At 39.4% G+C, this 57,457-nt stretch overlaps 1 protein-coding gene across 6 annotated transcripts; it reads left to right on the forward strand.

The window, feature by feature from the left end:
• Positions 1-515: 515 nt before the first annotated feature.
• On the forward strand, positions 516-49,150 carry BBS4 (Bardet-Biedl syndrome 4). Of its 6 annotated transcripts, XM_065940463.1 has the most exons (17): positions 587-625; positions 8,290-8,341; positions 24,194-24,251; positions 27,108-27,187; positions 29,170-29,233; positions 30,489-30,600; positions 31,755-31,827; positions 37,730-37,783; positions 39,527-39,654; positions 42,467-42,521; positions 43,421-43,489; positions 44,405-44,557; positions 44,653-44,824; positions 46,343-46,412; positions 46,718-46,859; positions 47,379-47,580; positions 48,240-49,150. In XM_065940463.1, exons 3-17 carry the CDS (start codon positions 24,212-24,214, stop codon positions 48,347-48,349), a joined length of 1,524 nt encoding a protein of 507 aa, XP_065796535.1. In that variant the 5' UTR covers positions 587-625; positions 8,290-8,341; positions 24,194-24,211; the 3' UTR covers positions 48,350-49,150. The 6 variants fall into 6 exon arrangements, with proteins under 6 accessions (XP_065796534.1, XP_065796536.1, XP_065796535.1 ...); XM_065940462.1 differs by lacking the exon at positions 24,194-24,251 and having other exon boundaries at positions 516-625; XM_065940467.1 differs by lacking the exons at positions 24,194-24,251; positions 27,108-27,187 and adding an exon at positions 31,532-31,672.
• The last annotated feature ends 8,307 nt before the right edge of the window (positions 49,151-57,457 follow it).

The following is a 57,457-nucleotide window of genomic DNA, read 5'->3' on the forward strand; positions in this document are numbered from 1 at the left end:
AAGAAATCTTCTAATTTTTTAAGTTTCCGATCAGTACAAGACTGCATTTAAATACAGCCCACCGGCAAGATTTGCAACGTCTAGCGTAAACAGAAGTGGGAGGCTGATGAGGCGGGTAATAACCTTAGCTGGATAAAGACAGTCAAGAAAACTACGAATTTTTATGAAAGGAGAAAATGAGGTTCTCAGCCGTAGGGTCTGGGCTTGGGAGCCGGGACTCCCAGAAGAAGGCTTGAAATAAACGCTGGGTGGCGTCAAAGCTGAGCAGGGACAGGAGTGGCTGTACCCAGCGCTGTCGGGGGGTTTCTCAAGGAACGTCCACACAAGGGCCTGAGGCGATAGGGGCTGGCAGGGACGAAGGCGACGACTGGCTGCGCATTCGCTCACCGGCTCCTTTAGAGCCAAGTGGACCGCACGAAAGCGCTCGACCAGTTCCGACATTCTAGAAGATCCTCAACCTCCCAGGCAAACACTTCCGCTCGGCGATCTACTTCTTTCCCTATTCAGGCCCCTCCCCTCTTCCCCAGCCCTACGATTTCCGTTTGCCTGGTCGTCTGGGAAACCAGCAACTTCCGGCCTCGCAGCGGTGGGCGGATCTAAGATGGCTGAAGAGAAACTGTCTGTGGTGAGCTTCGAGATTCCGTTTGGTGTGTGGGCCTCTGGCCGGGGTTGGGGTTGGGCAGGGTCGAGCCGGGCGGAGCGGAGCGGAGAGGCGGGTAGGCGGGTGGCCTGTGTCCCACGTAGCGGCCGCTCGGGAAATGCGGTGCTGGGACTGGAACACCTCGGGTCGGGCGGGGTGATGCGGTCGGGTTCCGGGGAACTGCTCGGCCCGGGTCCCGGCTGAGATCTTTCCAGCTCTGGGCTTGTGCTAGGACTGGGGTTGCTCTTGGGGTGCTCCGGACAGAGAAGGGAGGTTTTCATTAGAAAAGGCTTTTTTACTCGCCCCATGCTTTCTGTCTTATGAGGTTAGGAAAGGAAACACTGTCGCCTGTGCAGAGGCAATTTCTGTTAATCTCTGGATTAGGCAGTGAGACAAATCCTGAAAGCTTTCTTCTGCGTGTGGGTCGGGACCGTGGTTTAGCAAATATAGGAATTCAACTGGTCTGAGTTAAGCGTTGATTAAATTCCACAGAACTGCTAATACAGAGTAACTCAGTTGAATGCAGGATGACCCAGTAGTAGTTATTTTGGAGGCGTAAATTCACAATTGGCTCTAATTTCTATAGAGTTCCAAGTGTGAGACTGTGTTTCTCTTGTTTTAATGTTGAATTTCCAAGGATGTTCTGCGGGTTTGTTAAAATGACTTATTTGTTGTTGTTGTTTTAGTGGCTAAGTCGTGTCCGACTCTTTTGCGACCCCACTCGGAATTTATTGCCCTTTTAAAAAATGTAGGAGGCAAAATAGCAGTCTTTGACACACTGTTTTCTACCTTAGTTTTGGCTTCTGAGGAGCACGGCCAGTAATACCTGTCGGGGGTCTTTTTGTTTTCTAGTCTGTCTTCAGAGAAATCAAATTATTTTAGTATAATGAGAAAACTCTGTGTACAGACAATGAAACCCAAAGCAATTGGTTAAGCTACGAATTAAAAAAAATTAAAAGCGTTATTAATGTTCCTAGAATTTAGACATTGAAAACATAAGATACTTAAGCTCCATAATCTTAAGTGTAAGGTATAAAGGGTAACATCACATTGCTGCAAATATAACTTATTCTTCCGTGCTCATTGCAGGTGTAGGTAGGTATTCATGAGCAGAATATGAGTGTGATGGCAGAATTGTCCTATACTTTTGAATCCCTGGTAGTGTATTAAAGAGAATGGTTTATTTTGATATGATTTAGCACTTTGGCTGCAAGTTAATAATTTTCATTATTATCAAATTTATTGCTAGCAGTGTTACTTTTATAATAACTCATTTTTCAGGTTAGGGCTGAATGGAAATTTGACTTTCTATCCTCTTTGGAAGTTATATAGCATCTTGTAATAGTATTAAAAGGACCTAGCCATGCCTCTCCATCTGTATCATATTGAACTAAAAGCACACCATAAGCACCTGGTCCACTGGTGTTCCTTGCAATACTGTTTATAGTGACAAAAAGCTGGAAACAGAGTGAATTCCCATTAGTAGGGTAATGGATGGCTTCTGATATTCCCATACTGAGGAATATTATGCAGCCATTAAAAAGAATGTCCGAACTATTTATGTTGATGTGAAGGGATTTCTGTGGTGTACATTTAAGTAAAAGCTAGTTGTGGAGTGGGGTGTTAAAGAAAATTCAGAGTAAATTTTCAAGATTGTATTGGCTTTATTCAGTGATATGGCATCCAGTCTAGGAGACAGAAAGGAGCTCTGAGGAGCTGTACAAAATAAAATACTTTCATAGGCAAAAGTGAGCAGGAACAAGAAAGTTATAGACAAAAAGAGGGTTGGTCATGGCAAGGTGACTTTCCTTCAGGGGATGGCAGAGGTCTGTCAGTTATAGTATATAACTCGTGCTGATCAGAGGACTCCTGATTGGTTTAAGATGCCATTTCTGGGAGAGCTAAAACTAAGTTTTGATTTGGTGACTTGGGGCTTAGCAAGCAAACATGACTCCATGTTGTGCCTGTTGTTAACAGGGATATATTGTGTGATGTTAATTTTGTGATGCAAAGGAAAAACATGTAGATCTGTAGATATGCATTTATAGAGGAGGAGAGAAGACAAAGACTTAAAATTCAGAATTTTGAACACATTTGTAAGGAAAAATCTAAGAATTCTGTAGCAAAGACCTTGAGGCTAAGAGACATCCCAGCAAAATGAAGTATAACTAGTCCAGTGTGGAACACACAGAAATTATAATATGCTACTGAAACTACTGAGGATTATTACTTGTTCCTTAGGAGAACTGGGGACTGATATTTCTGTCTTATTTAAGATTATATAATAAGTAGTTTAGATAGCTTGACGAAACAAGTGAATAACTCTGGTTTCCTTGCTTTATGCTTAAAAGCATTATTATAACTCCCCCAAATTCCTGGGTTTTTTTTTTTTTTTTTGGTGTATTTGTGTAAATACCCATCATTCTTCCTGTAAATTAGAAGATTAAACCTTTCAGAACAGAAAGCAAGAATTACTGCTTGCTACTACTTGCTCAAATATAGTGCCTAGCATATATCAAATGATAGCATATATCATCTAACATGAATGTTAGGTGAATAAATGATCATAGAACTACTTAAAGATGAAGGAAGAACCAAAAAAAGTAAGGAACTTACTCTATATATCTCCCAGTTATGAATGAGATTGAGTGGGCTAAGAGAATCCTTTGTATTGCAGAATGTCCTGGAAGATCTTTTGAGACAGAGACTCATCAAAAAATTGTAATTTATTTTAATTCTGCTTTGTGCAGAAAGAAGCACTGCTGACTAATGAAAGTGCTTTCTGACCATTTAAGACTCTTTAATTAATATGTTCCCCAAAATTAAAAAAGTCCCAGGTAGATTAAAAAAATATGGGGTTCTTTAGCCAGCTTTGTTGAGGTATAATACACATACCGTAAAATTTACCTATTTTAAGTGTACAATTTGATCAGTTTTAGTAAATTTATATAGTTGCACAACTGTCACTACCATTCACTTATGTCCATCACTCCCGAAAGTTCCCTCAAGACCTAACTACAGGTATACTCCTAACGCCAGCACATGTCTAATCTGCTTTCTGACTGCACAGTTTTGCTTTTTCTACAATTTCATGTAATGGAATCACTTAGCATGTAGTTTGAGGTTCATTCATATTGTATGTAACAGTAAAAGTTTGTTAGCTTTTTACTTCTAAGCAGAATTGATGGATATTTAGATTGTTTCCTGTTTTTGGCTATTTGAATAATGTCACGATGATTATTGGCATACAGTAAGTCTTTGTATGCCTGTGTGTTCATTTCTCTAGGAGAGTAATTGCCATGGTATATGGTAAGTTTATGCTTTAAAAAGAAACAAAACCTAAAACTGTTTCCTTAAGTGGCTAAACTATACCGTTTAACATTTCTGTGAGCAGTGTATGAGGAATTCAGTTTTTTCACATCCTTGGTTAACACTTCGTATTGTCAGCTTTCTTGAATTTAGCTCATCTAGTGGATGTGTAGTAGTGGTTATTGTGATTTTAATTTGTGTTTCCCTAATGAATAATGGTATTGAATACTTTTTTATGTGCTTATTCATCCATATCTTTTTAAAGTGTCTCTACAAGTCTTTTGCCCATTTAAAAATGGATTGTTTCTTTGATTAAGATTTCTATGTTTGTTCTATCAAGATAATAAAACATCTAAAAGAACAAATTATAAATTCTTTTTTATTTTGAGGTGTTTTTCTTTGGTTGTTATGAAAGAATAAAAGGTTATTAAAAGTTTTAAAGAGGAGTCTTGTTGATCTTTGAACACCATGGGGATTAGGGGCACTTATTCTCTGCACAGTTGAAGATCTAATTTATAGTGGCTCTGTCTATCCCTAGCTCCCTTGCATCTGTGGACTTAACCAGTCTTGGGATATATTTATATTTTTACTACTGAAATATACTTAATATTTTTACTATAAATATTCAATATATAAAAATATTAAGTATTTAATATATAAATTATACACAAATTTAAATATTAAATTTAATATTGTTACTATTGAAAAAAATCTGTATATAAGTGGACCCTCAGAATTCAAACCCTTGTTGTTTGTCAACTCTATAATGGAAACTTGTACTCATACTTCACATGTTAAGAAATGAGTCATTAAAAACAAACTTACCTAAATGTCTCTTTCTTGCTGCATTTTCCTCTTTTTTTAATCAGAAATGATCTTGTTCCTTAATTTTACGTTAATTATTCTTTGGTTTTCATCATAGCTTTTATCATACTTAATATCCTTAAACAATATATTGATTTTTTTTTAATTAATGTTTTTTCATTTTTTAAAGCTATGAGATATCTTATTATAGGGAAATGCTACCATTTGTCCATTCTGTTAGATAGAGATTTGGGTTATTTCTGATTTTTTTCCAGTTTTATTGTGGTATAATTGACAAATAAAATTGTTACATATTTATAATATACAACGTGATGACTATACACACACACACACACACACACACACAGTGAAAGGATTCCCATCACTGAGTTAATTAACACACCCATCACCTGTTTTGTATATGAGGACAGTTAAATTCTATTCTCTTGGCAAATTTCAGTTATTCAATACAGTGTTATTGAATATAGTCACCATGTTATACATTAGATCCTTAGACCATATTCATCCTATAACACCTGGCAAGCACTTTTTTAGTTTCTGTTTCCGTGAGTTCAGTGTTTGTTTTTTTTTCCCTTCTGGTTTTTAATTAAAAAAAAAAAAAGATTGAAAAAAAAAAAAAAGAATGCTGCTGGGAACAGGGCCAGGACTAGAGTAAGGCAACTGAAGTACTAAGGGTGCAGAATTTAGTAATATCTCAGACCTGGCTATGAACACTTTTATATCTGTCTCCTGATCTAAGAGTTTCCCCCATGGTATTCCTCGAAATGGATTGATTGCTGGTTTATGGGCTACATACATCTTTAACTTTATAGCTTATGGGAAATTTTGAGATGATTGTAGCTATTACGCTTCTACCACCAGTTCCCATTGCTCACATCCTTGTTATTGTTAGAGCTTTAAATTTTGTCAACATGGTGGATATGAAATCTTAAATGATAGTAATTTACATTTCCCTGATTAGTAATTAGTATTGTTGGTTGTCTCCTTTTCCTTTTCTCTGCAATGCCTAGTTATTGTGTTTTATTTAATTTTCTACCTCAGTATTTGCTTTTCTTACTGACTTGTAATACTTACAGTTACTGGCTGTTATTTGTCTTTTTTGGCTTTGTTTTGTATTGTATATATCTTCCCTCAGTCTTCAGTCTTCACTTCCTTTTTGGAACAGAAGTTATTATTTTTTGGCTGTGCTGCGCAGCTCAAGAGGTCTTATTTGGTTCCCTGACCGGGGTTGGACCCGAGGCCACAGCACTGAAAGCGCCAAGTCCTAACCACTGGACTACCAGAGAAGTCCCCAGAAGTTATTAATTGCAATGTAGTTGAATGTTTCTGTCTTTTCTTAATTGGTTTGTGCTTTTATATCTTGTTGAAAACTTCCCTGCCCTATGTATTTTTTAAAGGCTTTAAAATTTGCCCTTTCCATTATTAGTTTTCAATCTATTTTAATTTGTTTTCGTTTTCCTGATGAAGCTTTTTTCTTGAAGTCTGTTTTGTCTAAATGTTAATATTGCTACTTTTCCTTTTTGCTTCTGTATTCCTGGTATATCTGTTCTCCCTTTTACTTTGTTTTTCTTTGCCCTTTTATTTTAGATGTTTCTTTATACAGATAGCATATATCTAGATTAAAAAAAACATTCTGGCAATCTGTCTTTTAGCTAGAGAATTTCATTTTTTTCTCCTTCTATTCTGACTTTCATCTTCCTTAAGAGAGTACTCAGATTTTTTAAATAATATATATTTAAATGAAAGTTCATACTAAACCTGAATAATACAGGGATCATCAAATGTTTTATTACCCGTTGCTTTCTGCCAATTAGCCATTGTTCAGTTTTTTAGTTCTTGTATTTCTCAATTCAGCCCCACAAATTATACTTTTTGTTTTATTTAGTAAGTAGATGCTTATACTTCCATATTTTACCAGTTCCTTTCATTGTTTTACTCCTTGCTTCTGAGATTATTTTCCTTTTTCCTAATGTATGTTCGTTAAAACTTATTTAGGAATTCTAAAAATTCACATTTTGTCTGAAAGACTTTTAAATTTTGCCATTGTTCTTGAATGTTAGTTTTGATTGGTGTAAGAGTTCAGATTGGGAGTTGACAAACTGTTTAAGGGGACAGTTGTAATATTCTGAGCTTCATGGGCCATATATTCTGTCACAAATCAGTCAGTTGTGCACATATAGTGGAGATCATCCATAGGCAATATATAAACATGTGAGTGTAACTGTTCTGATAACATTTTGGTTCTAGACACTGAAGTTTGATTTTTATATAATTTTCATGTGTTCTAAAATATTAAAAAAAATTTTAATATGTAAAATGTATAAGTCATTTTTAGCTTGCAGGCCATAGAGCATAGGCTGGATTTGACCTGTGAGCTATAGTTTGCTGATCTCATGTCTAGGTTAATATTCACTTTACTTAGTATTTTACTCTTGGGTAAGGTACATTAGTACCTAATTATTCTAATTATTCTTAGAATGTCAGTGATATTATCTTCTGTTTTTAATTGTTGAGAAGTCAGCTGTCAAATTGTCGTTTTGTTGCAGATAATCTGGTGATACATTTTTTCCTTTGGCTGGTTTTAAGAACTTACTGTCACTGCTGAGGTCCTATGATGTATCTAAGTGTGGATTTATTTTAATTTAACTTGGTTAGAATTGGTTGAGCATCCAGAATCTAAAGATTAGTTTGTCTCATTACCTCTGGAAATTTTCAGCCATTATTTTTCCTTATATATAACATACATGCATGCTAAGTCGTTTCAGTCATGTCAGACTGTGTGCGACCCTCTGGACTGCAGCCCACCAGGCTCCTCTGTCCATGGGATTCTCCAGGCAAGAATACTGGACTGGGTGGCCATGCTCTCCTCCAGGGATTCTTCCTGACCCAGATTGAGCCTGCATCTCTTATACCCTGCATCGGCAGGCACATTCTTTACCACTAGTGCCACCTGGGAAGCTTCTTATACACAACATGGGAGGCAGATTAAAAAAAAAAATTCATTTGAAGATTTTCTGCCAAGTTATAGTATAGAATAGTGTGCCTATGATATTAAATAATGACTCTTTAAAAATACTCCATCCTAGAATTGAGTGCTAGATCATCTCTGTGTAGATGACCTTATAAGCTTCCTCTTATCAAAATTGTCACTTTTTTGGTTTGGGTGCTAAGCAGTATAGCATTAAGTATAATACTAATATGTTTTATAATACTAATATGTCTAAGAACTTAGCACATTTATTTATATACTTTATATCATACATTACAATTCTATATAATAAATGCACATTGTAAGTATATATAATAAATATGCATTATGCATTATTAATAGTTGGGACAGCAAAAGTACAACTTGACATTTGGTTTTTAAACCATATTCAAAATAATTCTTTGTACTTTTATGCAGTTAACGGATTACTTGCATGATTGGAGAGCTGATGATGATTTTTATTTGAATGCTGCTTTAAGCTAGCAAGATTTATGATGGTGCTTTAACACAGGCTTCTTCATTTCAGAGAACTCAGGTTCCTGCGTCTGCTGAATCTCAAAAACCCCGACTGAAAAAAGGTCTGTATATAATTTCATTGCGTCTGTATATTTGCACAGATTTCTCTGTCTTATTGATTCTTCTGTTCTGCCATATCTAGCTTTCATTTTGTGAAGTTGTTAGATATTAGGGGATTGATTTTACCTAAAAGTATTTTTAAGTGAAGTTTTATTTTAATACATAAATGTGTACTAACTTTCTACTTGTGGAAAAACCACTATAAAGTTCCTATAGTACAGATCAGGCCTCAAATAATCTCATGTATATGTGTGTTGAATAAGTGTGAGGTTTTATAAAAAGTCTGGGAAGCCTAACTTGGTGAGGATTCAGCGCTTTCACTGCCAGGGGCCCAGGTTAGATCTCTGATCAGGGAAGTAAGATGCTGTGAGGTGCAGCAAAAAATAAAATCAATTAATTTAAAAAATCCAACAGAGGTACGTATTATATAGAGGAATAAGATTTCTTCATTTGTTAACCTAGGAAGTCTTAGGAGGGTTTGCATTGAGTTTGTCAGTGACTATACTGGATGTTCTTCCATGTTCACCCAGTTCTAAAGGACTGGCTGTCTTATCAACTTCCTAGGCATTAGAAAATACCTGAACTTTTTGTTTAGCGGGAGAGACCATCTGTTTTATTGTTTATTCATTTATTTATTATCTGCTAGATGAGGAAACATGTAAGGGGTGTGAGTTGCCCAGGGTCTTGTGTGTTGCTCTTGTTTGCATACCCGAGTTATAGTCACCAGGGTATATGTGGTTTTGCAGTGTGCGTTCTCCTGTTGTTTGCTAAGAGTTTTGATTTTGTTAATAAAGTGTTTATTTGGGGCATTTCTGTTATTCTGTTATTCTTTGAAATTATAATACAAGTTGTTGGAAAATACTAACTTTCAGGAATTTATTTTCAAAGGGTTTTTTTTTTTTTTTTTTTTTTTAGGAAAACAGCTTTCGTTGAAAGAACAGTACATCTACAATGTAGATTATTTGTGAAATTTAGATGAATTCTGCCAGTGTCTAACATCATTGCTAATTTTTTTTTTAATATTTATATGTTTTTATTTGGCTGCACTGGGTCTTAGCTGTGGCATGCAGGATCTGTAGTTCTGGCATATGGGATCCAGTTCCCTGACCAGGGATCAAAGGGCCCCTGCATTTGGGAGTAAGGAGTCTTAGCCACTGGACCACCAGGGAAGTCCCCATTGCTAATATTTTAAACTCCATTTCTGGACATGAGAATCTTCTTGCTGTGATATCTGTTCATTTAATCAGTAGGGTGTCTTGGGACTTGTGGGTATTGTAATCATCTCTCCAGTATCCTTTCCTTGCTTCCTCCAGGGTCATCCTGTGTGGTTCAGTTGACTTCCAGTCCAAGAAAATTGTAATTAGTATACACCAATCAAGAATTGGCCCATGCCCAATTCAGGTTAATGAGATGAAAAGTTTATAGCTATTGGAAAAGAGACATATTTGACAAGTATGCTATAAAATTTAGCAGTGCCATAGTGCCCTTTCCAATCAGTTCTTCCTCCCTTATCGACTGCAGAGCAATGACTTTCTGGTTTCTGGTATTAAAGTTTAGCTTTTCCTGTTCTTGAGCCCCTCATACGTGTGAGTACTTAGCAGGTTCCAAGACCAGTGATAGGTATTTGGAATGCACAGATAAATAGGGCATGGATTCTGCCCTCAGGGAACTGACAGTCTTCAGGGCATAGGGAATATAAGCAAATAATTAAAGTGCAGTGCGTATTCCCTAGGTCCATCCTTCTGAAGGTTAAACATTTCCAGTTTCAACTCTTTCCATGTGAGAGTTTAGAACTCATTTGCCATTATTGCTTTGGCTCTATAGTTAAATTTGTTGGCCCTCTTGGAAGTAGAGCATTTAGGACTAAATAGAATATTCCAGGTATGATGTGAACAGGGCCTGTGAAATATCTGGAAGATAAAATCTGTTGATCTGGATTTTTATGTTAATCAGCTAAGGTTCCTTTGCCTTTGGGCAGCCATTTTACACCTTTGCAATACCGTTGTATTGCACAGTGTCAGGGGTATGATTCATATATAAATATAATGCATTATAAATGATGCCTTTGGAATTGTTCAAGGTGGTGACACAGGCTTGTAAAATATCTAGGGTATAACCTGCTCTTATCCTTCCCTTAATTTCTGGCTTCTGTAACCCAAGATTTTATCTGCTGATACAGTGAATCACATTGATTGAATTTTGGAATGTTATGCCAACCTTGCATTCCTGGGATAAACCCCACATGGTCATGGTGTTGTAAACTTTTTTATATATTGCTGGATTCAGTATATATATTGCTAATATTTTGTTAAGTATTTTTGCATCTGTGTTCATGAGGGATGTTGGTCTGTGGTTGTTTTTTTTTTTATCCTGCAGCGCTTTTGTCTGTTTTTGGTATCAGGGTTATGCTGACCTTAAAATAAGTTGGGAACTATTTTCTCGTCTGTTTTCTGGAAAATTGTGTATCGAATTAGTGTTATTTCTTAAATATTTGCTGGAATTGGACAGTGAAGCAGTCCCAGTCTGGATCTTTTTGTTATTAGAAAGTTTTTAAGTTAAGCCAAATTTCTTTAATAGATGTGGGACTATTAAGGTTACATATTTCTTTAGACACTGGTTTGATAATGTTTCTCTTCCAAAGAAATTTGTCCATTTCATCTTAGTTATTAAATTTATAGACATAAAATTCATAGTACTTCTTTATTTTCCTTTTAATGTCTAGGATATATAGTGATGTTCTGTTCCTGAATTTAGTACTTTATATTTTCTTTTTCTTTTGCTTGATCAGTCTGGTTAGATGTTTATACATTTTTTTTTTTTTTTGATGTTTATACATTTTATTGATCTTTTCAAGAACCAACTTTTGATTTTATTTTTTCTCTATTGCTTTTTTGTTTCAGTTTCATTGATTTCTGCTTTTACCTAATATTTTCTTGTGTTTAATTTGCTTTTCTTTTTGCAGTTTCTTAAGGTAGAAACTTAGATCATTGATTTGAGATCTTCTTTCTTCTGTTATAAGCATTTAGTACTTACATCTCTCTCTAAACATGGCTTAACTGCTTCACATACATTTCAAATGTTATGTTTTAACTTTTATTCAATTCTAGATATTTTAAAATTTACTTTGTGTTCCTTCTTGACCCATATACTATTAAGAAAAGTATTGATTGATTTCGATATATTTGGGAAGTTTTCCAGACCTTTTCTTCCCCTGCTGCTGCTGCTAAGTCGCTTCAGTCATGTCCGCCTCTGTGCAACCCCATAGACGGCAGCCCACCAGGCTCCCCCGTCCCTGGGATTCTCCAGGCAAGAACACTGGAGTGGATTGCCATTTCCTTCTCCATTTCTCCCCCTAGGTATCTTTTAATTATTGGTTATTAGTTTCATTTTATTATGATTAGAGAACACACTTGTTTTATGGCCCAGAATGTGTTTCGTATGTCTTGAAAAGAATGTGTTTTCTTCTCCTGTTGGGTGGTGTATTCTCTGAAGGTCAGTTAAGTCTACTTGGTTGATAGTGTTATTCTGTGTACTTACTGGTACAGATACTGTTGTCCTTAATGAGAGAAAAGTGTTGAGGTTCAGTTCAGTTCAGTCGCTCAGTTGTGTTTGACTCTTTGCGACCCCATGAACTGCAGCACGCCAGGCCTCCCTGTCCAACACCAACTCCCATAGCCTACCCAAACTCATGTCCATTGAGTCGATAATGCCATCCAACCATCTCATCCTCTGTCGTCCCCTCCTCCTCCTGCCCTCAATCTTTCCCAGCATCAGGGTCTTTTCAAATGAGTCAGCTCTTCGCATCAGGTCGCCAAAGTATCAGGGTTTCCACTTCAATATCAGTCCTTCCAATGAACTCCCAGGACTGATCTCCTTTAGGATGGACTGGTTGGATCTCCTTGCAGTCCAAGGGACTCTCAAGAGTCTTCTCCAACACCACAGTTCAAAAGCATCAATCCTTTGGCACTCAGCTTTCTTTATAGTCCAACTGTCACATCCATACGTGACCACTGGAAAAACCATAGCCTTGACTAGACGGACCTTTGTTGGCAAATTAATGTCTCTGCTTTTTAATATGCTGTCTAGGTTGGTCATAACTTTCTTTCCAAGGAATAAGCATCTTTTAATTTCTAATGAGAAAATCAGCATAAGCTTATAGAAATTTGGAAAACATAGGGAAGTATAAAGAAAACAGGAAAAAATCAGCCCTAAGGATTAGTGAACTTTAACAAATTAAAAATCAATGTTGTATTTTGAACAGAAAGTCTCCATATTTCACTGTGCAATCCTTAGATGTCTCACAGATGGCCAGCAGGCACATGTAAAGATGCTCCTAATTACTAAGTATTAGAGAAATGCAAATCAAAACTATGAGGTACTGCCTCACACTGATCAGAGTCTTCATCATTAAAAAGCCTACATATAGTAAATCCTGGAGAGAGTGGAGAAACAGGAACCCTCTTACATTGTTGGTGGGAATGTAAATTGGTGCAGCTGCTATGGAAAACAGTATGGAGGTTCCTCAAAAAACTAAAAATGGAGTTGCCATATAATCAAGCAGTTCCATTCCTGGGCATATACCTAGACAAAACTCTTAATTCAGAAAGATACATGCTTCCCTGTGTTCATAGCAGCCTATTTACCAAGCCAAGACATGTAAGAAACCTAAGTGTTATCAACAGATGACTGAATAAAGAAGGTGTAGTGTGTGTGTGTGTGTGTGTGTGTGTGTGTGTGTGTGTGTGTGTACACACACACAGAAAATTACCAGCCATTAAAAAGAATGAGATAATGCAGCAACACGGGTGGACCTAGATATTGTCATACTAAATGAAGTAAGTCAGGAAGAGACGAACTAACACCATATGATATCATACATGTGAAATCTAAAATATGGCACAAATTGGTGTATCTATGAAACAGAAGCGTACTCACAGACATAGAGAATAGACTTGTGGTTGCCAAGGGGCAGGGAAGTGAGGGAGGGAAATATTGGGAGTTTGGAATAAGCAGATGCAAACTACTACATATAGAATGGATAGACGAGGTTCTACTGTATAGCACAGGGAACTATATTCAATATACTGTGATAAAGGCTTATCATAGTATATGGAAAATCTAGTATTTTGTTGAAATAGTATATAACATAGTATATGAAATAATATGTATTTAGTATATGAAGCGATATATGTCATAGTATATTGAAAATCTAGTATGAACAAAATCATAGTATTTTGTTCAAAATCATGGTAAAGGTTTATCATAGTATATTGATTTAGTTCCCTGTGCTATAGAGTAGAACCTTGTTGTCTATCCATCCTGTATATAGTAGTTTGCATATGCTAGTTTCAAACTCCCAGTACTTCCCTCCCTCACTTCTCTGCCCCTTGGCAACCACAAGTCTGTTCTCTGTGTCTGTGAGTACGCTTCCCTGGTGGCTCAGCTGGTAAGAATCCGCTGGTAATGCCGGAGACCTGGGTTCAATCCCTGGGTTGGAAAGATTCTCTGGAGAAGGGAATGGCTACCCACTCCAGTATTCCTGTATGCCTGTAGAATTCCATGGACTTTGTAGTCTATGGGGTTGCAAAGAGTCAGATACAACTAAGCGACTTTCACTAAGGTTTCACATGAAAAGCCATTATGGAAAAGAATATGAAAAAGAACTAGATAAATAGATATAGATGAGTCACTTTGCTGTATGGCAGGCATTAACATTGTAAATCAACTATATTTCAATAAGAGGCTTCCCAGATGGCACAGTGGTAAAGAATCTGCCTGTCAATGCAGGAAATGCAAAAGTGGATTTGATCCCCTGGTCAGGAAGATCCCTTGGAGTAGGAGCTGGCAACCCACTCCAGTACTCTTGCCTGGAAAATTCCATGGACAGAGGAGCCTGGCAGACTACAGTCCATGAGGTTGCAAGGAGTCAGACATGACTGAGCACACATACATACTTCAATAAAAATTTAGAAATCCTTAAATATCTTTTTAATCTCTAGTTTGGATTTTCTCAATGTTGGTACTATTGACTTTTTGGTCAAGGTAATTCTTTGTTGGGGGAGCTGTCCTGTATATTGCAAGATGGTAACTGCATTCTTCATCTCTACTTAGTAGATGTTAGTAGCACCCAGTTGTGACAACCAGAAATGTCTCCAGATATTGCCAGATGTTCCCTAGGGTACAAAATTGTTCCTGATTGAGAACCACTGCTGTAGTTAGAGTATGATACTTCAGTAGAAGGTAGAATATAGGAAGTTGGTAAGTTTAACATGGAGACTTACACATAAGTTGAATTAACAGGCAGAGAAACTTTATTTGAACAAGCAGCAGCCATGGCATTTTAACTGAGAAGTTCTGAGTCTGGGTTTGGATGTTGTCTCCCACACCCTTCCCTCCTCAGCTTGAGAGGCCAATTATCCTAGCTTGACTCCAGTCTTAAGGGTAGTGAGTGCCAGCTCACTGGAGGAGATAAACAATTTTCTATTTGGCATTCTTGTCTAAATATATTAGGACTTTTTCAAGAACAAGCAACTTATTTGGAATTGTTTACAGAACTACTTGATGGTTCTGAGAAAAAATATCCTACATGGGGCTACTTACATCCTCTTCATTTTCCTCCCATGCTATGACCTCAGATAACTCAGAAAACTTTCTTCTGGCTTTCAGTTGAGGTGAGTTAATTGATTTACTTCATGGGCTTATTTCCTTCCTTAAAGGAGTCTTCATTGAAGACCTTACCCATTTTGGAGTGGCTGCATAGCCTAGGATGAATTTAATTTACAGTCTGAGACAATCTATTTACTAGGTGAGAAACTTGGTCTCAGCTTGTGGTTTGCTTTTAAAATATCTTTTAATAAATGAAGTTTTAAGAAATTGTGGCAAAACATAAATAAAATTTACTTCTTTAATCATTTAAAAGTACAATGCCGTGGCATCAGTGGCATTCACCATGTTGTGCAACCATCACCATCATCTATTTTCAGAACTTTTTTAGGACCCCAAACAAATTCTTTAGCCATTAAATATAAACTCTCCATTTCCCCTCACCTCTAGCCCCTGGTATCCTCTATTCTATTGGGTTGGCCAGAAAGTTCCTCTGTTTTTTACATTTTTCATTTTCACTGAGAACTTTATTAAACAACGTATTCATTGTTTTGTTCCACTGTCTTCTGCCATTTTTCAGGCAACTTCATAATTTCATCTTCCCAAAACTTTTTATCTTTTTGAGCAAAGAACTGTTCCAGGTACCTTTTACAGTCTTCCAGGGAATGGAAATTTTTTCCATTGAGAAACTTCTGTAAAGACAGAAATAAATGGAAATCCAAGGTGCAATGCCTGGTGAATATGGCGGATGATTCAGAACTTCTCAGCCAAGATGTGACAGTTTTTGCCTGGTCATCAAAGAAACATACTGGAGAAGGCAGTGGCACCCCACTCCAGTACTCTTGCCTGGAAAATCCCATGGATGGAGGAGCCTGGTAGGCTGCAGTCCATGGGGTCGCAAAGAGTCACTCAGACATGACTGAGTGACTTCACTTTCACTTTTCACTTTCAAACATTGGAGAAGGAAATGGCAACCCATTCCAGTGTTTTTGCCTGGAGAATCTCAGGGACAGGAGCCTGGTGGGCTGCCATCTATGGGGTTGCACAGAGTCGGACACGACTGAGGCGACTTGGCAGCAGCAGCAGCAAAGAAACATACAGTCTTGCTTTATCCTGATGGAAGATTATGCATTTTCTAGTGATTAATTCTGGAGACTTTTCATCAAGTGCTGCCTTCATTTGGTCTAATTGGGAACAGTACTTGTTGGAATTCATCATTTGGTTTTCCGGAAGGAGCTTATAGAGGACTTGCTTCCAGTTCCACCATACAACATATCACCTTCTTTGGATGAAGACTGGCCTTTGGTCTGGTTGTTGGTGGTCGATTGTGCTTGCCCCATGATCTCTACCATTCCACGTTATTGTACAGTATCCATTTTTTGTTGCTTGTCACATTTGTTTTAAAAATGGAAAGTTTTCATTATGTTTAAGTAGAAAATCACAAATGGAAATACAGTCAAGAAGGTTTTTTTCACTTAACTTACGGGGAACCCAAGCATCAAAGTGATTAACATAGCCAAGTTGGTGCAAATGATTTTCATTGCTTGACATAGATGTTTTGAGTATGTCAGCTATCTCCTACGTGGTATAGATATGATTGTTCTCGATGTCTTGATTTGATCACTGTCAATTTCAATTGGTATATTCAACTGAGCCTCATCTATCGAGAAATCTACAGCATGAAACTTTGCTAACCATTTTGACGCGTTTGATTTAGTCATAGCATCTTCTTCATACACTGCACGAACCTTTTTTTTTGCGTCTTAGTTGTGTGTACCTTTCTTAAAATAATAAAGCATAATCTGCCAAAAATGTTGCCTTTTTTTCTTCCATCTTTAGTATGAAAGTGGCTACAAAAAAATTCACCAATTTTGATAAATTTTTAAAAAATGCACACTGATATAACAGTTGTCACAATAGAATCTAACAAAATTGTTTTGAATGATGTTAAAGACAACTAAGTGCAACTAGAGCCATCATACAGAAAAAAACAAATGAACTTTTCAAGCCAACCCAATACTGTCTATGAATTTGCATATTCTCGATGTTGTACATCCTGTTGTTTCTGACTTTTTTCACTTAGCATATTTTCAAGGTTCATCTGTGTTATAGCATTTTGAACAGAATTTCATTACTTTTTAAGGCTAAATAATATTCTTTTGTTTGTACATACAGTAAGTATTTTGTGTATCCAGTTATCTGTTGATGGACTTATAGGTTATTTCTGCCTTTTCACTATTGTCAGTATCACTGCCATGAATGTTAATGTATAAATATGTTTGAGTACCTACTTTTTTTTTCTGTTTTTTTATAGGACTTCAGCTTTTTATTAAATATGTTACATAAGAGATTTAGTCAAAAAACTCATGTTGTCGTTGGACTCCTCTTGTTCTTCTTTCTCTGCCTTCCACTTCTCAACTGGAGAGTAGTGGTGGAGGGGCAGGACTTCCTGGTAGGGCAGATCCATCAGCCCCCACATTGCAGATAAGGCTTCCCGTGTTGACAATGCTGGAGCCTTTGCAGACTGGCTCTGCCGGAAGTGTTCAGCATTTCTGTTAGCTGTTTTAATGAAAACATTGATCTATCCTCTGTGAATGAATGTCACCTCATTGTGGTGTAGGATGAGGCCAGTAGATGAAGATGAAAGTGCCCAGTTGGTGGCTGCCCACCTCACTGCTATTCAGGGCCTCACCTCAGTGTGGCCTTAACTTCCTTGGAATCCTTCTAGCACCACTGTAGAAAGGGGCTCCCTGCTGTCAGCTCTTTTGGGTATATACTCTGAAGTGGAATTGCTGGCTCCACTTAATGATGTAGTTTTGTTTTATTTTTTTGAGGAATAGTGTTAACTTTTAATTTGAATAGAAGGTACTATATACATCGTATTTTTCCCCAATGATAGTAAAATCTACAAATTTTAAGTGCCCAGTTTTTGAATTTTGACAAATAACATATGTAGTCATCACCTGCTGCTAAGTCACTTCAGTCGTGTCCGACTCTGTGCGACCCCATCCCTGGGATTCTCCAGGCAAGAACACTGGAGTGGGTTGCCATTTCCTTCTCCAGTGCATAAAAGTGAAATGTGAAAGTGAAGTCGCTCAGTCATGTCTGACTCTTCGTGACCCCATGGACTGCAGCCTACCAGGCTCCTCCGTCCATGGGATTTTCCAGGCAAGAGTACTGGAGTGGGGTCCCATTGCCTTCTCCAAGTCATCACCGAGGACGAGTTAAATATTTTTATCACCCAGAAAGTTTCTTCCTGCCCTTTCCCAACCAGCCCTTCCTTCCGTTCCCTAGAGGGAACCATTGTTCTGATTTCTGTCCCTGAAAGTAAATTTTGTCTGTCTGTGCTTGAGCTTCTTGTCATGAAGTCATACAGCAATGCATCTTTTGATGATCACAGCTCGGTTACAGCCCAGAGTTTTATTTGGCAAGCAAAGGATAGTACACCCTCGAGGTGTGAGAGTGGGCCGACCCCAAAGGAGAGGCCTCAATTCGTCTTGCCTCCTCTCTTTATACATTTTGTCTTCTCCCCGCTGAGCCTGCTCTATGCAAATTGGGCTAGCCAGGAAGGGAGTGTGTTTGTTTCACCTGAAGTTCGCACTCCTATCCGTGGGTTTTCTTTTGTTCCATTGTTCCATTTTCGGGGGCTTTTCCCTTTCTTTGTCTTTTATCCACCGGCTATTTTGGACTCTTTTTTTGATCAGAAGCTTTAATTTTGATGAAGGGTGATTTATTATTTTTTTTTCCTTTATGGTTAATGCTTTTTGTGTCTTGCCTAGATCTTGACCCTTACCCTCAGACTGAGTTGTGTTCCCCCACCTCTTCTGCATTGGTATTGCAGAAATTAATCTTTTTGGTTGAGGGGGTGTTTAATTTGATTCTTGACACTTTTTTATCAATATACCATATATACAGAAAAGTGCATGTTGTAATTGTACAGTTTAATACATTTTTACAAAGAATGTATTCATGTACTCACCTTTTTTTTAAACATAAACCCAATGTATTTATTTTTAATTAATTGATTATTTTATTTTTGGCTGCATTGGATCGTCATTGCTTTGTGCAGGCTTTCTCTGGTTGAGGGGAGTTGTTCTTCCTTGTGTGTGGGCTTCTCATTGCAATGATTTCTCTTATTGTGGAACTCCAGCTCTAGGGCGAGCGGGCTCAATAGTTACAGCACACAGACTTAGTTGCTCCACCGCATGTGGAATCTTCCTGGACTAGGGATCGAATCTGTGTCCTCTGTATTGCCAGGCAGATTCTTATCCACTGTGTCACCAGGGAAGTCCTTGCTCTCACCATCGATTAAATTATAGAACATCATCAACATCTTAGAGGCCTTCTTCATACCCCCTACCAGTCATTAACTACTCCTCAGAGTAGTTACTTAGGTGTTTAACTTCTACCTTGTAGAAAGGGTTTTACCCTTTCTTTTTTACCCTTTACTTTTGAACTTGATATAAGTGGATGGAATCATTCAGTGTATACATTTCAGTATCTGACTTCCTTGCTCAGAATTATCTTTGTGGTATTCATGTATCTTGTTGCATGCAGTAATAGCTGTTTTTTTCCATTATAACATAGTATTACATTATGGGGTGATACCCCCAGTTTATTCATTTTACTTGGAACGAACATACTTTCATTTTGAGATGTTATGCATAATGCCATCCTTAAAGTGTATGTTTTTTGGGTACACTTATGTACCTAGTAGCAGGATTGCTGGGTCACTGGGAAGAATGTATTTAAGTTCGGTAGATATGAGCAAAGTTTCCAAATACGTTTAATATAATCCCCTTTGTGTATGTGTGCACTTTCCCATACGCTGAATTATGCATAGAAATTCTTTAGAAAATAGCTCAATTTCTAGTGAGGAGGAGGAATGGACAGAGCCTAATACTCTCTCTGTCCTTTCAGTTTTATTTTTACTGTATGTATTTTTTTTTTAATTGAAAATCTTGCTACCATAATATGTCAAAAGTCCTGTTCTGCTTTTTTTGGTTATAGGAAAACTTTGATATCATTATTAATTTGTGTTGCTAAGTTACTCATTTAACCACACCAAGTTTCATCCCAATTATAAAGGACTTTCCAGTTTTAAAATGTGTAAAGTTGGAAAGTTCTTTACAATTGGGACAGAAACTTGGTGTGGTTAAATGAGTAATTTGGAGGCCTGGGATATAGCCCTGCCTCTTCCATTAATAAGCTCTTGAATATAGGCAAATTACTTAACCTCTGGCATCTTAATTTCCTCATTTGTGAATAGTCCCAAAATTGTATGACTCACTAGCCTCATGGGAACATTTGGTGGAATAATAAGGGAGAAAACACTTTGCTATAGATATATATATATATAAATTAGTTCAGTTCAGTTGCTCAGTCATGTCCGACTCTTTGCGGCCCCATGAACCACAGCACGCCAGGCCTCCCTGTCCATCACCAACCCCTGGAGTCCACCCAAACCCATGTCCATCAAGTCGGTGATGCCATCCAACCGTCTCATCCTCTGTCGTCCTCTCCTCCTCCTGCCCTCAATCCCTCCCAGTATCAGGGTCTTTTCAAATGAGTCAGCTCTTTGCATCAGGTGGCCAAAGTATTGGAGTTTCCACTTCAACATCAGTCCTTCCAGTGAACTCCCAGGACTGATCTCCTTTAGGATGGACTGGTTGGATCTCCTTGCAGTCCAAGGGACTCTCAAGAGTCTTCTCCAACACCACAGTTCAAAAGCATCAATTCTTCAGCGCTCAGCTTTCTTTCTTTTTTTTTTTCTGTCCACTATTTTTTTTTTTTTTATTAGTTGGAGGCTAATCACTTCACAACATTTCAGTGGGTTTTGTCATACATTGACATGAATCAGCCGTGGAGTTACATGTATTCCCCATCCCGATCCCCCCTCTCACCTCCCTCTCCACCCGATTCCTCTGGGTCTTCCCAGTGCACCAGGCCCGAGTACTTGAGTGCTCAGCTTTCTTTATAGTCCAACTCTCACATCCCTACATGACCACTGGAAAAACCATAGCCTTGACTAGACGGACCTTTGTTTAATGTTCATATTATTATAGATATAAGTAAACCATATAAATATATCTTACATAAATATGGGGAATTAAGTTTTGATTTTAGAAAGTAAGATAGTTTGAAATAATCTAGGGTATGCAGTAAGGGCTTCCTCAGTGGTGCAGTGGTAAAGGATCTACCCACAATGCAGAAGATGCAGATTTGATCCCTGGGTTGGGAAGATCCCATGGAGGAGGAAATGGCAAGCCATTTCAGTATTGCCTGTAAAATTCCATGGACAGAGGAGCCTGGAGGGTTATAGTCCATTGAATCAAAAAGATTGGGACACAAATAAGCACACATGCACACAGGGTATGTAGTAAAACCATAATCTTCTATGTGAATTTTTCCTTTCTTCCTCATCCCATTTTAAGTTCATGAGAGGCAAACCTGTTGGATAGGTAGCGGTTTAATATTTTTTTAATAAAGCTATCTTTTAGCACATATCCTTGGGTGACTGCTGAGTCAGTCTAGTTTCTGCCTTCTTAATCATCATTTATATTCCTGAGCAGAGTTGGTATTTATGCTGATCCTGGACCTATTTGCCTCAGATCCATTCCTCACCCTTCCCTTCTCTGCTGAGTATTGTGAGGAGCACACCCTTATGGGCTTCATTCCTTCTCAGACTCTGGTGTTAGCACAGTTTCTGGCTGGATTAGCAAGTGAGGGGAACTGTCAGGAGATTGGAGGGTGGGAGGAAGGAGAAGACAGGGCTTTCCTTTCTTTCTCTCTGCTTTGGGAAGTTGGAGGAGTAGGGTGGTTTCTGAAGTGTCTCTTGTTGCTTCTACCAGTCAGGCCATATGCTTTTAGCTTCTTCCAGGTAACCTCAGCCTTAGATACTGGTAGCAATACATTCCCTCCATTTTTCCCCTCAGTTCAGAGGTGGTAGTGACTTGTTCCCTTGCTAACCTCTGATTTGCATCACTATTCCTGTTGGTTCTCATTTCTTCCCTCACCTTCTGTTTTAAATCCTAAAGTACTTTCTGTTTCCTCATTAGACCTTGTCTGATACAGAGTTCAAATTGATATAACAAAAATGCCTTCCATTTTTCAAGATTTGTTATTTCTTTTGATGTCCCCAGTAATATACGGAGGTAGAAAAGTATTATAGTTCCTATTTTAACATGAGGAAATTAACATTGATTGAATAACCACTTTCAGATTTTTCATAATTTTCTCCAATGAAAATTATAGGGGGAAAAATGGAGGCCCAGAGACTTAAATTATTTTCTGTAAGTCCCACCACAGTCTCTTACTGATTGAAGATTGGACTTTTACATGTAAAAATCCTATGTGCTATGTGTCTTCTCCTTAACGAGATCTGTTTCCAAAGAAGTGTTCATTTATAATGTACTTAGAAAAACCTTAGTCATTTTAGAAAATTTTTAAATTAAAGATTCAAAGCACAATAATTTTCTGCTCAGCATCCCCGATGCTAGCAGAAGGAGCAGGGGGCAACAGAGGATGAGATGGTTGGATGGCATCATCAACTCAATGTACATGACTTTGAGCAAACTCCCAAGAGATACTGAAGGACAGGGAATCCTGGTATGCTGCTGTCCATGAAATTGCAGAGTCGGACGCAAATTAGTAACTAAACAACAACATTTGTGTATCCAGGATGCTGTTCATTACCATTAATCAATTTAAAAGTTTTGAATTTTGGTTATTTTTATGAGAATAAAAATACAGTAGGGCAAATTACAGGGAAGAATTCTTGTGATGTCATGTTTGTTTGGTTATGTAATTGTTTAAGATGTGTCTGGTGCATTCTTTTTTTTTTTTAATTTTTTTTATTAGTTGGAGGCTAATTACTTCACAACATTTCAGTGGGTTTTGTCATACATTGACATGAATCAGCCATAGAGTTACACGTATTCCCCATCCCGATCCCCCCTCCCCCCTCCCTCTCCACCCGATTCCTCTGGGTCTTCCCAGTGCACCAGGCTCGAGCACTTGTCTCATGCATCCCACCTGGGCTGGTGATCTATTTCACCATAGATAATATACATGCTGTTCTTTCAAAACATCCCACCCTCACCTTCTCCCATAGAGTTCAGAAGTCTGTTCTGTACTTCTGTGTCTCTTTTTCTGTTTTGCATATAGGGTTATCGTTACCATCTTTCTAAATTCCATATATATGTGTTAGTATGCTGTAATGTTCTTTATCTTTCTGGCTTACTTCACTCTGTATAATGGGCTCCAGTTTCATCCATCTCATTAGAACTGATTCAAATGAATTCTTTTTAACGGCTGAGTAATATTCCATGGTGTATATGTACCACAGCTTCCTTATCCATTCATCTGCTGATGGGCATCTAGGTTGCTTCCATGTCCTGGCTATTATAAACAGTGCTGCAATGAACATTGGGGTGCCCGTGTCTCTTTCAGATCTGGATTCCTCAGTGTGTATGCCCAGAAGTGGTATTGCTGGGTCATATGGCAGTTCTATTTCCAGTTTTTTTAAGAAATCTCCACACTGTTTTCCATAGTAGCTGTACTGGTTTGCATTCCCACCAACAGTGTAAGAGGGTTCCCTTTTCTCCACACCCTCTCCAGCATTTATTGCTTGTAGACTTTTGGATAGCAGTCATCCTGACTGGCGTGTAATGGTACCTCATTGTGGTTTTGATTTGCATTTCTCTGATGATGAGTGATGTTGAGCATCTTTTCATGTGTTTGTTAGCCATCTGTATGTCTTCTTTGGAGAAATGTCTGTAAGAGGAAGAAAGAAAGAAAGACGTCACAAAAGAGTGGAATTCGGACAGGAGAAGAGACAGGCAAGGGAATGTTGTTGCCAGGTCCCCAGCCTTCCACCCCCACTGCCTTGGTGGGGGTGGGGAGCCATGTGGGAGCTGGGGATGTGAATCAGGTCTTTTTACAGTCCCCTGAGAGGCTTTACCTTGTCTTGATAAAAAATGGGAGGGGCAGTGTGCTGAGTGAGATATTTTTTTTACAAACACCTGAAAGACTTACTGTGTCATTATCTCATCAGCTCGTTACCTGACCTCCATGGTAATATAGACTCCTAAATTTAGTGTAGCATGGGAGATGACTACCTCGCTCTGCTATAAAGTACAGGAGGAGGCTCTATTTTGCACTTAAATGTCTTATTGTTTTTAGGGTCTATCAAATAGGTAATTCTCATAGTACTTGTGAAAGCATGTATGAACCAATATCCCTGTTTGTAGGGGGAATTTGACTGAGCAATGATCTGGAGTACAAGAAATTCAGCTTATACATTTACAGGTAAAATTCTAACTAAATTCAGGATTCATAAGGATTTCTGTGGTATGTAGAATTTCCTCATCTTCAAAACTAATAATGATGATAAAAATAACATCAACAGCTAGCACTTCTTTAGGGCTTACTGGGTACCAGACAGTACTCGAATCTCTTCATATGTATTGTCATTCAGTCCTCACAACTCTGTGGGGATATTTTATCCCCCTATCCTTCTGTTTTAAGTGTGAGAGAAATATCACTAATAATGGATATCTTATTATCATCTCTACCTTCTGCTAGCACTCTCTTACCAGCCCCCAACTCTGCCCTGATTACAAGCTCCCCGAAAGCTTATAATCAGTTTTGTTCACTTTTGTATCCTCATTGCCTAGAACAGTGCCTGGCATGTGGTTGGTACTCAGTGAATATTTGTTGAATGAATGAGTTTTTATAGATGAGGAAACTTAAGTTTTCCAAGATTACACAGTAATAAGACAATATGTGGCATGGTAATGATTTATAAAGTGTTTGGTGAACCTACGGTTCTTTTAACTTTTAGACAAACTGTATCATCAAGAGTGTGAAATGACTGTTAGGCACTTGAATTTGGTGGTGCTTTCCCTTCTAATTCCTACTCCATTTTATGAGCCTCTGGGCCCTTGAGATACCTTACAAATTGAACTTTTTTTTTTCCTCCCATTCTTCACCCATGGAACACAAAAAATAGTTCGTCTTTTATTATAAGATTTTAATAATATTGTGCACGTGTGCTAAGTCATTTCAGTCATGTCCAGCTCTTTGCGAACCTTTGGACTATAGCCTACCAGAGTACTCTGTCCATGGCATTCTCCGGGCAAGAGTACTGGAGTGGGTTGCCATGCCCTTCTCCAGGGGATCTTCCCAACCCAGGGATCGAACCTGCATCTCTTATGTCTCCTGCATTGCCAGGCAGGTTCTTTATCACTAGAGCCACCCAGGAAGTCCAAGATTTTAATAATAAGAAAGACTCAAATTTGCATTTTATAAATTTTCTTTAGGCTATAGAAGCAGCAATAGTGATATTATAAACTCAAAGGATTCAGTGTCTCCTGTCTTTTAGAAAAGGGGTAGGTTACAGTGAGGTAGGTCATACAGTTGAGACTTGCTTTAAGATTGCATGCACACCCACTCATATCTGCCTTTAAGCTTGATGATTTGTGTGGTCTTTTGTAGGAAATTTAATTTTGGAAATGGTTAGTTAGGCAGAACAGGAATGGCTAATATCTGATGATTGATGGGGGCTCAGGGGAAGAGAAGAAAGGAAAAAAAAGTCTTTGAAGAGTCTCACATAAGCCCTACTGACTAGAAGAAGGGTGGTCCCAGTCAGAGAATGTGGGTAATCGGAAGATGAAAAGTTAGGTTGCTTAACATTTAATCTTTTTTTCTTTCTTCATATTTATAAAATCAGATCCATATTTCTGTCATTATTTCACTTTATAAACTCCATTGTTATTCCCTATTGGAAAAGAAAAAAGCATTCTTAATTGTGGCTCAGCTGGTAAAGAATCCTCCTGCAATGTGGGAGACCTGGATTCAATCCCTGGGTTGGGAAGATCCCCTGGAGAAGGAAAAGGCTACCCACTCCAGTATTCTGGCCTGGAGAATTCCATGGACTTTATGGTCCATGGGGTCACGAAGAGTCAGACACGACTGAGTAACTTTCACTTTAAACGTTAATTCTGGGTCACAGTAAGCTTTTTTTCCTTCTCATCATATTAATATTATGCACATGTAAGTCTTGGGTTTTTTGTTGTTATATCACCTAAGGTTCTGGAACAGAATGATTACAAATCATTTCCCTTCTTCCCCTGGTATACCCTTTCTTTTACATTTTTAAAAATAAGGGAACACCAGAACTTCCCTGGTGGTCCAGTGGTTCAGTCTCCACTGCAGAGGGTGCAGGTTTCTTCCTTAGTCTTGGAACTAAGATCCCATATGTGGCATGGCACGGCCAAAAAAAAAACGTGACCATTAAAATAATCAGGGAATACCTCCAACATGTGTTAAAATGCATAAAAAGTAACAAATAACCCATGTGCTTACAGGCCAGATTTAATAAATAAAAGCATTTAGCCGTATATATTTTAGAGCTTTTAATTTTTTTGATAGCTAAAGCATTAAAGAGTTTAATTCTCCTTTTTATTGATTTCTAATTCACTCTTCCTTCTTCCTTGAGGTCTCCACTGTTCTGAGGTTGGTGTGAATACCTGTCTTTTTACCATAGAAAAGTTAACTTCTTAATGAATTTTTACCTATGTTTTAATTGAATTCAAAGGAATAGTAATTCATAGTTGCTCTATCGTGAATCATTTTCAGTATCTGAGGTGTCTGAAATATTTTTCTTCTTGTTGACTTCTCATTACTGGGCAACAGTATAATGTTTCACTTTTGAGCTATTGCTAAGACTGTGTTTTGCTATTTTTGGGTCTCTGATCTGTCAGATGTGATATTAACTTTGTTATATATATTTTGTTAGTAACACTCTTGAAATATCTTTTGGAAAGTCATTTTATTCACCTTCCAAAACCAGGAAGTGAGAGAAAGGAAAAGAGGGAAAGAATGATTCTGTTTTTCCCTTCAGGCAAGTTATCACTTGAGAAACTGATGTTATGAACCACACAAACTGTACAGGAATATATACTGAATGTGTGTATAGTAGGACAAGTATCTCAATGTAATAACCCACACATTTTTAATACATTGGTTAAAAATGGTCAGCAGCATGAAGAATTTAACATGATATTATAGCCTCCTCTTGGTTAGTTTAGACAGGAGGACAGTGGTCAAGGAGAAAACCTAACAATGACTGTTTGTTTGTTTTTGTCAAAATATGCTACCCAGCTCCAGAGTTTCCTATTTTGGAAAAGCAGAACTGGTTGATACATCTCCATTATATCCGGAAGGATTTTGAAGCATGCAAGGTGAGAGGCTGAAGTGATAGAGAACATGAGAGGCAGGCTTTGATTAAGCATCTGTGTCTGTCACTCAGTTTGTATGGCAGGTAATAACCCATTATTTTAATAATGTGTGAAATCTTGTTTCTTCACATTTTGTGTATTTATTAGCTTTTGCTGTGATAATGCTGCTTAACAAACAACCTCAAAATGTCAGTGGCCTTTTTTATTACTTGTAGGCCTTCAGATTGGCTATAGGTTGGCGGGGTTTAACCACAGTCTGTGGATCAGGTTCCAGTGTGCTCCATGTGTCTTCTCATTTCAAGACCAGGCTGAAGGAGCCGTTGCTCTCTGGGACTTGTTGGTCTTATGGTGGACAGCAGATGTTCAAAGCAGCATAGTGTTTAACTTTTTGATCTCTGGATAGGTGAAAAATGGTGTTTCACTTTTATTTCATAATTCTTGTGGTGAGCTTGATCCTTTGTATATTTTAAAACCATTTGTATTTTCTTTTCTCTAAACTGTATCTTTGGTGATATATATGTTACATGCTTGCTGGCAGAGAATAGTATCATCATGCAAAATATATCCTTGGTATTGTCTTTTTTTGGCATTCAGAGCTTTGTAATGCTTTTAAGGTTGTGATTTTTGTACCTGTCACATTTGTACCCACAGCAGTGCAAAGAACTAGCAGTGTTTAGTTCCAGTATGGATTTGGAAAGTTTTTTTTTTCTTCTGTGATACTATCCTTATTTCCTCTTTCCTTTATTGACCACTTTTTCTGTTTCCTTTTTTTCGGCTTCTCTTCCTTTGCTTGTTTCTTAAGAATTGGGCCTGTCCCTGTGTACTGTCCTTGACTGTTTTCTCTGCTTATTCTGCACACTTCTTCCTGATTGCCAGATCAGTCTGATGCTTACTGAATGCTTCACAGACATTTCAAATTCAACTTTTCTATAGCCACATTTACCTGCTTCCTTCCATACCTATTGCTTCTCCTTTTTCCCTATCTCTTGAGTCCTTACATATACTCCTTGTCCATGTCTTGTTGTTCAGTTTCCCAGTCATGTCTGACTCTTTGTGATCCTGTGGATTGCAACACGCCAGGGTTCTCTGTCCATCACCATCTCCCAAAGTTTGCTCAAGTTCATGTCCATTGCATCAGTGATGCCATCCAACCATCCCATCCTCCGACACCCTCTTCTCCCTCCACCCTCAATCCTTCCAAGCATCAGGGACCTCTCCTGTGAGTTGGCTGTTCGCATCAGACAACCAAAATACTGGAGTCTCAGCCTCAGTCTGTCCTTCCAGTGAATATTCAGGGCTGATTTCCCTTAAGATTGACTGGTTTGCTCTCCTTGCTGTCCAAGGGACTCTCAGGAGTCCTCTCCAGCACCACAGCATGAAGGCCTTAACTTTTTGGCACTCTGCCTTCTGTATGGTCTACCTCTCATAACTGTATGTGACCACTGGGAAGACCACAGCCTAGACTACTTGGGCCTTTTGTCGGCAGAGCAATGTCTCTGCTTTTCAACACACTGTCTAGGTTTGTCATAACTTTCCTGCCAAGAAGCAAATGTCCTTTGATTTCGTGGTTGCAGTCACCATCCACAGTGATTTTAGAGCCCTAGAAGAGGAAATCTGTCACTACTTCCACCTTTCCCCCCTGCATCTGCCAGGAAGTAAAGGGGCTGGATGCCATGATCTTATTCATAATATTTAGTTTTAAGCTGGCTCTTCCACTCTCCTCCTTCACCCTCATCAAGAGGCCTTCCAGTTCCCCCTCGCACTCTGCCATCAGAGTGGTACCGTTTGCGTATCTGAGGTTTTTGATATTTCTCCCACCTGTCTTGATTCCAGCTTGTAATTTATCCAGCCTGCCATTTTTCATGATGTGCTCAGCATATAGATCAAACAGGATGACAGCAGACAGGTGTCCATGTCTTCCATTACTTAAAAACACTTGAAAACACTTAACCACTACTCAGAAGTATTGTTTGTTTCTTTTTCAGGCTGTTATCAAAGAACAGCTTCAGGAGACTCAGGGGTTATGTGAATATGCTATCTATGTCCAAGGTGAGTCATATATTTCTTCTCTTCTTGCTAGAGAAGTGCACACTCTGCCTAGATTCTGGAAAAAGAACAACTTATGAAATGCTTAAATTCAAGTAAATGTTCCACAAATCTCTTGTTTAGTATTACTGTTTTTTTGAAATCAAAACATAATTATTGTGCTGGATTTGGCCTCAGAAATGACTAGTTCTGTTAAAAAGCTTGCTACTGTCCTTCACCCCTATTCTAGTTTCTGGCTAGTGTTTTTCAGAATTGTTGTTAGGGTTGCTGCCTCCTGCAGCAATGTTGGGCCCCAAAGAGGCTTTTCGAGAATTTTTTGTAGTCAAGCTAGAAGAGATGAGAAAAAGCTTGAGTAATTTTTGTATGGTGAGTCAGGATGAGGGGAAGAAGCCTAGAGGTATACAGGACAAAGCAGAGAATAAATGGAAGTCATCAGCAATCAAATATTATAGGGACTGAATGATATAGAGATTAGAGGGACTGGCTGGGATTTTACTCTCTGGTGCCCAAGTAGCATCCTTGTTTGCTACTTGGGCACCAGGAACTTTCTTTTTGACTCTTTGACATAAATGAATGGTTTTGTTTCCCACTCTGCATTGTAGTCTTCAGATTAATATGCAATTTTCTGACATAATTGGTAATATATTAACATATCTAGGACATTGTGGCAAAATAATGCTCATTTATTCCCAATATCACCAGTTCCAGACTTACAGTGCCTCATACTACTTAAGCATGTAAATCTTCTGAAAGCTTAGGTCTAGGAAAAATGATTGATTCTGATTGGTTGCTAGACTGAGAACCAGCTCTGAAATATTACTGCATTCTTTGCCAGCATCTCCTTGTTGGACTTGGGTTTTTGATTGCACATGCCCCATTTGGGTGTACTCTCTGAAAACTATCAGGTGAAGTTGGAATTACCATGATTAATAGAGTATCTGATAGGATCTATAAGAATGTTCTTACAGTGAAGAGTTTCTGGAATAATTTACAAGGGACCCAATTATCTGCCTGTTGGAAGCTGGGAGTGGAGAAATAGGTAGGTCCCAGATACCTTTAAAAAAAGGTTTTAGCTCATCACCAACTTTGCTGTTTGTTTCAATCCATCTGAAGTCATATCTGATTGTATTTTAAGACACAGTTATCCAAAGGGTTTCTTTGGTAAGATTTCCTACTTCCCTCTTTCTCCAGTTTATTACATGCCAGGCTCCATTCTCAGAATATGATTTTATTTTCTGTGTTTCCTCTTTCTTGGCAGCTTTGATATTGCGTCTGGAAGGAAATATCCAAGAATCCCTAGGACTTTTTCAGATGTGTGCAGTTCTCAGCCCTCAGTGTGCTGATAACCTCAAGCAGGTGGCCAGATCTCTGTGAGTATTGGCAGTCTGGAGGCCTTGGGGCACTGGTGGAGGATAGTGGAAAGTGCCTTCTCAGGCTGGGGCTTGCTTAGAGAGAAGTGTAACGAATTCACTTTGAAGAGTGTGGATTAATTTTGAAGTTTGAGAAAATAAGATAACCGGTATAAAGCAACTGAGTATTTCAAACACTGCATATTCTAGTTTGATAGGAGAGCACTGATAGTATTTCTCAAGTAGGAACATCTTGTGCTTCAAGTACCCTAATCATATTGCCAACCCATGGAATTTTTCTTGTCTTCTGTTCCAATACTTAGCATACTACTATATACACAGTAGTTTTGTAGTGTTTGTTAAGTGAATGCTCTGAAGGCTCCTGGCTTCTGGCATTCTCTAGAATCTTTTATAAGCTTTTAAGTACTAATAGCTTTACTACTCCAGAGTAATAGAGTGATCTATGGAGTTTCCACCCTTTCTAACCTGCAGTGTCATCGAGACCTACACTGTTTTTGCACAGAGGCTGATTTTCCCCTGTGTCCCCGGAATTAGCATAAGGAAAGAGGCTTAGTTTGGAAGAGAAGGGCGTGTCCCTAGTACATGATGATGAAAAATGGTGGCAGTTCTTGTTTAACGTGGAATTAATTTGGCTTGTTTCTTGGTCTACATTTATTGTACATTGGGAAAATAAATTACACAAGACTTTCATTAAAACTGGGGCTTCCCCGGGGGCTCAGTTGGTAAACAGTCCACCTGCAGTGCAGAAGACACAGGATACCTGGGTTCATTCCCTGGGTCAGGAAGATCTCGTGGAGAAGGGAATAGCTACCCACTCCAGTGTTCTTGTCTGGAGAATTTCATGGACAGAGGAGCCGGGCAAGCTATAGTCCATGGAGTTGCAGAGTTGGACACGACTGAGCAACTAACACTTCCACTAAAATTGGTGTAGAATGGGACCAAAGCCTTGGCACAGCTACCAGCTCTGTCCCTACCAAGAACTTCTGCTGTTGGTATATATGAGTCTCACTGGCTAAACCTGCACAAGCCACTCATAAGGAAGAGGCTTCCAAAATTCTCTGCTGGCTGGAACGTGAGTCAAATGTGGGACTAGTGGGGTTGGTCTTATAAAAAACTTTATGTTAATAATTACAGAAAATGTGTTTCTTCATCAGATTTCTTTTGGGAAAACATAAAGCTGCCATTGAAGTATATAATGAAGCAGCTAAACTTAATCAGAAAGACTGGGTAAGTAGGGAACTTTGTTCTTTGTTAGTAACATGCTGACGGTTTCATTTATCATATAGCTATCATTTGTATTTATTACTGAGTTATTACATGCCAAAACTGTCTTTATTTTATCCTCACCCTTGATTGATGATTTGGCCTAGGTATAAGATCAAAAATTAGGTTTCTTCATAACTCAGCAGACAGTGCTGCCAAGGTTTCTTGGTATAAGTGTTGTTGATGAGTAGTCTGTTACTAGTCTGATTCTTGTTGATAACCCCACTCTCCTGTCTAGAAGCTTTGAGGATTTTCTGTTTATTATTGGAGTTCTGAAATACCAGTAATAGTTGTCATGATGTGTTTCTTCTCTTTTGCATTCAGTTGGCTCTTTCACTTTGAAGACCCTTGCCTTTGGATAGAGAGGTGGTTTTTTTTTGAGTAGTTTTTCATTATTTTTTCCTCTCCATTGTCTGTATCATTTAGGGATTGTGTGTAACTGTAACAAAACATTAAACACTGACTACAAATTACCGTTTTATTTTTTTCTTATGTAACAAGAAGCCCAGGAAAGTAGTTACTGACATTGATTTGACAACACTGAGACTTTTTCTTCATGGCTACAAGATGGTTGCTACAGCTCTAACACCACATCATTATTCTAGTAGGGAGAAAGAGGAGGCAACAAAGAGAAAAAGACATAACCTTTGTGGAGAAAGTATAACTTTCCCAGAAATTCCCGACAGACTTCCACGTACATTATATTGACTACCTGTTTTGTAAAGAAGAATGGGAAATATAGTTTTTAAGTTGAACACATTGTCACTCTAAATGTAATTAGGTTTTTGTTAGTAAGGTAATCAGAAAGAGTGAATATTAGGTAGATAACTAGCAGCTTTTGCCACACTGTTTTCTACTCTCTATTACATGTTGTTCTGCATCTGTTCTCCTTGTCTTGTAACTTGCCTCTCATATTTTCCACATCCTTGTCTTTGCTGTACAGAGATATTTCCTCAATCATATCTTCCAAGTCATCACTTTTGTTTTTAGCTATATTCATATTCAATACTTTTTATTTTAGTAATTATATTTTTAATTTTCAAGAACTCTGTCTTTTCTTACGGTTGCCTCTTCATGTCTGTGACCCTTTGAAGTTCTCTTCTGCGTTCCACAATTATCTTTTTCTTCCTCTCTTTATTTTGGTTCTTTTTTTTCAATGTTGATGGTTTTTTCAAAATACCTGTGATTCTTAGAAAGATATATCTAAGAATGAAGGAGATTCTTAGATATATCAAACAGTGAAGGATTAGATTGATTAGTAGAAAGAGCTAGCATGGGTTTTGCCTGCAGTTCTTACAGTCCTGTTATTTTTTAGATGTGTTTGTCAGTCACTTTTCTGCTGCAGATCTGAAGACTGAGATGTTTAAGTCATTTTGCCATTGAGTATTTTATAGCCACAGGCCAAAGTAAAGCTACAGATAAAGGAAAAGTGAGTTACTCTTTTGTTCATTTAGTCACTTTTTTCAACAAGTGAATGTCTGCTGTGTGCCAGGCACTGGGCTGCAGATGCAAAAGATGGATTGGTGGTTTATGGGACAATCAACCCGGAAATAAGGAAGGAAGAGAGGCAAATTAGGGGAGAGGGTGGTGATAACAAATTAGAATTAAGTCATATTTTCAGAAGATTATGGACATGATGAATTGTAGCGTCTGGTAGGATATCTAAATTGAGATGTATCCAATACATGGCTGTATATAGAAATCTGAAGCTCAAGTGTTCTGGGATGATACATGTTTTGGAGTCAACACAAAGGTGATGATTAAAACCATGAAATTGGATGAGATCACTCTGCAGTGAGCTGAGGATGGAATCCTGGAAAAAACAAGTTTGAAGGGCTGAGCTGAAGAGAAAATGAGCCCATAGAGGGAGATAGAGAGGAAGTGAGACAGGTGAGCTCAGGGACGGGATGGGGGGGAAAGGGAGAATGTTTACTGGTCTGTCCAGTTGGTTGAAAGAGTTCATTTGGTATTACTCTTCTGGGATAACAAGTCCATTGGTGCCAGTAGAGATGGTCATTTCTCAAACATCCATTCTCTGCCCTGATGCTTCATGAATGCCTGTGGCCTGTAGAAAACCTGTAGCTCTGCTTTCTTGGACTCATCAGGGTATTCCACAGTCTAGCTGCAGCAGGAGAATAATAATTCCTCTTGCCATGATCTCATTGGAGCAGCTGTTAAGTAGGGAGGATTTCCTGTACTTTTAGACGAGGAAGCTGAGGCTTTTGGAGATGGAGTGACTTGCTGAAGGGCACACAGTAAGGTAATGGCAAAAATGGAGCCAGAATTCAGGTCTAGAATCTAGGATTCCTCACTTTAGGCCTGTAATTTTTCCACTGTATCAATTGCCCTTGCAGAATGTCTGCTGCATCCTCTCACCCCATGAAAAACAGAACTTAACTCTGATTTGTTCTAGTTTTCTTTACAAATTCAGAAATTTCCTTGGCTGTCAGTTTGTTTAAGGCATATTGCTGCTGTTTTGCCAAGTAATAACTATGGCAGATATTTTCAAAAGGGTAGGGGCATTAGTTACCTTCCAGGACATTAAAGGACAAGTAGACTATATTTCTCCTCTCTCCAGCTCAGTGTGTACATTCTTAAAGGGTGATGAAGTGGAATGTATTTGTGGAGTTGGAAAGAGGAGAATTATAGCCCTACTTTTAGAGACAGGCCTGGGTTCAAATCCCACTGCTTGGCAATATGTGGACATATTTTGGGTTGTGATTAAGAAAAATTTCTTGTAATGTGAGTCATTTATCAGAAATTGGAACATGATTCAATATCAGATATTAAGCAGTAACTAATTTTTTTTTCCCAAGTATGATAATGGTATTGTGGGTAGATTTTAAAAAAGAGAGATCTTATCCTTTGGAAGTACATACCGAGGAACTTCCCTGGTGGCTCAGTGGTAAAGAGTCTGCCTGCCAGTGCAGGAGACACAGGTTCAAGTCCTGGTCTGGGAAGTTCCCACATGCCTAGCAGCAGCTAAGCCCGTGCACTGTAACTAGTGAGCCTGTGCTCTGGAGCCTGGGAACCACAGCTACTGAGCCACGGGGGCCTGCGCGTCCCGGAGCCCGTGCTCCGTGACAGGAGGGGCCACCATACAAGTAGACCGTGCAGCAGAGAGTAGCCCTCACTCACCACAACTAGAGAAAAGCACGGGCAGGAGTGAAGACCCAGCACAGCCAAAAATACATACATAGACAATAAACATTAAAAAGAGGAAAACATACTGAAATGCTTGTGGATAAAATGTTGTATTATCTGGTATTTGCTCACAGAAGTAGTGGGATGGATGCGGGGGTATGGATTGGATGGTTGTTGGAGCAAGACAATGAGTACATGGTGATTCTTTACATATTATATATATTGATATTCTTTTTTTTTTTTAATAGTCCCTTAGCAATCTGAGACCATTTCTTTTTTTTTTTTTTTTTTTTAACACTTATTATTTTGGCTGCACTGGGTCTTTGCTGCTGTGCTCAGGCTTTCTCTGGTTGCAGTGAGCAGGGGCCACTCTTGATTGTGTGTGCAGGTTTCTCATTGTGATGGCTTCTCCTTACAGAGCACAGATTCTAGGCATGCGGGCTCAGTAGCTGTGGCTTGGGAGGCTCTGGAGTGCAGTCGCAGTAGTTGTGGCGCATGGCCTTAGTGGTACCACAGCATGTGGAATTTTTCTGGACCAGGGTTTGAACCAGTGTCCTCTGCATTGTCAGGCTGATTCTTAGCCACTGGACCACCAGGGAAATCCTTTTCTTTCTTTTTATCAGCTTTATTGATATATAATTCAAATACCATACAATTCACCTAGTAAAAGTATATGATTCATTGTTTTTTAATATATTTACAGAGTTGTGCAATGATCATTACAGTCTTTATTTTTATTGGAGTATAGTTTCTTTACAGTGTTGTGTTATTTTCTGATGTATAGCAAAGTGAATCAGCCATACGTATACATATATCCCTTCTTCCTTGAATTTCCTTCCCATTTAGGTCGCTAGATAGCATTGAGTAGGGTTACCTGTGCTATACAGTAGGTCCTCATTAGCTGTTTTTTATAGTAGTGTATAGATGTCATTCCCAATCCCCCAATTCATCCCTGCCCCCTCCCCCTCCTTGGTAGCCATACATTTGTTTGGTATGTCTGTGTCTCTGTTTCTGCTTTGCAAATAAGTTCATCTGTGTCATCTTTCTAGATTTCACATATAAGTGATATTATACAGTATTTTTTTTTCTCTTTCTGACTTGGCTTACTCTGATTGACTATCTTTAGGTTCATCCAAGTCTCTGCAGATGGCACATTTTCATTTTTTTATGGCTGAGTAATATTCTGCTGTATATATGGCCATGTCTTCTTTATCCATTTCTCTGTTGATGGACATTTAGGTTGCTTCCATGTTCTTGAAATTCTTTAAGATTTAAAACTAAGAAAAAAGAAAAATCCCTGTGCTGATGCTTTCTGCATTAAGCAAACTGCTTAACTTCTCTGAGCTTCAATTTCCTTATTCCTAAAATCAGAATTGTTATACTTATGTTTCAGATTTGCTAGGAAAATTAAAGTAATATATATGAAAAACATCTGGCATAGGATCACTGATTGCAATTTTGTTGTTATTTTAGGCAACTTGGAAAACATTAGACAGTTGTCTCTAAGCCCTTGAAGGTTCATATTTCTTCAGAGAGGGACACTCCTGGGTCTGCATGTGCTTCTGCACTTCCTCACTTACTGCTTCCCAAGAGCAGTTTCCTCACCCTTGCCTTTTCCTTTCTTTAAAGCTGCGTTAAATAAAAAAAGATTTAATATAATGGAGTTAAAGAGATTATATAGAACACAAAGTCAGGAAATACAGATTGGTCTTGCAGTGAACTAGAACTGGAAAGCAGTCAGCAACCAAGTTAGCTTCTCTGCATTTCTGCTGTTTTTTTCTTTCTGTAGATCAGAGGTTGGCTTTTTTTGGGGGGGGGGGTGGTGAAGGTCAGGTTAGTATATATTTTAAGCTTTGCAGCTTTATATAGTCTTTGTTGCAGTTACTTAACTCTGAAGTTCTATGAAAGAACCATAGAGTATACATAACAAGTGGTTGTGACTGTGTTCTAATACAACTTTATTTACAAAAAGGGGCAGAGGTTGGATTTGTCCCACTGGTCTAGTTTGCTGACCTGTGCTGCAGACTTCTGCAGATAAGCCCCAATTACATATCTAATTACATATCTGTAATTGGAGCCAGTCTGCAAAAGCCTGCAGCACAGGACCATGCAGGAAACCTGAATTTGATCCTTGGGTAGGGAAGTTCCCCTGGAGAAGGGAATGGCTACCTACTCTAGTATTCTTGCCTGGCAAATCCCCTGAACAGAGGAGCCTGGTGGGCTACTATCTGTGGGGTCACAAAGAGTCATACAGGACTGAGCGACTAACACTTTCACTTTTCACATATCTGTACTCCATCGTAGTGGCCTCCAGATGGCACTATCAGCCTCCAAGTCCATATCACCTAGTGCGTGAATGCCTAGATTCCTATGAAAAGAAGTCTGACACCCACACCCACACCCCTCCTTAGAGCTGGAGAAGGAACTGTGGTAGTTTCTTCTGAGAAGAGGGCACAAAGGGTTTGTTCTGTGAGCAGCTCTAAGAGAAAAAAAGGTATAGGAATGGGCTGGGTATGCACCCAAAGGTACTTCATAGGCCCGGGAAGATCACCAGTTTATTCTGCTTTTCTCTCTTATAATCTGAATAAGATTCAAGTAAAAAACTAACCATAGTGCATGTTTTCAAGCTTAAATATTGCCAAGCAACAATAATCTCTAGATGCCAGTTCACACTCTAAAATTACGTGGAATTTACACTTGTTTTCTTTTCTTTTGTGTGTAGGAAATCTGTCATAACCTAGGAGTTTGCTACATTTATCTGAAACAGTTCGACAAGGTAATCTGTAGAAATGGTGGTGGTGGTGGGTGAGCAGTTGTCTGGGGATTTCACTGAGGGTACACTTTTTACACAGGTCCCATGGATCATTTTGTATTATTCCTACTGCTTGCAGAGACTTTTAGAAGTAAAAAATGAAAGTTCCATATACGTTTACTCCCATTTTTATTCTCATTTGTCACATTTCATCTGATTTTTTCCCCCTGCTTTTTAACAAGAAAGTGACAAATTCTAGAAACAGAGGAAATGGTAATCTCATTTCTTTCTTTCTCTCTTATTTTCCACACCTTAGTTTAATTTTCCAGAATAGAAACACAAATGTTTAATAAAATTTAAATATAAAAAAGTGGATCTATAAGTCTTAAAAGTGTAATTATGGCCAAGTGAGCTATCTTATATTTCAGTTTTCAGGTCATTGGAAATGAATTTTTAATCTGAAGTAGTTTGATGTGAGAGTTTGCGTTTTTAAGGTTATTTTCCACGTGAGATTGTTATATTTCATTGTGATTAGGCTGTAGTGCCCAAGACTTATGATCAGATAAAACTTTTGAGCTTACTCTGATACTCAGATAAAGGGGAAAAATGTATATATCTTAACTGAGGGGTAGACCAAATTATTGAGAACTCTAAAAGTTAGACAGTGGGGTTGGTCAGTTTCCTTCATAATGCTCCCACTTAGTGACTGAAGTTTTATTCTCTTTTCTCCAGTGCTGACAGGACTGAGAACCTGAATTAGTTGATACTCATTTGATAATATTTAATATGTACCAGTTCATAAACTGAAACAATCTAATCAATCCCTCAGGGTTAAAAAAAAAAAACAAAACAACTGTACATCAGCATTTGAGGTGTGAGAATAACTTTTGCTCTTCTGAGATACATAAAAATAATACCTGTATCTGTGCAAATACAATCTACATATTTAGTCGATATTTAGTCGATTAGGTTTTCTGGGCAGATCTGACTCTTCAGTGTTATATACTTGGTTAGGAGGTTTTTCTCTTCAGAGAAATTTTAAGCAAGAACATATCTATTCATGGGATTATTCTGAGCCAAGAGAGAGCTGGATTTGGTTTTTGGTCAGACCTGAACTGAGGAGGAAAATTATATTTAGATTTTACTGTAAAGATAACAGGCTGAGCAAATATAGTAGCTGGCATTTATATAAATACTCGTTGAATCAGTGAAGGACTAAACAGCCTTTATCATCATCTACAAGATAACCTCTAACAGAGCAAGGAGTTTTCTCTGTTAGCTTTGGTATACTAGTACCTAGAGCAATAGGCACTCGATGATACCTGCTGAATGAATAAATGAGTATTCATTCATTCATTTATCCAAATATTGGTGAGGAAAATGAGGTCCCCCATGGAGAAGGGTGTGCATTTGGTCAGTGGTGCAGCTGGGGTCAAGTTTGGGGCAGTACTCTCTATGTACCATGATATCCTTCTTGACATATGGAGTATGAATCATGGAATGGATATCAAAAAGCAGAAAACACTCAAAAAGTTTAATCCTCTTGTACAAGCCCCCCAGGTGGCACTAGAGGCAGACATTTCATGTTTCCAGCTGTCCTACGAGAGCACAGTTTAGGTATGTTTTAGTTTTTTGGGCGGTGGGACATTTGCTGAAATGTGATGTTCCTACTTGAGTACAGCAGGAGCTCTTTCTTTACATTAGCCGTACAGTCACTGTCCTTTCCTGGTTGTGATTTGGTTCTCTGTACTCTGTCAATCTTGTTAGGCACAAGACCAGTTGCTCAATGCCCTACATCTTAACAGACATGATCTGACTTACATAATGCTGGGCAAGATCTTCTTGCTGAAGGGAGACTTGGACAAGGCCATCGAAATCTACAAGAAAGCAGTGGAGTAAGTGTGTTGGTTCCTTTAGAGCAATGAGAAACTAAAACAAAAATGGGAGCAGATGTGATCTCTCATGCCTGAGAGAGGACATGTGTGACTGGTTACACATTGTATGAGTTCTGTGAGTTAGAGTAAGTGTTAAGCTAAAGTTTAGAGCTTCCAGTGGCTTAAATAAGGATGACTTGTTTCTTTTTCACCTGTCAGTGTGGATGGTCCTGGTCAGCTCTCTGCTCCACAAGGTCAGTCAGGGATCCAGGTTCCTCCCATGTTAAGCCATCATTCCATAGGTTGTTGCCTAGCCCCTGTTGATAATGGAACTGACTGGCATTTCCAGTATGGTATTGTTTCTCCTTTCTAGGAAATCTTATCTTTTCTGCCTAGATCTTGTCTGGTTTAAGTGGGATAGCTGTAACAAAATGCCTTTGTCTCATTTGTTTGGTCACTTGATAGAATGCGTCTTTTGGTTCAAGGCAACAAAGTCTGTTATTTCCGATAACAAGACTTTGGACTAAACTTAGACTTTGGACTAAGTGAAATTACTCTTGTCTTCTACCATGATAGTAACTTCTCTAGTTATATTAGTCACAACAACATTGCTTCTGGAATTTTTTTCATATTTTATATCTAAAAAGACATAAAAAATCCTTTGATTTGTTAGGCTGCAAGAGAGACTTCTGTCATCAAGAGGCTACTTTTACAGGGACAAGTAGGTAGGCCATATGTTGAATCTTTGTGGTGCTGAGTGGAAGCCTTGACCCCTGACCCCTGCATTCAAGAAATTGGCTGTTTGAGCTTAGCTCACATTAATTACATTAGCTTACACATTCTTCCATGGAAAAACAGACTGGTTCCAAATAGGAAAAGGAGTACGTCAAGGCTGTATATTGTCACCCTGCTTATTTAACTTATATGCAGAGTACATCATGAGAAACGCTAGGCTAGAAGAAGCACAAGCTGGAATCAAGATTGCCAGGAGAAATATCAATAACCTCAGATATGCAGATGACACCACCCTTATGGCAGAAAGTGAAGAGGAACTGAAAAGCCTCTTGATGAAAATGAAAGAGGAGAGTGAAAAAGTTGGCTTAAAGCTTAACATTCAGAAAACTAAGATCATGGCATCCGGTCCCATCACCTCATGGGAAGTAGATGGGGAGACAGTGGAAACAGTGTCAGACTTTAATTTTTTGGGTTCCAAAATCACTGCAGATGGTGACTGCAGCCATGAAATTAAAAGACGCTTACTCCTTGGCAGGAAAGTTATGACCAACCTAGATAGCATATTAAAAAGCAGAGACATTACTTTGCCAACAAAGATCCGTCTAGTCAAGGCTATGGTTTTTCCAGTGGTCATGTATGGATGTGACAGTTGGACTGTGAAGAAAGCTGAGTGCCAAAAAATTGACGTTTTTGAACTATGGTGTTGGAGAAGACTCTTGAGAGTCCCTTGTAAGGAGATCCGACCAGTCCATTGTAAAGGAGATCAGCCCTGGGTGTTCATTGGAAGGACTGATGCTGAAGCTGAAACTCCAATACTTTGGCCACCTCATGCGAAGAGTTGACTTGTTGGAAAAGACCCTGATGCTGGGAGCGATTGGGGGCAGGAGGAGAAGGGGACAACAGAGGATGAGATGGCTGAATGGCATCACCGACTCAATGGGCATGAGTTTGAGTAAACTCCTGGAGTTTGTGATGGACAGGGAGGCCTGGTGTGCTGCGATTCATGGGGTCGTAAAGAGTCGGACATGACTGAGTGACTGAACTGACACATTCTTACGGTGTCTGGCTAAGGATTTAAGTCACTGAAATCCTCAAATGAGAATTTGGAGGACAGCTGAGCACTCGAAGCCTTACTGAGATGATAGAAACCATTGTTTATGGCCCACAGCTTCAGAGAGTAGTCATGTTTTGGTAGAGGGAAGGGTGCCACTAGAATCATAGAAATTACCTACTTGGTTGAGGAGAGGAAGGTGATCAGAATGGGAATTTATGGCAGAAAATGAAGAACAAATACTTAGTTGAACTGAGTAAGCTCTATCTGGCCAGCTCAGGCCTCCCCGGACAGGGCTTTGCCCCTGTGACTCTGGTCTCCCTATAGTAACCTGCACCCTACCTCATTCCTTAGAAGCAGGAGATGTTCTTCACCTTTTGCCATTTTCGCTGTTGAAACTGTCTAACGATCCTGTAGTTAGATCATCTCAGCTCAGTGTTGCTTTTGTTTTGTGACAAAGACAGATGCCAGTGAGGGATTGGAAAGGCAGACAATCTTTTACTTAAGCCAGTGTTAAACTCCACAAAGCCAATGGCCAGTTCTTTCCTAGAGCTGGTATATGTCTTTCTTTTTTAGTTTGTTTAGTGTGACTTTTTTGTTTAATGTGGAGAGCAGGGTATCAGGGGCCTTGGGATCCTAAATTACCCAGGAAATAATTACGCTGGCTGTCATTGTGAATACAGTGAAAACAACAAAAAATCTCACAAGAGGGAAGTAGCTAAAATCGTGTGTGTTCTAGACTGACTTGGTTTATAGGGCATTATTCTTGAATTCTATTAGTGTAATTAAGACAGTGGCACAAAATATTCCATAGGTTCTGAGGACTTTGGCTGTAAGAAAAGGTCCTGAGAAAGGAGTCTGGGTTCTAAGTCCCATTTCTGTCTTGTTGAGCAGTCCTCCCTATAGCCAGGTTGACGTACTCTTGAAAGAAATTTCCCAAATCCCTTTGAGAGTTCTTACGGGGAGTGGGAGGTGCAGTTACTACGTGTGTATCTCAGTATTGCTCATATACATCTTGTTTCCCTCTGAGCATCTCTTGTGTTGTAGGTTCTCACCAGAAAATACAGAACTTCTTACAACTTTAGGATTACTCTACCTACAGGTAAGAGGACTTTGCTTATCCATGCATTGATGTTAGAAGTGCTTTTGGGGACTCCCCTAGTGGTCCTGTGGTTAGGATTCCTTGCTTTTACTGCAGGGGTACAGGTTCAATCCGTAGTCAGGGAACTAAGATCCTGCAAGCCACACAGCCAAAAAAGGAAAAAACACTTTTGGTTTTATGTGTTGTGTTTCCTGCATTTTTACTTTAACACAATTTACTAAAGGTCATGAGAAGCACCTAAATTTTACTCTGTACTTGATACCCTTTGTCTGCTAAAGGAATGAACTTAATTTTCAGCATGCAAATCAGAAGCAAATATACCTGTTAGCCTAGTCTTACCCAACCAAAGAAAGAACATATATGAGAAACAACTTGTGGTCAGGGAGACTGGCGTTTTGTGGTCTAAGTACTGTGGTGGTATTAGGGCTTTGGGGCAAAGGCCATTTCTATTGTTCCTTCTTCCCAGCCAGGTTAGGGTTAGAGAAGGCAAAGCATTGTCTAGAATAAAAATCCTGCCTCCAGCTCTGCCTCTGTGGTGTCCTTGTTTCCTTTTTCTCTAAGGAGCTTAACCCTGGGCCTTCCTGGGCTTTGGCTTGGGAGGTTGGCCCCAGGGGAGAGGAGGCTCACCAGCCTGTTTCCTGCCAGGAGTCCTTAGTCTGTGACCACACCAGTATGGCAGACATGGTTCCTGGCAGAGAGCTATTTTGACCTTATTAGGGGACAAGTCAGTGAAGTAGGAGGGAAAAGAAATGTGGGGCCCTTAGTTTTCTAAGAATTTGGTATCTGTAGCTTTTGTCAGAAGAGCCCAGAAAAGTCAGGGTGTATTTGTTGAGGCTGTTTGGCCAATCTCCCTAATGCCATCTCCCCCGATGTAATTCTCTGGTTTGCTTTTTTCCAAGCTCGGCATTTATCAGAAGGCATTTGAACATCTTGGAAACACACTGACTTATGACCCTACCAACCACAAGGTATTGCTAGCTGTCAAACCCCAGAGCCTTCACACACAGGTGATCCCACTGCTCCTAGAGGTGATCTGGCCCTAGAATGCATTTCAAATAGCCAAGAAAGTACTTTTTTCTTAGAAAAGTATTAAGTAAATGTGGTTCTTATTTGAAAATATTATAAATTGTCAGTGCTCTGCTTCTTATCTTCTAAAAGAGCACATTTGTCATAATGGGCCTGTAATTTATACAGACAGCAGAACTGCAGTGGTGGTGAAGTTGTATGTGTTACTTAGGAAATTAGAGCCTCCACACGCTGAAATGACCTTCAGATTCCTCATGAACCGGAGACTACAACTCTTGTCCAGTTATGACTTTGGGGATGAGAAGATCATTGTGTGGATAAGTCATTGAGGGAGATGCAGCAAAACAGGCTTGTTGTTAAGGGTACAGACTCAGTCCTTTCTTGGAAGTCATATTAGCCTGACTGAGAGACATGGAAAGCTGGACTGAGGAAGCCTAAAGCTGACTCACCATCTGTCCTGTGGCAGAAGGAGCTGCATCTTCAGAGGCCAGTGACAGGTGCACTTGAGTCGTCTAGAGCACTTGGTGTGTACCAAGCAGGGGCGGCAGGGTTAAAGGTGGTTTTTACTTAAAGGGCCCTGATACTCTAAGGTAGTGACTTCCCTGGCTACAAGTAGGAAACAAAAGAGCTAGGTAAAGTCAGAGACTTTCCTTTATTACAGCAAAGAGCCACAGTGTGGGGCGTGAGAGTGTTCCTCTTGAGCGTTTGTTCCAGTAGTGGTGGATGTATAGGTCCCTGGAAGATACTTTTCATTCCACCAGTGTTGATGGGCCTACTGAGTGTCTAGACTCAGGAAGGCTACTTCACTCTGACAGCCTTTTGAGAATGACTAAATTATGAACTTTCCATGTTTTCAGGCCATCTTGGCAGCAGGTAGCATGATGCAGACCCACGGGGACTTTGATGTTGCCCTTACCAAATACAAAGTTGCAGCATGTGGTGTTACAGAAAGCCCTCCACTCTGGAATAACATTGCAATGTGCTTCTTTGGCAAGAAGAAATATGTGGCAGTGAGTGTCTCTTTCTCTTCCTGGTTTGTGTTCATAATTACTGGGTCTGCTGAGCTCGCCCCAGCCCCTCACCAAGTGCCCCCTCACTCTTCCAGGCCATCAGCTGCCTGAAACGAGCCAACTACCTGGCACCTTTAGAGTGGAAGATTCTCTATAATTTGGGCCTTGTCCACTTGACTATGCAGCAGTATGCATCCGCTTTCCATTTCCTCAGCGCAGCTATCAACTTCCAGCCAAAGATGGGGGAGCTCTACATGCTTTTGGCTGGTAAGAGACATTTCTGTGGAGCAGCCTTCTGCAGTCTGTAATGAGGGAGAACTAAATTAGAATCATGGCAGACCAGTAGTTAAATATCCCATAGAAGCCATTCTCTTGCGGATCCCATAGGTGTCTGGATGACACTTGTAGAGTCTGAAGAAATATGAAACAGAAAGATGACAGAGCACCTGGTTGCTTCTCACTCAGAGGCCGGCAGGTTAAATAAGGTTCATATGTGGTTCATCTTTTAACAGTGGTATTCCTTTGGCTTGACATTTCATATATTGAGTCCAACCATGTTCTTAGTTATCGTCAAGTGTTAAGATCGTGGGCTTTAGGTATCATCAGGTGTTAAGATCCTGCCTTTAGTACTTACTGTTAATAGCTGTACCTCATACGGTTGATGAGAGGATTACATGATTAGAAAATCAGTGAATGTTAACTTGGTTTTGCTGTTATTATATAATTAGTCTTTTATTGTTGTTAGTGTAATACAAAACTACTGATGATTCTTTCTGGGGGATATTTCTCCTTACACAAAATTTACCACATGTTTAAGAGCAGTTTCCATGTTCTCACTGACAGTCTTCAGGGTTTTTTTTTTTGTCATTACTGTGGGGTTCTGTATAAGTAAATCGAGTGGTGATTATTTGGGGGCTGTCTGAATACAAAGATAGCCCAGTCATAAAGGGATACAGGGTTGTAAGTAAATCACTGTAGGGCATAAGCAGCAATTCTATAACAGAGTAGAGATGGTCTTCACACTGAGTTTTGAAAAATAAACTGCAGTTCAGTGGCACAGAATGGCTGAGAAGCCCCTGAGGAAAGGCATGCAGCTGTGAAACTGCAGGCTGCACCGGCAGGTAGTGGTAATAGTGTGGTAGATAGAGCATAGTGGGAGGTAAGTCAGGAGAGGTGGTCTGGGGTCAGTGTGGAGGGCTGTGAGTGCAGAGGTTCTGTTTCCCAACTGTATTCCTGGATCTCCTCTAGTGTCTGGAGGAAGTAGATGAATGGTTGTGGGGGAAGTGGAGTGGGCATGGCTTCCAGAGCAGCTCTGTTATTGTCTGGTTTATAGAGCAAGCTTCCAGAAAATACTGATTAAAAAAGAGAGAGTGTTCTGTTGCTTTAAAAAAAAAAGTTTAAAGATCATAGTTATGAGTGCTGGAGAACAGTGAGGATTCTTGAGTAGGACAGTGACGTGGTCAGATCTGTTAGCGAGATCCTGGCAGCACCGTGGCAAGTAGATGGAGGCAGGTGGACGGCGTCCCCGGGGAACAGAATGGAAAACCTGACACGACTAAAGCCAGGGCAGTGTCACCAAAGAAACTAAAAAAGGGAATTCATGGAACCTGGCAATGGATTAACTGGAGAGGGGACTGTTGAAGATGACACTAGGAATCCAAGCTGAGTGACTGAGTAGATGGTGGTGCTAGGAGCTGAGAGGGTGCAGTAAGAGTTACATGTGTAACATTTCCTGTGTTTTCATGCTGGGCTCTTCAGCCATAGCATTCACTCTCTCTGTTGCAGTGGCTCTGACCAATCTGGAGGATACAGAGAATGCCAAGAGAGCCTATGAAGAAGCAGTCCGTCTTGATAAGTAAGCTGCCCTGCTGAGGATGGTGTCGGGGGGCTAGACTCCGCAAAGCCATGAGGTGGCGCCAGGGCCCGGTGTTGCCCGAGTCAGCCCAGGTGCTTGCTCTCCACATGCCTCTGTGCACAGCAGGTCTGTGTGGAAGGACGTGGCTCCTGAGCACAAGCACTCAGTGATTCAGTGGGACCTGGCACTGGCTCCGAGAGACCTTGCTGTGGCATGGAGATCTATTAAGCTAGTTCTGTTTCTGTATAATGATAAGGATTTGTTGCAAAGCCCCAGCTTCACAGAGTCCCTGTCCGTCTGTGCAGGTGTAACCCTTTAGTGAACCTGAACTATGCTGTGCTGCTGTATAACCAGGGCGAGAAGAGGGGTGCCCTGGCCCAGTATCAGGAGATGGAGAAGAAAGTCAACCTACTCAAGTATAGTAGCTCTCTGGAATTCGATCCGGAGGTAAGTCTTAAATCCAGGAGTCATTAAGCAAGCTGTCAGGAGACTTTTAAATCAAGCCCAAATAATCTAGATATAATGTATGTTTATGCCTGTTTTGGCTTTGATGTTCTAAGCAGCATGAATTCTTCAATTAAGGGCCAGCTTGAGAAAAAACTTTCCTGAAAGAAAATAGTAAGAGGAAATTTAAGCTTACTGAGTTGTATCTATTATTGGTAATACAACTCATTTGAGTTGAGATCTGTGTCTCTTTGTAGCTTCCTCCCACTTCTCCTCACACAGAAAAGGCAGGAATTTAGTCCATTAATGCACCAAACTTAAAGAATTTCCATGCCATCCACTTAAGGCAGTGTGTTCTCTGCTGTTTAAGAATCATTTCTTTGCAATCAGTACTTCCTCCCTCAAACGGTAGCAGACACTATGTCATCTAACCTCGCCTGCCTGCTAAAGGCCTAGGATGAGGCTTGTCTCTGCTTGTCATACCTGTGATTTTTTTTTTCTTCCTTCCCACATGGACACAAGATGGTGGAGGTAGCCCAGAAGCTGGGAGCTGCTCTACAGGTCGGGGAGGCACTGGTCTGGACTAAACCAGTTAAAGATCCCAAATCAAAGCACCAGACTGCTTCAACCAGTAAAGCCGCCTGTTTCCAGCAGCCTCTGGGCTCTAATCAAGCTCTAGGACAGGCAATGTCTTCAGCAGCCACATATGGGAAGCTCCCCTCAGGTAGGAAGCTACACACAGCTGTGGAGACCTATGGGAACAGCCACATGTGCCTGCAGAGAGATTACAGCTCTGAGTGAGGCTTGCACTTTTCAGACTCATAACATGTCCAGTGTAGTGCTGCCTAGAAGGGGGAAAAAAGCCCAAGGGTGTCCAAACTGTCACTTGTTTTCTTTTTTTAATGTTTTTTTCTTTTTTTCCCCAATTTTATTAGTTGGAGGCTAATTACTTTACAGTATTGTAGTGGTTTTTGCCATACATTGACATGAATCAGCCATGGATTTACCCGTTTTCTTGAGGCCATTTGTGTAAAAGTTCCCAGCTATTGGCAGGCTTAGGTAGATGGTCAAGACACTGGGTGTTCACGATCTGCAGGTTTAGAGATCCATTATGGTACCCTTTGTTATGGAGTCTCAGTTTAATTTTCACTGCCTTATCACAAGTCAGCATGGCACATGGTAATGAATGATTTCTTTTAATAAGGTCACTGAAGGCCCACCTGACTGACTTTATCCAGTTACGGTCTTCGTTCACAGCTGCACAGATATGCCACAGTCCTACTAATCCCAGAAAATAAGCTTCGAGAAGAAAAATCGTAACTGCATTTTGATTTCTTCTGGAACCAGGGCACTGAGAATTCAAGCTGTTTGTTTTGTTACTAGGTGCTGGAGGAACATCCCAGCTCACAAAGCCACCATCCCTTCCTCTGGAGCCAGAGCCCACTATGGAAGCACAACCCACGGAAGCATCAGCACAAACCAGAGAAAAGTAGGTGTAGGATGATCCTGGAGCTGGGCTTTCTTTGGCGAGGACCTACCAGATTAGGAAAGGTCCCATGACACAGGCAGCAATACAAGAACGTGTGATGATGATCACCAGGATGCTGAAGCCTTCACAGTCCCTGGCTGCCCCATGAGCTAGGAAAGAGGAGATGGCCCAGATGAGTTCTCTTAAGAACTGAGAGCAAGGCTTTGGCTCAGTATGTGGTGCCAAGAGCCAGCAGGGCACGTGACACTGTTTGCTGTGGAAAGGATTTACCTCCTGCTGACTGAGCCCTTTGTGGAAGAAAAGTCTGAGACAGACCTCTGCTGGCATGACAAAGCCTTGGCTTAGCTGAGGTGATCCTTGGGCTGTGTGGTAGGTATATTGGCCACCAAGGCAAACACAAATCTTGAATTAATAATCCAGTTCTAATAGTAGAAATTAGAAGATGGGAAAAAAAAAAAAGCTCTTTAAATTGTGGCCCAGTCTATTGAGTATTTCAGCTGCACTTGCCCAGAAGAATCCAGAAAAAGCCCCTATAGCTTGTTCTTGAGTGAGGTTAGAGTGCAGAGCCAGATCATGTCAGTATGAAAAGAGATAAAGGGCTGGTCTGGTATCAGCACCAAGGACTGGGGAAAAAAAAAGGAGGAGCTTAAAACCTCCTCAGTAAAGACATTCAGTGATAGCACTGACCAGATGCTAGCAATACATTATATATCCTTTTCAGAATAAAGATTATGTATCATCCCTTTGGGAAAAGTTGTTATTAATGTATAAGGGATCACAATAAAATGTTTCTGGAAGAATCTTATATCTGCCCAGTCTTGGGGCTTCTGGATTTCTAGTTTCTCTGTTAAGAAAGGAGCTATTCTGATTTCTAGTATGGTTGTTTACTCATGTCATCACAATTAGAAAAATGAGGCTACATACACAATCACAAATATAGACATGGTTTTTAGATGGCTCAGATTAGAGGCAAGAAAGAACTAGCAATGGGAAAAGTGCCCTTCTTACTGAATAATGTTAATACAAAACAAAGTAGAATTCTGGAGTGTGTGATTACAATGATTATTTTGTTCTTAAGGAAAAAAATCACCACTGACTGATAGTACAGTGGCTCACACTGGACCAGTCCTCCCACAGATGACAAATAGTAACCAGTAGGTAAATATAAAATACTTCCTTGGTTTAATTTTTAAAAAATACATAACTGTTCCAAGTACAAATTATGACATTATATATGAGGGCTCAATATATATAACTATAAAGATTTTCATATTTTACTAATTTTAAATAGTTTGTAAAAAGTTAACGCTGTATATATTACAATCTTTAGAGCAGCCATTTGAAAGAAGCATAGCTCAAAAGACAATAGAGAAGGGGAAAAAATGGAACAAAGAGAAAACAAATGGCAAACTGTAAATCCAGTCATATCAATAAAATGTAACTAGACTTAAAAATGTAACTGGACTAAACAGTTAAAAAGCAGAGAATGATAAAAAACCTCCTACTATATTAATGTTAGACAAAGTAGAGCTCAAAGTCAGGGGTGTTACCAGAAATAGGGGCATTTCATAATGATAAAAAACTTCAGTAGAAAAACAATCATAAACATGTATGTATCTAACGTTACTTCACAATACATTAAGTAAAAGTTGACAGAATTAAATCTATATACTTGCATATGTTAGCAATTTTTCTTTTAGCATTTGATAGACAAAAAGTGTAAAAGAATATATTGGCCAGCTTGACCTAATTAAACACCACAAGCAGTAACTACAGAAAATACATTCTTTGCAAGTACACACAGTACATTTAGCAAGACAGACCAAATGCTGGGCCATAAGTCTCAAAAGTCAATAGACTGAAATTTATAGAATATGTTCTCAGTACACAGTGTAATTATATTAGAAATTAAAAGGAAGATATCTATTACAGAAAACAGCATATTTGGAAATTAAACATATGCTTGGAATAACTCATAAGGAAGAAATCAAAGAGAAACTAGAAAATAAACCCCACATTTCAGGAATTATTAAAGAAAAATCTAAAAAGGCAAAAGTTTTACAAAAAAATGCATATGGCAGAAAGTTGACAAATCCCTAGCTAAACTGATAAAAAAGAGACAAATTATCAATATCAAGAATGGAAGAAGGGATAGCATTATAAAGAGACTATAAGACATTAAAAAGAGAAAGGAATGTTAGAAGGAATTTTATGACAATAAAACTGGCAACTTGGATGGAACAGACCAAAACTGAAACAAAATGAAATGTAAAGCCTTGAGGCCTATCAAAGAAATTGAATCTGTAAATCAAAAGCTACCCTTTAAAGCAAACTCCTGGCTCAGATGATTTCACCAGTGGATTCTATTAAATCCAATCTTACAAAAATTTTTAGAAGACAGGGAGAACTTTCCATTATGCCATGAAGAAAATAAAAATCTACAGATTGAGAATATATTCTAGAAGAATAGACTCACAAAATACATCTGACAAAGGACTTATATCCAGAAAATATTTTAAAAAAACTACAACTCAGTGATGAAAACTATTGGGTTGGTGTAAAAGTTCGAATTTTCCTGTAGGATGTGGCCAACCCAAGAATAACCCAAACAACAATATACACAACCCAACTGAAAAAAAAAAGTAGGTAAAAAATTTGGATACCTCACAAAGATACATGGCCATGTTATACCAGCCACATATGAATGGCTAGTAAGCACGTGAAAACGTGCCCACTGTTTGTTTATCATTAGGGAAATGCAAAGTAAAACCACAATGAAGTACCACTAGGGACATGTCAGGTACACATCAAAATGGCTAAAATTAAACACAACTCCAAATGTTGGCAAGAAGAAGAAGCAAACAATTGTCATCGATCATTGGTGGGAGTGTAAAATGGTCCATCCACTTTGGAGAAAGGTCTCTACCCATCCCATGATATTATATCCATCTCAGCAATTCTACTCCAATGGAGGAGAATTTTTACTCAAAAGTAAAAATGATTTTTACCCAAGAGGAAGAAAAATGTCCACACAGACTTGATAACATTCATAAAAGCTCCAAATGGAAACACTGTATTCACAATACTATTTAGTCATAAAAAGCAACAAACTACATACAACATAATCTCAAAAACATGCTGAATGAGAAGAGCTTTATACAGCTATGGTAATTAAAATTGTGTAGTACTGGCAAAAAAAACCAAATCTAGATCAATGGAATAGGATAGAAAGCAAAGAAATAAACCCATGCACTTATGGCCAATTAATCAACAGAAGAGGCAAGAATATACAGTGGATAGAAAGCAAAGAAATAAACCCATGCACTTATGGCCAATTAATCAACAGAAGAGGCAAGAATATACAGTGGAGACAGAAGTCTCTTCAAATGGTGCAGAGAAAACTGGACAGCTACATGTGAAAGGGTGAAAACTTTCTCTAACATGGTTATACAAAAATAAAACTCAAAATGGACTAAAGACCTATATATAAGACTGAATACTATAAAATTTCTAGAGGAAAACATAAGCAGAACACTCTTTGACATAAATTGCAGCAAGACCTTTTTGGATCTATCTCTAAAGTAATGGAAATAAAAATAAATGAGCCCTAATTAAACTTCATGGCTTTTGCACAGCAAAGGAAACCATAAAAAGACAAAGAATGGGAGAAGTATTTGCAGACAATGTGACCAACAGGGATTAATTTCCGGAATATACCAACAGCTCGGTATTAAAAAAAAAAAATTAAAAAATAGGCAGAAGACCTAAATGGACATTTCTCCAAAGAAGATGAACAGATGGCCAAAAGGCACATGAAAAGACTCTCAACATCACTAATTAAGAGAAATGCAAATCAAAACTAAAATGAGGTATCAATTCACACCAGTCAGAATGGTATAATGTCAAAAAGTCTACAAATAACAAATGCTGGTAAGGATGTGGAGAAAAAGGAACCCTTCTACACTGTTGGTGGGAATGCAAATTGGTGGAGCCACCATGGAGATCTGTATGGAGGTTCCTTTTCATGCTGTTCACGGGGTTCTCAAGGCAAGAATACTGCAGTGGTTTGCCATTCCCCTCCTCCAGGGGACCACAATTTGTCAGAACTCTCCACCATGACCTGTCCATCTTGGGTGGCCCTACAGTATGGCATGGCTTATAGTTTCATTGAGTTAGACAAGGCTGTGGTCCATGTGATCAGATTGGTTAGTTTTCTATGATTGTGGTTTTCAGTCTGTCTGCCCTCTGATGGAGAAGGATAAGAGGCTTATGGAGCTTCCTGATGGGAGAGACTGAGGGGAAAGTGGGTGTTGTTCTGATGGGCGGGGCCATGCTCAGTAAATCTTTAATCCAATTTTCTGTTGATGGGTGGGGCTATGTTCCCTCCCTGTTATTTACCTGGGGCCAAACTATGGTAGAGGTAATGAAGATAATGGCAACCTCCTTCAAAAGGTCCCACGCATAGACTGCTACACTCACTGCCCCAATCTTGCAGTAGGCCACCGCTGACCCACGCCTCCACCAGAGACTCCTGGACACTCATGGGCAAGTCTGGGTCAGTCTCTTGTGGGGTCACTGCTCCTTTCTCCTGGATCCTGGTGCACACAAGGTTCTGTTTGTGCCCTCCAAGAGTCTGTTTCCCCAGTCCTGTCTTAAGTTCTGGTGGCTTTATTAACCCCACCTTTATGCCATACCCAGGTCTGCTGCATCCAGAGCCCCTGCAGCAGTCCACTACTGACTCGTACCTCTGCAGGAGACACTCAAAACAGTTCTGTCTCAGTCTCTGGGGGGGTCTCTGGGTCCTGGTGCACACAAGGTTTGTTTGAGCTCCCTGAGTCTCTGGCAGGTATGGGGTTTGATTCTAAACACGATTTTACCCCTCTTACCGTCTTGCTGTGAAAAGAAGAGAAGCAAAAGCTAAAAGAGAAAAGGAAAGATACACCTATTTGTATGCAGGTTCCAGAGAACAGCAAGGAGAGATAAGAAAGCCTTCCTCAGTGATCAGTGCAAAGAAATGAGGAAAACAACAGAATGGGAAAGACTAGAGATCCCTTCAAGAAAATTAGAAATACCAAGGGAACATTTCATTCAAAGATGGGCACAATAAAGGACAGAAACAGTATGGACCTAACAGAAGCAGAAGATATTAAGAAGAGATGGCAAGAATACACAGAAGAACTGTACAAAAAAGATCTTCAAGACCCAGATAATCACGATGGTATGATCACTCACCTAGAGCCAGACATCCTGGAATGCAAAGTCAAGTGGGCCTTAGGGAGCATCACTACGCACAAAGCTAGTGGAGGTGATGGAATTCCAGTTGAGCTACTTCAAATTCCTACAAGATGATGCTGTGAAAGTGCTGCACTCAGTATAACAGCAAACTTGGAAAACTCAGTAGTGGCCACAGGACTGGAAAAGTTGTTTTCATTCCAATCCCAAAGAAAGGCAATGCCAAAGAATGCTCAAACTACCGCACGATTGCAGTCATCTCACACGCTAGCAAAGTCATGCTCAAAATTCTCCAAGCCAGGCTTCAACAGTATGTGAACCATGAACTTCCAGATGTTCAAGCTAGATTTAGAAAAGGCAGAGAAACCAGAGATCAAATTGCCAACATCCACTGGATCATTGAAAAAGCAAGAGAGTTCCAGAAAAACATCTACTTCTGCTTTATTGACTATCCCAAAGCCTTTGTATGGATCACAACAAACGAAAATTCTTGAAGAGATGGGAATACCAGACCACCCAACCTGCCTCCTGAGGAATCTGTATGCAGGTCAGGAAGCAACAGTTGGAACTGGACATGGAACAACAGACTGGTTCCAGATCTGGAAAGGAGTATGTCAAGGCTGTATATTGTTGCTCTAATTATTTAACATATATGCAGAGTACATCATGAGAAATGCCAGGATGGATGAAGCACAAGCTGGAATCAAGACGGACAGGAGAATTATCAATAACCTCAGATATGCAGATGACACCACCCTTATGGCAGAAAGCGAAGAAGAACGAAAGAGCCTCTTGATGGAAGTGAAAGAGGAGAATGAAAAAGTTGGCTTAAAGCTCAACATTCAGAAAACAGATCATGGCATCCGGTCCCATCACTTCATGGCAAATAGATGGGGAAACAGTGGAATCAGTGACAGACTTTTAATTTTTTGGGCTCCTAAATCACTGCAGATGGTGACTGCAGCCATGAAATTAAGATACTTGCTTCTTGGAAGGAAAGCTATGACCAACCGAGACAGTATATTAAAAAATAGAGGCATTACTTTGCCGACAAAGGTCCATGTAGTCAAGGCTATGGTTTTTCCTGTAGTCATGTATGGATGTGACAGTCGGACTGTAAAGAAAGCTGAACACTGAAGAATTGATGCTTTTGAACTGTGGTGTTGGGGGAGTCTTGAGAGTCTGTTGGACTGCAAGGAGATCCAATCAGTCCATCCTAAAGGAGATTAATCCTGAATATTCATTGGAAGGACTGATGCTGAAACTCCAATACTTTGGTCACCTGATGTGAAGAACTGACTCATCTGAAAAGACCCTGATGCTGGGAAAGATTGAAGGCGAGAGGAGAAAGGGACAAGAGAGGATGAGGTGGTTGGATGGCACTACCGACTGAATGGACCAAGTCTGAGTCAACTCCGGGAGTTGGTGATGGACAGGGAGGCCTGGCGTGCTGCAGTCCATGGGGTTGCAAAGAGTTGGACACAACTGAGTGACTGAACTTAACTGATGGATATTCCTTACCGTACGATCCTGCAATGCCACTCCTGAACATATATCCGGAGAAAAATATAATTTGAAAAGATACATGCACCCCAGTGTTCACTGCAGTGCTATTTAAAATAGCCAGGACATGGAAGCAACCTAAATGTCCATCCACAGATGAATGGATAAAGAAGATGTACACACACACACACACATATACACACAGAGGAATATTACTCAGCCATAAAAAGAACGAAATAACACCATTGGAAGCAACATGAATGGACCTAGAGTAATATACTGAGTAAAGTAATAAGCCAGATGAAGGAAGACAAATAGGTCGCTTATTGTGCAATCCAAAAAATGATGCAAATGAACTTACAAAACAGAGACCCACAGACATAGAAAACAAAATTATGGTTACCAAAGGGAAAGGGGGGAAGATAAAATAGAGAGTTTGGGATTAAAATATATATACTACTATATATAAAATAAATCACCAACAAGGACCTACTATACGGCTCAGGTTACTATACTCAGTATCTTGTAATAACCTATAATGGAAGAGAATATAAAAAACCCCAAAAACTACATATTTATACACGTAGAAAAATCAGTTTGCTGCACACCTGGAACTAACACAACATTGTAAATCAACTCTTCTCCAATAAAAAATAAAAAATCAAAGTCAGGAAACATTAAAAAAAAAAAAAAAAGAGAGAGCCTTATACAAAAGGACTAAATATTGTGTTTCCATTTCTAAGAAGTTCCAGAACAGACAAAACAATTTATGGTGAAAAAGATTATGATGTGTGCTTCGGAGGTCAGGGCTGAGGCTAACCTGGAAGTGGCCTGACGGATCTATGTGGGTGATGGAAACGTTCTGTATCTGGACAGGCACTCAGGTTAGATACGTATATAGATTTCCCAAAACTTACCAAGTGGACTTGAAATTTCTACAGTTTCATTGTTTGAATGAAAATCTTTACCTAAAAAAAGATAAAAAAATGTTAAATGATCACTGTGGTAGTGTTTCAGTGATTTTCAATTATTTCTAAGGAGACTCAGGAAATGGCCTGTTTTGTTGTAACTGACAGTTACCCAACTTTTAAATACATGCCACATACTGTGCTAATATTTTGCTTGGCATTCCTTTTTAATTAAAAACACTATGAGGGTAAGGACCATTACAAGTCTTTACAGATGAGGAAAGATGAGGCTCAGGAAGGGTACCAACATCACATGACACTTGCCATCTCAAGCCCTGCGGAGAATTCAGATTTCTTCTTCTGATGAATAATTACCCCACTCAAACTTGACAGAGTAAGAGCATGGAAACTGAATCTGCACAGTAAATATTACTGATTTTTGGTTGAATTTTTATGTCTCCTAACAGTGTCTTGTGTGCTGCAGCTTTTCCCTGAACACTAAATCAGTTTTAAGGGAATGCAAGAGTGAGTGTTAGAAGTTTTTTTAGGAAGGATCTTTTTTCACCAGGCATCCTTTCTAGTCCAGGGGATTTTCAAACTATTCTTCTTCATACAAAATCATACATGGAAACCTTTGTAAAATACAGATCAAAGCCACGGGGCTAGCAGCTCCATCTCTTCAGTTTCTCCAGTCCTTCCAACTCACTTCTGCATCATCTGTCCATCCTCGGTGACGGAGCCCAATTAGTCTTCCCCCCAAACCTTAATGTGCTTGTAGAAAGGTGGGACGTTCACAGAGGGATGCATGTACATTCATACCTACATATACACACTCAAGGATATAGTTTTATAAACAATACTTAAAATAATTTTCCTATAATGTATGATGCATTTTGATACTTTATAACCAAGTTGATTTAGTGATGATTAATAGTTCAAAACCCACCTTTTGAAAAACACCGCTGTCCACATCTCCGATCATCTTCCTTGACATCACCAGTGAGAACTGGAGAACTTGTTGAGAATGTACTTAAGGACAAGGGCTGCCTGTAAGAAAAAGGTCACACAGAGAACGTTGCCGCTTAGGGTTAGAACATAAATGATGAGTTATTCTGACTTTTCTTGGGAAAACAGAAATTTCTTCTCACTGAAGCTTTTCTAATAAAAACAGAAGATTGTTGAATTATTTTTAATTGAGCTTTGAGGCAGACTGATGAGGTAGCAGCCAGAGATTTCCTTAATAAACTACTTGGCTTTGAATTTCAGCCTGCATAGTTCTCTAGCCTTAAGTTGTCTTCAAAGGAGTAATCAAGCTGTTCCTTCTCAGCCAAACCAGGCAGGAAGGTCAAAAATTGAGAATGTGAGGTGGCTTTGAGATTCCAGAAGCTGCTGCTGTGAGCCCAGCGTGAATGATTACCCCTGACCCAAGAAGGCCTGCCACCAGTTGACCCATGTCCCCACTGCTCTCT

The sequence above is a fragment of the Muntiacus reevesi genome, chromosome 7, assembly GCF_963930625.1.
Source record: "Muntiacus reevesi chromosome 7, mMunRee1.1, whole genome shotgun sequence".
NCBI classification, from domain to species: Eukaryota; Metazoa; Chordata; class Mammalia; order Artiodactyla; family Cervidae; genus Muntiacus; species Muntiacus reevesi.

Excerpts from the sequence above, each read along its gene's own strand:
- BBS4 (XM_065940462.1), top strand. The coding sequence starts at position 602 with ATGGCTGAAGAGAAACTGTCTGTG. Across the intron at positions 37,784-39,526 it reads ATCTGAAACAGTTCGACAAG|GCACAAGACCAGTTGCTCAA; the intron begins GTAATCTGTAGA and ends CAATCTTGTTAG. Across the intron at positions 46,413-46,717 it reads GAAGCAGTCCGTCTTGATAA|GTGTAACCCTTTAGTGAACC; the intron begins GTAAGCTGCCCT and ends CCGTCTGTGCAG.